Raw genomic sequence first — 72089 nt, forward strand, 5'->3', positions numbered from 1 at the left:
CCACCTAAATCTTAATATTAGAATAACTATCCGCACACCTACAAAAATAAATATTCAATATATTTATTATTCATATTGTTTAATATCCACTTATATTTTCCTATAAAAAAAACACGAAGCGCAATCGAGCTTCCACAATTTTCCCGAGAGCTCCACGTGTAACCAGATATCCAAACGATCCTTCCAGAATGTTTGGTTTACTCTCGTTATATAAAACAATAAACCCGTCCAAAAACTTTCGAACTTTCTGAGAGCGCAGGAAGAACCCACATAAAAATTCCTGTTCGGAGTGATAATTTGTAAAGATGGCGAGTATTGTTGACTCATTCAATCTGTTCAATTTACCAGAGACAGTGGAAAAAATCTTGTTCCCTTCTTCTCATCATAGTCATGACTACACTCGAGAGGGCAGGGTAGTTTCAAACATTCCAGTGGATATTTTGGACAATCCCAAAGAGTATGTGTTCTTCATGGATGTTCCGGGTCTCTCCAAATCTGAAATTCAGGTTCTTATTTCTGCCACTACAGCTAATATATGTCATTGATTTCTTAAGAGGCGTTAATAATGAAATGTTAGTCAGGTTTGGATAAATTAAAAAGTTGATGCGACTGTTTTTGCAATTTTTAAAAATTAAAAGTATTTTTAAAGAGAGTTTTTCAAAAGTTAACTTAAGTTTATAAAAATTAAAAAATTTAAATTTTTTATATAATAATTAATATTTAAATTTAATTTTTATATTCATATTTATTATAACGTTTTAATTTTAAAAAATTATTTTATTAAATGTATTTATTGTTGTTTGTTCTAAATAAAAATTATTTTTAATTTAATTTATTAAATACAGATTTTATAATTTTAAAAAATTAGTTAAAAATTTAACCAAACAGAACTATGCAGGTAACAGTGGAAGATGAGAACGTACTTGTTATTAGGAGCAACGGGAAAAGGAAACGTGAAGACTGTGATGATGAAGGCTGCAAGTACCTGAGGCTGGAGAGGAGAGCACCACACAAATTGCAAAGGAAGTTCCGTCTGCCTGAGAATGCTAACCCCTCCGCCATTACAGCCAAGTGTGAGAACGGGGTTCTTACGGTTACTGTTGAGAAACACCCTCCACCACCGAAATCTAAAACAGTTGAAATTGCCATTGCTTGAACAATAGGTGGTAGATGTAGAAGCTTGGACTTGGAATATTTTGTTTATTGATTCTCCTCTCTAGGGTGCTTCTAGGTTTGTTCTTATGGTTTGCTTAGTTGGCAGTGACGCTATTTATGTGTGATGAAAATGTTAATGAAATTTTCTAAGTCTAAAATCAATTCATTTTAGAGTTAACGATACAAAAAGTTTTGATATGACATGGAAAACTGGTATTGTGGAATGTAAAATCAGAACAATCCAATGAGTCTATTTTAGTATTTTTTTACTCTTTTTGGACTTGTGTATCTTTCGGGCAGGTTTTTCCTGTTCCATTAGATGCTCATACTCTTCGTAACTTGCAAATGGAGATGCCTTTTCACTCTTGCGTTTTCGTTTTTGTTTGAGTTTTCTTTTGTCGTCGTTGTCATCGTAATCAACATCAATGGCATCCTCAGCCTCTCCTCCTGACATATCCGACGGTATATCTTCATCTATATCGGCATCACCAATCAAGTCATCGTCTTCCTCTTCAGCGACACTGACTAAATCATCGTAATCATATCTCTCCGCTTCAGCAGTATCCAAGAGATTCTCGATCTCTTCATTATCGCTCTCATCCCCGCCTTCAACCTCCTCGTCATCGTCTGACTTCTTTTTCTTCTTCTTCGGTTTAGAACTCATTTTGTTTGTATAGAATTTGTGGAAGACGAGATCTTCTGGGGGAACATCTTCTTCGGCGAGTGAAAGAATTTCTTTGCCAATCAAGTGGTTGTTAATGTCCATCTGCAAAACAAAGTTCAGAAGTTTTATTGGAGACAAACTATAGGAGATAGGGAATCAACTTAGGTAGTCACCGTAATATTATCAGCTTGTTTTTTGGGTACGGTGCTAGGTTCATTATCAGTTTCTTCTATAACATCTTCAAAGTGTTCAAGTTCGTCATCAATAGATTCATTCTGCAACACCATGTTCCTAAAAGACAAAATATTTTGAGGAAGACGTAAGAAAAATAGTTTTCAGCTTTTACAACAACATAGAAAAAGCAAGTTATAAAATCACTTTTTAAAGATCACAAACAAACATCACTTTTATACTAGTTGATACTGTCTTCAAATTAGAATGTTGACCGGATAATTCAATTGCTGTAATTATCAGCATCAAACACACAATGGAGGAATTAATGTCTGATCTTGAAGCATTTGATACAAGTCACTGAAAATTTTCTCACTAGCAACTAGGTCCAATTTAAATGTAATAAATAAAAATGGCATACACCAAAAAACAACTAGCCTCTTACCATAGAGGTGGGTCTGGCTTTAAGGAGTTCAGACAGAAGAAAAAGGCATGCACAGGCATATTGCGGTGGCATCCGAAGTGCAACCTAAAGCGAAAAAAATAAATAAATAAATAAAAATAGAAATGGAAATAAAAGAAAAAATCAGAAACTTGATTCATGTTACTCTACATATTAAGAGAAATAGACAAAAAGGCAGTTCAATGATTACCTGCAATAGACGTTTAGAAAATGCAGTCACACGCTTTGAATTTACATCTCTTTTCATTGCTCTTAGAACAAGTCCAACGAACATTTCTGCCTGAAATCAAGCTAGTTAGAACTTAGAAATACAAAGAAGTTAAGAATTACAGAGGTATAATAAATAAAATGTTATGAAATAACTAAATAAATAAATGAGATAATAAATATAAAATAAAAAAATATAAATAGAGAGAAGAGTGTGTCAGTATAAGAGAGAGAATTTTATTGATTGTTCGTGTATATATGGCCTCAGTTCATTCCCTTCATTCCCTATTCATACATGCATGAAGTGTTTATTTTTCAACTTTCATTTAATGTGATTCTCTTAGAAATGGGCATCCACATTATTCATTCTTATCACAACACTTTCATTTAGATGACCATTTAGGATTATGCTTCGTTAAAACCTTACTAAAAAAATCCAATAGAAAAAATTTTAGTGAAGGAAAAAGAGTACAATATCCTTTGTGATGGAGACTGCCTCATTAAAAACTTTGTCAAGAAAAATCCAATGGAAAAAAACCTGACCAAGGAAAAAAGAGTACAATCTCCCCTTTTTGTCGACATCATTTAATGTCTCGAAATCGGCGCATTCCAATCTGATGTACCAATTTTTCAAAAGAGGATTTTGGGAATGACTTTATAAATAAATCTGCTAGATCACTTGAGCGGATCTGTTGGACATCAATTATCTCTTGATTTTGAAGATCATGAGTGAAGAAGAATTCGGGAGAAATATGCTTTATTCTATCGCTTTTGATATATCCGCCCTTAAGTTGAGCTATCAATCAATCCACATGATGATATAATATATTGAATCAAACTCCTGAGCCAAAAACACTCGCAACTAGTTTCATGTATCGCGAGTATTTCAGCATGATTAGAGGAGGTTGCTACTATCTTCTGTTTCGTGGACTTCTATGATATAGCTGTACCACCATATGTGAATAGGTATCCTATTTAAGATCTCCCTTTGTGTAGATCCAACAAGTATCCTGCATCTGCATAGCCAACTAGTTGTGACTTGGATCCATATGGATAAAACAATCCCATATCAACCGTTCCATGAAGATATCGAAAGATTTGTTTGATTCCACTCCAATGTCTTCTGGTTGGAGAGAAACTATACCTTGCTAGTAAGTTCACAGTAAATGATATATCGGGTCGTGTGGTATTAGCAAGATACATTAGCGCTCAAATGGCACTAAGATATGGTACTTCAGGACCAAGCATATCTTCATTTTCTTTCTTAGGACGGAATTGATCATTTTCCTCATCCAAAGATCTTATGATCATTGGGGTACTTAACGGATGTGACTTATCCATATAAAATCTCTTTAAGATTTTTTCTGTGTATGCTGTTTGATGAATGAAGATCCTATTTTTTGTATGCTCGATCTGCAGGTCGAGACAAAATTTAGTCTTTCCAAGATCTTTCATCTCAAACTCTTCTTTTAGAATTTTTATAATGGTTGAAAACTCTTCAGGAGTTTCAATGATATTTAAATTATCAACGTACATGGTAATTATAATGAATCCAGATGCAGATTTCTTTATGAAAATACACGGGTAGATATCATAATTCTTGAATCCGTTTTTGGCCAGATATTCAGTACGGCGATTATACCATATTCGTCCAGATTTCTTTAGACCATATAAAGATCTTTACAATTTGACTGAGTATAACCCTTGCGAATATTCATTGGATGATTTAGATATCTTTAGTCCTTCAGGGACTTTCGTATAGATATCACAATCTAATGAGCCGTATAAGTAGGCTATTACTCCATTAAATGCATATGTAGTTTATGATATGCGGATAAACTGACCAAATAACGCAATGTTATCGCATCCACTACAAGGGAATACGTTTTTTCATAATCTATACCGGACTTTTGTGAGAAACCTTGTACCACAAGTTGGGTTTTGTAGCGCACAACTTCATTTTTCTCATTTCGTTTTCTCACAAATACCCATCGGTATCTAACAGGTTTTACATCTTCTGGTGTATGGACTACAAGTTTAAAGACTTCACGTTTTGTAAGTGAGTCTAATTCAGCCTTCATGGCTTCTTTCCACTTTGGCCAATCATTCCTTTGTCGACATTCTTCGACTAATCTTGACTCAAGATCCTTACTTTCTTGCATGATATTTAATGCCACATTATATGCAAATATTTCATTGACAATTGTCTTATTTCGGTCCCATTTCTCTTCTGTAAAGACATAATTTATCGAAATCTCATCATTTCACAATTTTCAGGTACCTGAACGTCTTCTAACATTAAAACTATATCAGAATTTTGGACAACTGCATGTGTTCCTGCTATGTCTTTTTCAACAGGGATCGTATTTACCTCTTTTCTTTTTCGAGGATTTTTGTCTTTGGAACCGACAGGCCTGCTACGCTTCTGGCGTGTATTTACTTCGGTGGCAATTTGTCTAACTGGGACATCAATTCAAATTGGGGCATTTTTCGCTGGTATATAAGACTTGGTAAATAATAGTGCATTATTTATTATGAATTTTGTTCCTCCAGGAAACAAAATTATAGCTCTTCCAGAGTCTTCTATCACATTGCCCGAGCCAATAATAATATTAACATATTATTCTTTTAGCACAAGATGGAGAAAATATATATTACTTTTGAGAATGGTGTGCGAACTCGCACTATCCGTAAGGCAAATATCTTCACTATATGTCCTTATCATTCTCTTCAAAGACAAATAATAATAAAATGAGTAGAAATATTTGCTCAGTAAAATTATTTTCTTGATAGAAAATATTTTTCTAAAAAGTATAGTATATACTAAAAATTTTATTATTATTAGCACATTCAGTAATTTTGAAATTCAAATGCATAAAACTTAACAAGAAGTTTCTTACATTATTTATTCACATGAATAATTAACAAATACACATATTAAACTATTTCATTATTGATCAAATGACCAATATTTCCTTCAGGATCCTTAAAGAAATTAAATACATCATAATGAGTGGTGGAATTTTCAATATCATTTGAAACGAAATTTGTTTCCTTTTCTTTGTCGTCTTTTTAAAAAATGTTTGATAAAAATCGTCTAGGTACCTTGGTGTACGATAGGTACGCGATCAATGACCCTTTCCACCACAACGGAAATATTTATCCTCAATTGATTTATTTTGCCCATTATTTCTTTCTTTATCCCACTTCTGGTGAGATCCTTTGTGAACATAATTCATTTTCCTTCCAAAATTTTTCTTGTTACTAAAACCTTGCTATTTACCTCTTCTGGGGTAATGATTTGTCGCATTTACTTCAGGAAATGGGGCGGCGCTAGCTGGCGTGCTTCATGATTCCTTAGAAGTAATTCATTGTTGCGTTCAGCAACAAGAAGGAAAGAAATTAACTTAGAATATTTTTTAAATCCTTTTTCTCGATACTGCTGCTGTAGGAGTACATTCGAGGCATGGAAGGTCGAAAAAGTTTTCTCTAACATATTGGGCTTGAGGAAGTATCACTGTCTTTTGATGATTGTACCTTTCTTCAAGGTCTTTCCACAGATCTATAGGATCTTTTAATGTTAGATATTCATTTTTCAATCATACGTCAAGATGACGCCGAAGGAAAATCATGGTTTTTGGCTTTATCCTTCTGTGATACATTATTTTCAGCTTTAATGGTATCTCCAAAATCTATTGAATCAAGATAGATTTTAGCATCAAGTATCCATGATAAATAATTGTTTCTAGATATATCAAGAGCATTAAATTCAAGATGAGAGAGCTTCGACATAATAAAAATTTGTTACGTGGAGTCTTCTAAAATTTGGTTAGAGTCTCGTGCTGATAACGTGTTATAAAATAACTAAATAAATAAATAAGAAAGAGGTAACAAATATAAAATAAAGAAATATAAAGAGAGAGAATAATGTGTCAGTATGAGAGAGAGAGAGAGAGAGAGAGAGAGAGAATTTTATTGATTGTTTGTGTATATATGGTCTTAGATCATGCCCTATTTATACATGCATGAAGTATTTATTTTTCAACCTTCATTTAATGTGATTCTCTTGGAAATGGACATCCACATCCTTTATTCTTATCACAACATAAAACAAGAAAAACATGTTTAATTGCCTTGGATGTATTCATGGCACTTGGAAGCAGAAGTTTAGAGTACAATGCACGGTAAAATTGATCACTGGCTATCTGATTCTTGGATGTTATTTTATCGAGAAGCATCAGTGTGTGAACTCCTACGTTGAAATTTTTTGAATGAACCTGCAGGTTTTCAGCTTTTATCGGGGAGAAATGCTAGGGGGCCAGCAATTTTGGTATTTTGTAACCATCAATTGGTCATCAATAGTGTTTTTAATGGTGTGAGATTACATCTAATGGTGAGAGATCACTCACTTTTGTTTTAATGGTTAAGTGCTGGCCAGAAAACACAAAAGTTGCTGGCCCCCTAGACTTTTTCGTTATCGGGAATGGATCCTCTCATTTTTTTTTAACAATTGAGGGAATAAAGTGTGATTTTCTGCCATTAATTTTATAAGTTGGACCAAAAATAAATATGAGAGAGAAAACAATGAAAAGTTAGAGATCATACTTTACACTCTTAAATTTTTTTTTACAATTGAGAGGATCCATTTCCGCCTTTATCAATGTAGCCGAAGAAAAAATATATGGAGAGCCAACTATGAATCATGTCTTTGATGATCTTTGGAGAGGGTTGGTACCACTTAGAATTGAGATGCTCGTGTGGTTTGTGATAACAGATGGGCTGATTACAAAGGACAAACTAATAAGGAAGGGAATCATAACCCAAGGTAAAGGGACTTGTGTTTTGTGTGAGAAGGCACAGGAGTCGGTAAACCACCTTTTTCTTCATTGCTCTTTTTGCTCAAAATTGGTTTATGGCCTTGAATGCGGGTTGTGTGTGTTGGGTAGAAGTAAATGATGCTAAAACTTGGTTTGAGGGTTGGATCAATTGTGATGTGTGCAATATGTCAAAAAATGGATCATGTTATTCTTTGCTATTTTGTGGACTATTTGGAATTGTAGGAATAGTAAAATCTTTGAGAATAAAGTTGTTTCATGGAAAAGTGAGTGGGAAAAAGTAAAAACAATAGTAAACCAATGGTATGAGGTGAAAAAAGTGATAAGTCGTGTATATAGGAGAGAAGTGCAATTTGAAGAAGATAGAAAATGGATATGGTGGAACTGTACGTGGTATAAATCAGATAGAAATATATTTTGTGTTGGTGGATATTTACAGGAACCAAATGAAGAAATACACTGTTATATGGGCGATTTGGTGAGTCATGAGTCAATGGGAGATGCATTACTGGTTGGACTGCAAATATCCTTGCAATTTGTTCTCGAAGAGCTAGGAGTAAAAGAAGAAGATGTAAAAATGATGGTTGATAATAAATACATTGTAAAGTGGCTACATGAAAATATGGATACAAATTGGGAGTTGAGATTTTTAAGAAACAAAACAAGCAACATAAAACATATTTTCCAGAACACAAATGTGGAGTTCAAAGGAGAAAGTGAATACAAGTCAAGAAAAGAGTGGGAATCAAGGGCAATAATTGAAGACCATAGATGGATAAAGTGGGGAAGGTGAGTACATTGGCTTCTTATGCAGCACAGGTGATGGAAGTACACAACAAAAAATCCAATTCAACGGATTACATTTGAAGAATGTTTTGATTCTGTATGTATTGTTTACTTATTTATTAGTTTATGTTTATTGTCTAATCTGCTTTTTTGTGGTTGATTTTGGTCCTTGATGGCAATGTCGAAGGGGATTAAATTTAATCACTTGACATTAGTACTTTGTACTCCCTAAAAAGGTCGAGTTGTTCATTACTGATCTAAAAAAAATATGACAATATCAAAGAATCAAAATAAGGTCATGATAAATGCTCTTGCAACATCTGTCAGCGAAATATTGTAGGCTTTCGAATATACTTAACAACTGAAAAAGAATTGGGGTTTGAACATCAACAATGTCATCAACTTCAGTGCTTGACACATAAGGAAATGCCCTATTCACTCCCTGCAAGAAAATCAGGCAGAAATTTAAAAGACTTTGAGCAAGTAAGAACAACATAAAAGAAAATAATTTCACAATCATTAATCAATGTCGGTTCTTGAAAATTACAGTAACATGCTTACAGTTAGGAGAGCTAAAAGAAATCGGGAGTCCAATTCAGCATGTGATTCAGGTGTACTTTTTTATTTTTGCTCTTTTGGATTTGCCTTGCTGCTTTTATCAAGCTTTTTGATTGCTGCTTGCACTTGAGATTAATACCTGAAGATTTCTGATGTGAATATCTTTCTTATTCAATTTTATCTTTTTCGTAACAATGTAGGGAAAAACGTATATTGTCAAATTTTTCTTTTTTTGTTTTTTGGTGTGTCGGGGGAAGGTCCCTATGAAAACCAATAACACTTATTTCCTTGGTAAAACTGGTGAGTTATAACCTGCACCGGTCCAATTGAAGAGAAGGATGCACCTCGTCCTTTCTGCCTTGTTGTCCCCTTTACATAGATGACATGTGTAAAAAAATTTTATCACGTGACAAAGTGCAGGTTACTTTATTACCGTTTTTCGGATGTACAAGTTTTATATGAAAATTTTAGTTTTAGCCCAATGGTGTCTATTTTGTAAATAATAAAAAAATTATAATGCAAATTCAAAAATATTAAATACATTTTTTTCGGTATTGTATGAAATACATATTTATTAAAAATATTTCTTTCAACATCGTTTGGGGTTCTTGTTGTTCAAATATTGACTTCTGTTTTTTGAAGCCCAAATCAACCCATTGACCCCAACTCAAAGTATCACAGCTATCCCGATCTGAGAGAAGTCAATAATTCCTCGTCAGGGCCAAGACGGAATCGTAACAAGTGGTGGTGAAGAAAAGATGGCGATGAGTCCTAACGACGACGGCGGTTCGCGTTACGGCAACGCATGAAGTCCGTCGACACAATAATGACGAGGTACGACAGCTGCGTCTTCTTCGAATGGGGGAGGTGATGTCGTGGTGTCAATTTGTTGAAAGCATTGACCATAAAAATGGAGCAGAGCTGCAGCCAACAGATTTGAGGAAGAAGGGAGATCAAATTCGTTCGGGTCGGGGCATGGATTTTGTGTTCTGGTCTGGGCCTTTTTTTTTACATCAAATACTAACCAAAACATTACATCAGCCCAAAAAACATATTGCAGAATTATGACTGTTTAAGCTCGTTTGAATTGTGGCTGAGGCATGTGGTTAAGTGGCAAAAGTATTTGCCTCAATCCAAAGCCACACAAGTTCGAATCCTAGCTGTGGCTAGGTTAGTGTGTATGAGTGGGTGTGTGAGTGTGTAACCTAAAATTGGGGGTTGTCCAATCTATCGACCAAAAAAAAAAAAGCTTCGTTTGAATTTAGTTAATGTGACTTGCAAATTTATCAAATCTTAAATAGCTTAATTTAGTACGTTAAAATAATATTATATTTTGTTAATTAATAAATATAAATAATTTCTGATTTTCTGTTAAAAATTGAAAAATAAAGAAAGAATATGCTAAAGATGATCCATTTCGGTAGTGAAGTAGTTAGCAGTTGACGTTTTCCAATAGTTGGTGCCAAATGATATGGTCAATTATACGGTACAGAGCTAAATTTGATACAGATTTACAGATATTCCACTTTAGACAATAAAAACTAGACACGTATCCAATAGTTGGTTGAGCCGAAGCAATGATGTAGAGGGGTTGCAGGGCTTGTCGGGTCTGTCTGTGACGTTGAGCCTTGTTGGTAAGTATCGTTACGGAGTGAATAAAATAAAGGTGTGGGAGTTACTACACGCATTTTGGATTGGTCCTGTAGGGCATGGACTTTATGTTGGGTTAGTTGTAGGCCTTTTACAATTTTTTGTTAGTAAAAAAAAATTAGTATTTCAGATTTTCAGTGCAATATTAGAATACAAAAAAATGAGTAAACTTTATTTATTTATATATTTTATCTAGAATGAAACATGAATTTTTTTTCCATGTAAAGTAATTTGTTATTGGCCAATAAATTATAACTCAAAACATAATTTTTTTATATTTATCTAAGAGACCGTGAATTCGAATCTCCTTATATTTGGTTAAAAAAAAAGTAATTTGTTATTGCCTATTGGGTAATGAATTAAAAGCATTTTTATTAAGACGAGTGAATTAAAAATGAGATAGACCTTTATTTATTTATTTATTTATTTTTTTATTATTATTATTATTATTATTATTATTATTATTATTATTATTATTATTATTTGTAGTGAGATTTATGTTGTAAAATTGATTGATATTAAACAATTAATCCAATATGAATAAATGCATGGTGATAAGATGAAAATTTATTATTTTTTTTAAATTAACTTTGAGGTAATGGAATGTCATTGCCTTTAAATATTTTTTAAATACCGGTTGTTCTTTTTATTAATGTATACTAATTTGTTAAATTAGTATTCTTTGTGGCTGTAAATATTTTACAAAGTCATGCCTCTTGAGTTTAGAAATTATTTTTCTTATGAAAAGTTTGGCAGTGTTTTGGTGGAATATTGGGAAGTGGAGTGTTTTGTCGATCGGTGGAGAGGGAAAGGGGGATTGCAGGAAACAAAGAAAAAGAAGGATGGAAAAAAATAAGAGAAAAAAAATATTACTTTGTATTTATTTTAAAAAATGATTCATAATTATATTATTCTGGAGGAATATATTATAAATTATTTGGATCATTTAATTTATGTAAGTTGATAAATTATATTTTTATTGTGTATTTAAATTTTTGTTATTTTTTGTTATTTAACATGGTAGAATATAATTTTTTGTTATTTTTAGATTAATTTTATGTTATAAAAATACTATAATAAAATATATATTCTATAATTTTTGTTATGAATATACTAATGAATGAATAAATATTCGAAATTTTTGCAAATAAATATACATATTATATTCAAAATTTTAATATATAGATATTAAAATAATAAATATATAAATATTAAAAAAATATGTTGTTATTATTAATTATTAAAAAATATATATTTTGACGTTCGGGAAAAAAAATCGGCTCGGTCATTTATATTTATTTCAAAATAAGTGTATATAAAATTTGAAGAAAAAATTATTAATATATAATTTTTTTATTATTTTTCTTAGAAAAATATTTTTCAGTGAGTTTAATGAATAAATAATTTGTATATTAATAAATAAATAGATATATTTTTTAAATAATAAATATGCTAATATACGTTAATTATTTTAACAAATAAAATATTAAAATAAATATATGAATATTAATAAATAAATACATACATTTTATAAATAAATGAATATTTATTGTTTATCTAATCTAACAAATATATTTTTGTTGATGCAGTCTAACAGGAATTTGTTGGTGCGTAAACTGGATTTGCCACAGACGTGGAACCCGATGGTCGACAACTACTTACGCGCCACGGAATTCTACCACGTATCTAGGATTGGGGTGATAAGAGGATTTCACCCCTTATTAGCTGCTCTGGTTGAAAGGTGGAGGTCGGAGACTCACACTTTTGTATTGCCGGTGGGTGAGGTTACAGTGACCGTGGAAGATGTCGCTCATACATTTGGCCTACCCATTGATGGAGAGCCTGTGAGTGGATAGACTGATAGTAGTAGCGACTTCCTTCAGAGCCAGATCATCGCAATATTTGGTCGTGAACCAGTAGTCAGTCAATCTTCGAAATCATATATAAAGCTAGGTTGGCTTCGACGTATCAGAGACGCGGAGCCATTGGACACTGAAGAGTCCATAAGAAGATACGTCAGATGTCAGATTTTCTTTATGTTAGGGTCGACCCTATTCGCGGATAAGTCGACCGCATACACCCACGCGAAGTATCTACCGTTGCTTCGCGATTTCGAGCGGATCCATACTTATAGTTGGGGGTCAGCATATCTCGCACATCTTTACAGAGCACTATGCCGTAGATCACGATATGATACAAAGGAGATGGATGGCCCTCCTAATGCATGGATTGAAACTCCAAAATACACGATGAAGTATTTTTACCCCGTGCGCCTCCTCATTCCCGTTGTACAGTGAGCGTGTTTCTATTTGAACAACTGACCCACACATCTTCTGAACCATAACCGAGAGCCACCATGGCAAGGCTTAGTAAGAATCCTCCCAACCACCGAAAACTTTCGCTATGGACTTTTGCTTTGCTAACCAAGCCTTTCGGTAACTGATGGTATAGTTGAACCTTGACTGGACTTCCGCTATTATAGATTTCACCTTGATGGATGGGTCAGTCTCGACCAACGGCGTTATAGCCTCAGCAACGGTATCCGAGTCCAACTTGGAATGATCCTATGAAATCGTTCCGATTGAGCACGTGTGCCTACCATTGTATCTGCGTATCTCCCAACAACTTTTTTTCTGTATCAAGCTGGCTTGGATAAGCCAGTCGCACCCACGCCCATACATCTTGCATTTTGCATAGAACGTCTATGACTCAGACTCATACACATTATAGTCAACTCCTCTAGCGATAGTGTAACTTCTAATTGCTGCTACGACCGACTTTTTAGAACTGTATTCCACTCCAATCCAAAACTCTCCGTCCTCAGGATCAGCAACGCCTACAGAAAGCAGAAATCATCGTTCATTAATCAATCAAAAGTATAAATTAACAAAAACGTATTATTCAGTCATCACGTACCTATGTTTGCATATTCCAGAAATTTTGGTACATGCATGGCTTCGAGATCCAACTCACGCATAAATGGTGGCACGCTCATCGGTTGACTGATCGAAGGATGAACTACTATATTCTCTGCTGCTGTCTCAACTCCCACATCACCATCCTCGTCTTCATCGCCGGATTCATAAGTGGCTTCGAAGTCCTCTTCGCTATCACTATTCATTCCCTCGTACACTCAGCTTTATCATCCTCTATATCTAAATCAGTTTGAATTCCTTCTGCCTCTACGGTTTTAAACTCAACATACTGCTCAATCTGTGGCTGTCGCATCTGAGTATGCCGTTGAATTTGAAACATATTCCGCATACTCCCTTCGTCAGTGATTGGCATGGTATCAAACTGTATTAGATCACCAAAAACTACAACCGAATTCCGGTACAGAATTATGCTCACTCTCATCAACGTACTGTTCTCCATGCTTTGACAGAGACCGTTCTAAAACTCCATTAACGTCATGGTGCATGGAACCACAAATGAAAACGAATTCTGGCACACAAACCTCACTCTCTCATGAGTATTACGTATTATCTCACCATTGTGATACACCACCAAGTTTGCGGTACCTTCCATTATACTACCAACACACTCAAAGAACACTTACACACTCTTACTCAGAATGAAAATGGTACCGATCTCTACCTTATATAGAAGGGAGCATTCACCACACCCCCACGTGCTTACTACCTCAACCAATCACGCTTAGCCACGTGTCAGCACATCCCCACATGTAGCAAGTAACACGTTTCCTGCGTGTTGATCATGCACTTGACACGTCCACCCAGAAATAATACACAATGTTCCCCCATTTTCAGCCAAAACACCACCATCTATTCCATATTCAAATTCTTAAGCCTCTTGAGTTCAACTACTAATATAGTCACGTTGTCTTTTTTTGTTGCAGTACTTTTGTGAATCATCCTTAATTGTATTTATTTATAAAAGGAGCATAAATTCTATTAAATTTTATAACTAATATTTAAATTACACCTCTAATAAAATATAATTTTGTCATTTATAATTAATGATAAAAATATTTTAGTAAACATAATGATATATTTTGTTTTTTTAAAAAATATTAAGGTATTTATTTTTTTGTATACCATAATACTTAGCTTAATTACGACTATACTAAGTTTTTTGTTTTTTGTGAAATATACAATGTATAATTGCTGCACCACTACAAACGTTCTAAGTTTGAACTATAACCACAAATAGATTTTTTTATATTATATATTAGATCCTAATCCTTTTTTGTTTTCTGTAAGTTCTTGACATTGTATAATATTATAATAATCATTCTAAAATAATGATTAGATTTTGACCTTTCATCTCTCATAAAATAAAAGTAAATTGATTTTTAATTATTTTTAAATAAGTGAAAAAAATTTTCTAAAAAATAGTCTTATTAAAAATTCAGCATCATAATTGTTTTTGTTAACACTAATTTATTCAAAAAAAATTATTCGATTTTGATTTCGTAGAATCGACTTGCGCATAGGATGTCCCCCACTCTCGTCCCAGAGCGCTAAGGGGCTAGAGTTTTTGAAACAAGAGTCTGTAGGAATGGCACACTAACTTCATCTTGCAATACTAACCAAATTTTACGATTAGAAGTATAGACGCAACTAATTCGCAACGCGTATCCTCCGAGAATCGGGGAGTATATCCTCTTTCCTTAGAGACGAGAAGATCGCATGTGAGGCAATGAGCTCTATCAAGATCATCAATCCAATTCGCAACACATTGCATATAGGAAATGACAGAGGTGGTGGCGTGAATGAGGGTGTGTTGAAAAAGGAGCCTAGCAAAAATGATCTCTACGGAGTCTTTTCCCCATTTTGTTTTTTGTAGGCACATGATATTAATCTTCCTCCTTATCATGATATCCATTACCTCCATAGATTTTCCTGTTAGAGTGCCTATATTTCATGTCCAAAATTTCAACTTTCAGTCGTTTCGACCTTTACCTTTACCTGTTTCTTTGTGAAATAACTTATTTACCCTCGTTCATTCACGAAAACGCAGTAACCCTTACTCATTTAACATTACACTCGAGCACCGATGCAGCGGCTCTTTCTCATTTGACACTGTACTTGAGCCATACAGTGCATTGCTTCCGGACAATGACTTAGCTTTAGCGCAATAACGTCTTTGATCCATGTCATGAAAATTCGACTAAGTTTTTATGTTGATTATCGAAGGCCTAACACAACCCTCATCCGATCCTTTATCCAGGCTTAGAATTAGCTATGTACTGCAGGTATAACATTGGCAGAGTTAAATTTATAATTTTAAAAATAAAAATATTAATTTTTTTAAGTAATAAAAAATGACCAAACAGATATGATAGAGTCAGTTTAGCCGCTAATTTTAACGTGAAAAAACTTGCTCAAATTTAAAATATCAATATTAAATTATTAAGTGAAGATTTGTAAGCAATATTTTTTTTATGTTAAATAACATTTAGGAACAGCCATTTTGGCACATAACAATTATATAGTGTTGAATTAATTGTTTCTTGCACATAACAATTATATAGTGTTGAATTAATTGTTTCTAATGAAATAACGGTGATTGTTATATTTGTAATATGACAAAATTATTGATAAATGAAATATATCTATTAGATAATTTATTTATTTTCTTTTCCAAAAACACAGAAATATAGACAAAGGTCATACTATATAATATAATGAAATGATGGAAATAAATGTTTGCTAAATAAGTCTTTACTGTTTAACGAAAAAATAATTAGCAACTAATAACTATAAAAACAAAATCAAATTCTCACAAGTCACAAAAGGTTATTTTTCAAACAAAATATTAAACATTAACTATAAAAAATAACTATGTCCTCACAAAAATATTATTTTCCAATTTAATGCCAATGTCCAATCTCTGTGCTCAGTGTAATCTAAAACAATGGCCCAACAACCCATCATCAAGAACGGAACTTGGTTAACTCCGTTCGAAATGTTGGCTCAGCTTCAAAACACCCAAGCCACATTTGGGAGAAGCCTTTCTGCAAAATCTGCTGCTTTCTAACCACGTGTAGTAACGACATTTAAATAGGAGAATATCTGTATATTAAATCTTTACCGTAGAACGACCCAATGATATATATCTAATTATCTATATAAGGTGCATGGTCCATATATGAATGCATACAATATTACAATCTGCACGTGCAATCACCACTAGTATATTACCAGTTGGCCAACTATATTTTCCATTTTTCTTTAGTAAAGCGACTATTCAGTTTTAGTATACTTTTTCTTTAAGATATATTGTTGTATAACATGAAATTAAAATAAGATAATGTTGATCTTAAACTATGGTATAGATAAACTATGTTAGATGTCCCCAAATAAGTTAAATAACATAACGGTAAAGTGATAATTAAATTTTTAAAAATTTTGATTTTGGATATTAATAGTTATAAAATTAATTTAAATTTATTTTTTTAAAAATAATTAAATATTGATTCTAACTTTTAATCACAATATTAGTATTTTCTCTAAATTATACGTAATAAATATTTGAAGAAAAAGAAATAAAAATATAGATTAAAAAGATAAGCAGTAAAAATTTAAAGCTAAATAAAAAAATATACAAATAATAATATTTTTATTTAAATTATATTATGTTATTAATTTTATTTTTTGTAGAACAGAAAGGTAAAGAGAAATAGAGAATGAGATAAAAGAGAGAGAAAGATAAAGAAGAAGAATGAGAGAGGGGGTTTATTAATTTTGGAAGCTAATTTTTTTTATTTTAATTATAATAAAAAATATCTACTAACATTTTGATTTGATAGATTACTAATATAAAATATAAATTATAAATTATATAGAGTGGGACGGATAGAGAAAAATAGAAAAATAGAAAAAAAGAGAGAGGTAGATAAGAGAATGTAAAAAGAAGGTGTACTAATTTTGGAGGAAAATATTTTCTCTAAATTTTAATGAGAGAATGTTGTGTGACACATTTTAGTTATTAAAATAAATATAATATATAATATAATTATATTGTAATTTTAATTTTAATTTAATTTGAATGTAATTAGAGAATATCATGTTGTATACTTTGATTGTCAAATTTGTAATTAGTCATTAATAATGATATATAAGAGAAATAAAGTGAATGAAGGAATAAGAAAGATAGAAAAAATGAGTGAGAGGAGGGAGAACTTTTTAATTTTAGAGGAAAAGATGATTTCAATTACAATAAAAGAGCGACATGTGACATATTTTGATTATAAAATTAGTAATATATCATAAATTTTAATATTATATTAGAATCAAGTGTAGCTTTAACTTATTTTTTCAAAAATTGGTTGAAAAATAAAAATTATATATAATATTATATTTTGTTGGACTATATGAATGTATTAATAGTCACCCAAAAAAATATGAATGTTACTCATTATAAAAAAACGAAGGAACACTCAGATATGACACTTTTTTGGGCTTGATAGCTGGGTATGACCAAACAAAAATGTTTCAGTTTGAGTTTTTGTTCCTCTAAGCAAACAGTCCAACTGTCCAAAATAGGGTATTTATGCAAATATTAGATTTTTAAAATATCACTATATAATATATGACAACTACAAAAGTCTTTGTTTAAATAATAAAAAAACCTGACACCAAAATAGAAACTTGTATCAACTTGTATCAGTGGTTACCGGTGCATCCTTCTTCTCAATTAGATCGGTGCAGGCTATAACTCACTCGTAAAACTGGTACTTTAAACAGTACAAAATAAATATCTTAGACATTTTGCCACTTTTGGTCCATCTCTTTTATTTGTTAGACGGATTTAGCTTAAGAAGTTAACCTGAAAACATAATCAAGAAAAATCAATCAGACTCGGTCAAACAATGACCATTTCTGAATGGATTTGTGGAGTCAGCTTTTTAAATTGAAAAATTGAAGGACTAACTTATGATACCACACAAAAGTGATTTCAAAAGATTAAGTCTGAAATGTTATACTAAAAGTCAGGAATAATTAGCCATATGTTTCAAAACATGATAGGACAGACAAAAAGTAAAACTTGTGCTTCTTTGAGTCTAAGAGAAATATTAAAGGTGAAGTCTCTTGTGTAAAAACTAAAAAGTGTTGTGGCTTCTACATGTATAGAAATGGCGTGGAGCTGGTATTGTGCGACAAGTGTGTGATCTAAAGAGCAGATATGACAAATTGCAGCAATGGTCTCCTTCCGAGTCAGAAATTGCTACTAACTTCACGTGACATGGGAACGTTATTAGGCAAAGGATTCGATGGTTCCAGAACGTTTGAACCATTAAATGGTCTCATAACAAAATATATTTTTTAAGTTTTTTAATAATTGATGAATAGTCCTTATCTAATTTTAATTACAAATTAACCCTATATATTTTATTTAATCATAAAAACTATTTTTTATTTTATAAATTATTATTTTATCATTAATCTATTATGTTTATTAATAATAAAAAAATATTAACAAATTAGATGTTTCATTGATTGTAATAAATTTTTTGGCATAGGTGGAATGATTTTTTTTTTGTCAAATGGTGGAATGATTCTTATAAATTGCAGGAGCTAAATTTTTAGTGGGCTTTGTGGTTGCTAGGATTTGAACAAAAACATTCGGGAGAAAATGAAAGAAATGTATTGAAAAATTCAATTAAAAAAAAAATTCAATTGGGGTGTTTGGAAGGATTTCTACTACTGTGACTAATAGACCCCTAGACAATAAGTGTATATGGGTTGACAGAACTCTTTAAGGTTCATAGTTGGAACTTGAAAGTACACACACCTAAATAATTTTGCTACATAATATGCCTGGTCCATATATATAAAGTATTAAACGAAAATAAAAATATATATAACATTCATTATACAAAATAAAACAATACACACGTTCAACTACCTACGTTAATTACTCATTATACTACTCAATTAATTACTCATTATACTACTCAATTACAATAGCCACACAAATCAAAATATAAACCACATAATTACTTTTCATAAGAGAACAACACGCACAACAAATGATACAACATAATTTTACATCCTAAATCTTAAATTCTAAATATTAAATTAATATAAAAAATAATTCATAAATTTAGAGATTAGGATTTAAAATTTTACGCATAAGGTTTATGTTTTACGATATATGAATTAAGGTTTACAGACTATGATTTATGTGTTACGGTTTACGAATTTACGATATATCGATTTACGGTTTATAATTTAGTGTTTATTATTTAGGTTATTGGATTTATGGTTTGTAAAATAGAATTTACAATTTATCTTTAACAAAATTACAGTTTATAATTATACGTTTTCGATTCACAAATGATAATATATGGTTTATGGTTATTAGTTTTGTTGTCAAGTATCATATTATATAATTTGTATTTATGATTCTTGTGAATTATTTAAACTCTAAATCATAAACCCTAAATCTATATCTTAAATTCTAATTTTGGAAATTCCAAATTACTCACCTTTGGAGATATATTATCAACTATAACTTCATTCATTAAATTCGTTTTAACACATAATTATTTAAATTAGACACTCAAATTTTGTTTATACAAAATAAAACTAATAAACTACTCATAAATTACATGAGTACAAAAAATTTATATATACTTTTTTTTTCTAACTCAAAATCTAAAAATATGGGTCAGATATTCTTTGGCCCACTTAGTGTGTACCTCAAGCCTTTGAATATACACATGTTCACAAACCCAATTATATCATCAACGTCCAAAAAATAACAATTTGTAAAAACCATTTAACTTCGTCCAAAAATTTGGATTCATTTAACTTGCACCAAAAAAAACCCACCTATAAGTCCATTGATTATTGATGCGTGAGCATCTTGTCTATCTTTTCCTAGTGAATTTGTATCTAAATTGTTGAATTTAATTAAGAATTAATTATATTTTAGCCACTATGGATGCTATTTTGAGTTTTGTACAATACTATTTATTTTAGGTAGCATTTGGCGGAATTTTGATGGAGTTTCTGCAGAGAAAGAGAAGAAGCCAAGGAGATGACCAGCGAATACCGACGCGGACGCATGGCTCACGCGACCGCGCGGAATGAAGGATGTAACAGCCCAGACCACCCGCTAGCACGATATTGTCCGCTTTGGCACACAAGGCCTCACGGTTTTGCCTTTGACGATAGGGATGATAGCCGAAGCCCCCCCACACTCACTCGTCAAAACGCGTCATGCTAGGGAGAGGTATCCACACCCTTATAAGGCATGCTTCGTTCCCCTCTCCAACCGATGTGGGCCTTACAATCCACCCCCCTAAGGGAGTCCAGCGCCCTCGCTGGCACATCGATCCGGGTTCTGGCTCTGATACCATCTGTAACAGCCCAGACCACCCGCTAGCACGATATTGTTCGCTTTGGCACACAAGGCCTCACGGTTTTGCCTTTGACGATAGGGATGATAGCCGAAGCCCCCCCCACACTCACTCGTCAAAACGCGTCATGCTAGGGAGAGGTATCCACACCCTTATAAGGCATGCTTCGTTCCCCTCTCCAACCGATGTGGGCCTTACAAAGGAAATCACAATGACGCGATCGCGTGCATGACGCGATCGCGTGCATGACGCGATCGCGTGGACTGGAATCTGCACAAATGACGCGAACGCGTGGACGACGCGGACGCGTCACATGCGCCACGTGCAGAAAATGTAGAAAAACGCTAGGGGCGATTTCTGGGCTGTTTTGACCCAGTTCTTAGCCCAGAAATCACTGATTAGAAGCTGCAGAATGGACAAATCAAGTGGTCCACCCATCAGCTAAAGACTTGTTAATTAATTCGAATTTTAAATTCAAATCTCATTTTAGGAAAAGATATTATTTTAATTGTAATTTTAGATATTTGATTTTTTAATTATTAGGATTAGATATAAAAGGGGTCCCAATAGGGTGGTTCCAGCACAACAGATTCCACAACATTATTCCATACAAATTTACATTTCATATTCCATGAGCAACTAATCCTCCATTGTTAAGGTTAGGAGCTCTGTCTATTGCATGGATTGATAATATTATTTTTCTATTTTAATTCATGTTTTGATTTATATTTCAATAATTGTTTTCGTTCTTTATTTTATGAATTTGGGTGGAACGGAAGTATGACCCATGTTCTATTTGAGTTCTTGTATAACTTGGAAAAGCTCTTTACTTGAACAATAGCTTAAAAACATATTATCCTGAATTTCTAATTGTTTGTATTTAACGGGATACGTGACATATAATCCCCTTATTTTTGGATAATTAGGATTCTTGTGGCATATAAACTAGAATTTGATCATCACCCTCTAATTGGAATTAATTGACCAAGAAATTGGCTGTTGATGAATTTTAGAGGAGACTAGGAAGGTCTAAGGAATTAGGGTCTAGTCACAAATAGTTTGCCATGAATTAAATCTTGCATAATTAAAATAGTTAATAAGAAAAGTCAATCCAGAAAATAGATAACTCTGAAACCTTAACTATCTTCTCCATATTTTTTCCAAAGTATTTACTTGCCTTTCTTCAATATTTTTGATATTGTTTAATGTCTTTTATATTGCATCTCAACACCATTTTTTGTTTGTCTAACTAAGCCTATCAAACACTATTATTGCTTAGTCCATCAATCCTTGTGGGATCGACCCTTACTCACGTAAGGTATTACTTAGTACGACCCGGTGCACTTGCCGGTAAGTTAGTGGATTATAAATACCGCATCAATTATCCCACATTAATTACTCAAAACTTTCTAACATTAACAAACTATTAACTTAACCCATCACATGAAAAACTCCAGAAAATTCCACTCTACACTGCCAGAATCTGTCTCCTTTTTGGACACTTGTCATACACCAACTATTTCCAGCACATTTCTATAAGTGTGGAATTGTCTCTCATTCTACACCAAGAATTCGCCAATATTAAATTATATGCACAAAACACTAAGATTGGGTAATAGAGTTTTCCGATTTCGAGTATTTCGGCTCCTAGGCGACGAGCATGTGCAACTCATGTTTGACATCCGTGGGAGAATCATGACGGAACAAGTGATGGAGCTCTCCGTCGAGGTTGGTGATGTTGGTGGTGGTGGTTCTGTACACTCGAGTTCATGTTACGAAATGTCATAACAAGTTACAAATACAAAACATAAGCAAGACATAAACAATTGTTACCTTGCAGCCATAGAATACATGAAAATCCCTCGGTCAGGTGGACACCACTGAAGAAATTTCTGGTATATCCAGGACATTAACAGCGAACTACAGCCGGCGATGTTTGTGGTGCCTCGGTGTGCTGCAGAGCACAGTGAATGACTGAATGGTATGTCCAGGCAAGCATCGTCGAGTCCCAAGACAACGCACGGTACCGGTCAAAGTCCTGAAGCAATGGCAGCCAACGCGGATGGACCAAGTTATGCGACTTGTCCGTCATCAGGTAGCCTCCAATCAATAACAAGATGTAACACCTCGCATACTATCGGAGTGTTTCCGGGTCGTCCATCGGTGGCATATGGCAGACACGGTCCTGCAGCCATATAAGCTTCAGTGAGAACGACTCCATCCTCTGAGTCCCCTGCTGTGGAACCACCGGAGGCCTAGCACCGAGCAGCCACTCCACCAACTCCTACGTCTCCATGCCGTACCACCTGAAGAAGTCATGGAAGCACCCCCAACTCGGTCCTCATGTGCGCGTAGCCCAAGGTGGTACGCTACGTCCTGTAGGGTGATAGTGGTCTTACCCCACGACAGATGGAACGTATGGGTCTATGAACGCCATCACTCCACGAATGCCGTAATTAGGAAGTTGTCGAAAGTAAAATTTCTGAGAGGCATCGTGTCGCCGAATCCAGCCTCCCTCAAATACAGGACAATGGCGTCGAGTGGAGGAAGCATGTGTGACACTTGCCGGGGCAGGAGTAGGCGAGGCCTATGACAAAGAAAAATATTTCACAATTATTAAAAATTAAAAATTTGTATGAGTCCATCAACATATCAAACTGTCTTATCTAATATGTACTTTCTCAACTAATACACACAGCCTCATTGCGTTACGTGAAATTAAAACATTCAATAAAGTAATTAATAATCTAACTATCAAACTTTGACTTTACTTAATAATCTAGTTTTCAAATTTCGGTAGTTATTAACTAAATTAATAAATTAAGAAACGTGTGATCAATAAACTAGACTCAATTATTGAAAAGTATCTACCCCAATATTTAAACTCTAAATTAATAATTATATAGTTAACAACTTAATTAACAAAAAATGATAACCACATTCCTAGAATTATTCATTTCTATCAGTTACCTATTCCTAATGATACAAATTGTATTATAGTTCGTGGCAAATGCTCTAACCATGGCTATACACATGTGGGATTACATAAAACTCAAGATAATAGAACTAATCGCAAAGACGGTTTCCCCAGCGCAGTGCCATGTTACATTCAGCCTGTTGATATCCTGATCACGTGCATCTGCGTGCGCCATCTTCATAATACTTGATAATATGGTCAGAAAACGTAAAAGAGAGGAGAAAGTGGTCGAAACTCGAAAGGTTCGAACTAGGGCCCAGAACCTCGCTGTAAACGACATCTATATATAGGCGTCCCCCAACTTTATCTTTTTTACAGTATAATTACAGTGTAAACGAGATAAGTTTACACATATTTCGTTTACACCATAAACGAAATATATACGTGTCATGCGCACATGCCTTATCTCGTTTACAGTATAAACGAAATATGTGCAAACTTATCTTGTTTATAATATAAATGAGATAAGGTTGGGAGACAAATTTTGATAATAATTTTTATAATTATTTATTTTTGTAATTAAAATATTTATTTAATTTATTTAAATAAAAACCCCAGTAAAAATAGGGTTAAAAGAACGAATTTCAGTAATATTAGGAAGAAAGAAAATCTGAATTGGACTATTTTTTTCCTACTACTTGATGTTTTCAATGTCTGCAGTTGCAATGTTTATATAACACAAATGCATGATTTGCATTAATTACATTTTTATTTCAACCAAAAAATCAACATTTTTATTGCATTTGATCACACATTAATTATATTATATATAGAAGACAGAAGATTTGATGATTTTCTTTTTATTTGTCTCACATTAATTTCATATTAATCTGAGATATCGGTAAATAAATTTAAATGATTTTAATTGATTTTTTTGTTTTTTAAATATTATTATTGAGATATTATTACTTTATTATATTTAGTTTATTTGACTCATATAATCAGAAAATAGGGGTTTTTCCGTTTTTATTTGGTTCAAAAAAATATAATATTTTTTATTGTATTAATAGGGTAATATGAATAATACATTTATCGAATTATTTATGTTTTTATTTGGACCACAAAAAGTTAATATTTTTTATTGTATTTTATCATACATTATGACATTAATTATATTTAACTGACATAATAAGAATAAAAATAAATAGCACTAAGATAACTAGAGACAAATTTTTGCGCAAATTAATTTTCTTATGGAGGCTACATTAGTGTAAGACGCGAATATGGAGAGCAGGGAAGCTTTACCGGGTTGTGGTGTTAGGAAGACACTAATCAGACTGTGCAAGTTGCTTAGGAGAACTCGGACCCTCCGATTTCCTCGTCCAAAAGCGGACCATCCGATTTGTCCTTCCCAGGCCACGTGTCGTTGGCGTGGTACTCCCCACAGACGGTGCTCTTTTAAGAGTCATTGTATGCGTACCTAGGAAATTCACTTTCTCTTCCTTTCCCACCCAGCATACAAAACTTTATCTTCTTCCTCCCTCAACGTTTTCATCTTCATCTGTTTGAGAAAAAAAAAAGATAAAATGTCAAAGAAATCAAAACCTAGAAATGTTGATCGTCCGGAACTTCACATTGTAAAATATTTCAGCTATTCTGATTATGTAAGTTTTTTGTTAAATCCCTTTTATATTTTCAGAATTATATTTTTTATTTTTAGAAATTTAATTATATTTATGGTTGTTAGGAGTTGAACTGAAGAACATATATATGAGTTAGTGTATAATTTTATTGATAGAAATTTAAAAATAAATATTTAAATAAGGTATAAATGTAGTTGGTTCTTGTTTAGAGTTGTTTGTAATATAATAGATTATTAAAAAAAAATAGTTTTTAGAATTTTTTGGAATAATATTAGAAGTTATAGTTAATTGTAGAAGTTTAGGAATATATGTTTAAATTATAGTTAGAAATATATATGTTTAAATGTAGTTAATTGTTGTTTAGATTCTTTTTTAATATAACAGATTAAAAGTAAAAAAAAAATTGTTGTTTAGAATTTTTTATAATAATATTAGAAACTATAGCAAAGTGGTTAACTGTTCTAATTAAATTTAAAAATTTAGAAATATGTATTTAAATTATAGTTAGATAAGTGGGTTTAAATATAATTAATTCTTGTGTAGAATTTTTTTTCGAATATGAATAGTTTAGTATTAAAAATGAGTTGTTTACAAATTTTTGTAATAATATTTGAAATTAGAGTTAAGTAGTTAACTGTTATGTTTAATTTTAAGAATTTATGGTTATATGTTTAAATAATAGTTAGAAATATGTGTGTTTAAAAATAAGTAATTCTTGTTTAGACTTTTTTCCAATATAATAGATTAGTATTAAAACTGACTTGTTTTAAATTTTTTATGATAATTTTAGAAATAATAATTAATTAGTTAACTGTTATAATTAATTAAAAAATTATAATTTTAGGATACTTTTGTTGTATATTTTTTTGGAATAATGTTGATAATTTCAAATAGTAAATTAAGATCTGTGTAGTATAATGTATTTGCGTTTTTTGTAGTAATTACTTGTTTCCTGTTAGCTTTTTAATGGACAGAAGTATGTTATTTTAGTTGAGGTTTTATTATTATTACATTGGAACATTATTAGTTAGATAGAAAGTGAAAGTATGTATTTGTGATTATTATCTGCAGTAAGTTGGATATAAGCTCTATGTACATTAATTAAAATTAGAGATGAAAATGTTATTACTTAGTAAATCGGATTCAATATAATTATATGTTTTAATTAGATTTTTTAAAATTATGTATGATAGTTGTGTAATTTGAATCGTGCTTTTGCTATGCTTTTGTAGTGTTTACGGATGTTGACATGTGATCATCCTGTCCCTCCGGATCGGTACAATGAGAGAGTGGAGGAGCATTTACGATCAACTGAGTTTTACCATGTTGCCCAGATTAGAGTAGTTCAATGTCAGAAAGCACTGGTAATGCTTTAGTGGAAAGGTGGCACTCGGAAACACATACCTTTCACCTTTCGGTTGGTGAATGTGCCGTGACACTGGAAGACGTGGCTATGATCTTTGGTCTTCCGACCGACAGCCTTCTAGTGACAGGGATGACTTTGAGAAGTTTTGAAGCCTTAGAGGCGGAGTGTCTGCACCAATTTGGGGTTGCATCGAGAAAGTCGAATTGTCGAGGAAGCGGCATAAAACTAACGTGACTACGGGATTTAAAAGAACGGTTGCAGTTGACTGATGAGAACAGTATACAGGTGTAGGTTAAGTGCCACATCATGTTGTTGATCGGTACGATCTTGTTTGGAGACAAGTCTGGGGCATCTGTCCACTGGAAGTTTCTGCCTCTGCTGAGTGATTTTGCTAGTATTGGACAGTATAGTTGGGGATCAGCATGCCTAGCACACCTGTACAGGAGTTTATGCAGGGCATCACGTTTTGACTGTAAGGAAATCGATGGTCCGCTAACACTTCTATTGTGTTGGGCATGGATGCGCCTACCATATCTAGCGCCGGTTCCTAGAGAACCTCGCAGTTTTCCACTTGCAAATAGGTTACATCATCTTACATTTACCTGGTATCTTCATGTTTAGAATCCAATTGTGTTAATGAGATGCGTTATATTAGGTGGCGTAATTGGGAGCGTGGAGACCGAGTCTGTAGATATCTTAAGCTTGCTCATTTTAGGAAGGCCTTAGATGATCTTCAGGAAGGCCAGGTGTGTTTGCATTAACGTTGTATTTGGGTCAGGTCTACTGATTTAGTTATTTGGATTTTAATTATTTGTTTGCTTTATTGTTACCAGTTTTTGTGGGTTGCATATTCTGTTGATCGTGTTGATCCGGACATAATTCCTGTAGACATCTACCTGCACTCGGTGATTTGGAGTGCAACGGTTCTGTTGGTATCTTTTGAGTGTATTGAATGGCATGCTACCGACAGGTTTAGACGACAATTCGGTTTCGTTCAGGGAGTTCCTCATCTGGAACGGAATCTAGACCGGACACACGGAGAAGTCTTAATTGGTCCTAAGAATCTGAACTGGGCCACAGCCACGAATCATTCATTTTGGGTGATGCAGTGGACAAACAGGTATAATCACGTTCTTACTGAGGAACCCATGGCTCCACAGCAGCCATTAGATACTTATATGTACTGGTACCGTTCAAAGTATGGCTATCACTTGAACTTGTCGGATCTTGTGGTCCAAGAGGATGTTGAGGGTGACCAGGTTATGGATGATGAAAATGAAGAGCAGGAGCCACAGTCACCGCCGCCTCCACCGCAATCTCCACCTCCACCGCCATCTCCACCTCCACCTCCACCGCCAGAAGAACAACGTCATTCCACAAGCCAATATGTACCTCAGACACAGTTTACTACGTCGTTCCCGATACATCAGCAACATTGGGTTATGTCACAGTTTGACTCAGGGGACGGAGGTTCTTTTAGCTAGTTGCTTGGGTTCATGGCCTCAGATGCCGGCCAAGCACAACATGGCCATCAGGCCGACTTCATGGTGGGTAGGCATTCGTTTGACGCGAGGTATCCATTTCTCACCTACTCAAGTGCTTCTAGAGGGTTTGTATCTGGTGATTCTAGTAGGAGTGACGGTGGTCGAGGAGTTCTGAATAGTCAAAACTCAAACCGTGTTTCGATGACTTTGATTGAAGAAAATGCTAAGACATTTGAGCATGAGACTGATGAGTACTTAGTGGATGAGCCAGATGACGAGGAAGACGAGGGGGATGAGGACGAGGACACGGAGGAGGAAAAAGATGAGGACATGGACCAGGATGAAGAATCTCGTAATGATGCAGGTTCAATATTGCTTTACTTCTTCAGTCAATTGATGTTATCATAGTATTGTATGGTCTGTTGGGTAGGAATGATTAAATTATATGCTTGTTTTGTCAATTGATGATATTATATTCATGTACTGGTATGTTGGTTAAGGTTGATTATACTATATACTTGCTTGGTCTGATTGCATTATATACAGGTGACAAAAGTACTCCAGATAAGACAGGCAAATGCTACAATCTCAGGATTGATCCACCGCGTCATAGCGCGAGTCGATACACGCTGTCTGTGTTCAAAAAAGCCGCGAAGAAATGCAAGAACCTTGTGAACTTTGGAAAGTGGACAGCGAGGAAGTAGTTGTGGTGTAGTTAGTTTTCTCTGTGTATCAGTTATCTTTCATCAAGTATACTTTAACTATTTATGTATGACTAAAATTTCCTAAGTACTAACTAAGTATTGTATGTTTCAGTTGAATTTCCTAAATTTCATTAAACAATTATACGTATGATGAGTTTGCATGTGAATCTTTACTTGGACATAGGTTACAATGATTCAATTATCATAAAGTACATTGGCACAAGTTACAATGATTCAATTATCATAAGGTACATGTACATAAGGTTACAATGATTCAATTATCATAAAGTACACGTACATAAGTTACATTTTTTTCAAATATCATATGAATCTATTGCGCATTATGGTCAGTACCTGGACCACCTCCCTGAGGGCATCTACTACGACTGTGTCCCTCAGCCCCACATTGCCTACATCGCCTTGGACGACGTAACATCTGTGTGACCATCTCATTCAAGAAGCGCGTCATCCTGGGGCGACCTTTGGAAACGTGTCTCAGATACGGATTCGGTACGAATCGAGGACCATTATAAGAAGGCCACATAGTTGGATTCCCGAGTGGCCTAAACCTAGCCCGATAAACGCGTCTAACTTGGTCCATCTTAAAAACATCATGCACATACACCTGCCAATCTAGTCATTGATTTGCACAACATGCAAACACATGCCGACAAGGAATCCGATCCACCTGGAACTCATCACAGTCACATCGTTGACGACGGAGGTCAACAGTATACTCCACTCCACTTGGCATCTCGCGCACTTCAAAGACCTCATTCTGCCTGTCGAAGCAATTAACCTAAATGTATCCTGATGCAAGTTGATTTGCATGAATTTTGGAGGTCACATGCTCAGAAAAAACATGGCCAGCATTGATCCTAGCCTCTGCCTCGGCTCTTTTTCGTGTGAACAACTCATTAAGTCTGTAGAATGTTGCTTTCACAAGTGCAGTGATGGGGAGATTGCGTGCACTTTTCAAGACTGAGTTGATGCATTCCACTAGATTAGTCGTCATGTGACCCCATCGGTAACCACTGTCGAATGCCAACACATACTGTTCACGGGGTATACGGTCTAACCAGTTAGTGTACGCCTCACCCCGCTCTCTCAAACGCTGGTACCACACTTCATACTCGCGAACCGTCCTCGAATATCTTGCACAATATCAGATACCAGACAAAAGATAAGGTTCACGAAGTTTATATTTATCGCAACTATGTTAATAACGAACTTTGAAGAACTTAATGTTATCTATATTGACGACAAGCTTTTGAAGATACGGTGCCTTAAATTTTCTCAGAAAGTTTGACTCTATATGCCTGATGCAAAACATGTGAAAAGCTTTAGGAGGTGACCAAGCTCCGTTACTGCGTTCCACAATGGAATCATGTCGGTCTGATATAAGTCTGACACCATCCCGAGTCACAACATGTTGACGCAGGTTACTAAGAAAAAAGTGCCACGCATCAGAAGTCTCTTCCTCGACAATAGCAAATGCAATCGGGACGATATTGTTGTTACCATCCTGGGAAACGGCCACTAACAAGAACCCTTATACTTTCCATATAATGAGTCCCGTCCACCTGGACAACTGGCTTACAATGTCTGAATGCTCTAATGCAGGGATAATAGCTCCAGAAGACTCGATGCAATACCCGGATATCAGTTACCAAGTCATCCCCTTGATATGCAGGCATAGTCTCAAAATGTACAACAGCTGACGACTCCTTATGACACATGGTCTCGAACCATATGGGCAACGCTTCGTACGGTGCTTCCCAACCTCCAAATATTTTCTCAACTGACTTTTGCTTAGCCAACCAAGTTTTCCGATAACTGACGGTGTAGTTGAACTTCGACTGCACTTCAGCAATAACTGATTTTACCTTTAACGAGGGGTCAGCCTCAACCAACGGCTTTATGGCTTCTACAATTGTATTTGAATCCAGCTTCGAATGATCCTGAGAAATGGTTGCTCTGGTACAAGTGTGACTGCTGTTGTACCTCCTAATAACCCAACAGTACTTTCTGCTGATCATGCTAACTCTGATAAGCCAATCACACCCTGACCCGTACTGTGTACACTTCGCATAAAATGTCAACGACTCCGATTCGTACACCTGGTAGTCTACACTTCTTCGGAGGGTATACTCCTTCATCGCCTTAATAACAGCTTTCCTAGAACTGAATTCTATCCCCACAGCGAATTCACCATCTGCGACAAAAGAAACTTCTGCCAGGACGGCAGCCATACTATAAGTATTTAATAAACGATTGTGTAATGACCAAAATTAAAAGTAAATCAATACTAAAAATAAATATTATAACAAATACTCATTAATAAATCCTAATTAACTAAATAACTAAATATATACAAATTAAGTAAATCACTAAAAATAAATAGTAATCGCCTAAATAACTAAAAATAAATACTATCACAAATACTAATGAATAAATCCTAATTAACTAAATAACTAAATTAATACAAATTAACTAAATAACTGAAAATAAATACCAATACCCTAAATAACTTCATAAATACCATAATAAATACTTATTAGTAAATCCTAATTAACTAAATAACTAAATAAATACAAACTAACTAAATAACTAAAAACAAATACCAATCGCCTAAATAATTTCATAAATACTATAATAAATACAATAATAAATGCTTATTAGTAAATCCTAATTAACTAAATAACTAAATAAATACAATTTAACTAAGAGTAAAGCTAGGGAACAAAAAGCCAATCAGCCAAAATCCAGCCAAATGTGCCTGGGCTGGGACCCAAAAGCCCAAACCACATCCAGCACCATCCAAAAAATGACCCAGGGTAAACCATATTCACCGTCACTAAAAACCCTACTTCCTTTTCACCGTTTTACCACAGAATTTAAAAAGCATCTACATCCCACGCCACGCCTCTGAAACCATCACGCAACCCTCCTCCACTGAAGCTACCTGCGCGCAACCTTCTTCCCTCACTTCTCCAGCCGCTTCAACGCCGCGCCGAGCCTCTCCGACCATTGCGCCTCCAAACTCGCAACAAGAGCGACGCCGCTTTGCCGTTGCATGTGGGTTTTCCTGGCGCCGCCAAAACTTCCTGGTGCACCTGCGTCGTCCGGTGATTTTAACCTCGACTCCTCCAGCCTGGAATTCCTCGGTTTGGCTCACTAATTGGTAAGTATGGTAGATGTTTCCTTTGACTTCATATGCATGTCTTGAAAAGGGAATTAGAGAGTGTTTTGTTGTAGTGGTTCGTGTGAGTTCTAATTTGATGGATGTTCTTTTCCAGGTTGAACGGATCAGGTAACACAATTTTGGGTTATCACTGGTTCTTGGCAAAATATTGCAGCTGCATGTGTTTCCTGTTTTTGGAGTTTTGCAAAATCAATAAACAAGTAAGTATGTTTATTGATTGCTAATTGAATTTGGGTGGATTCTAATTAGATATGGGATGTTGTTGATGTTTTGTTCGAATGTTGCTTATTGGTAGAGTTTGGATGATGCTTTTATCTGGGTTGGATGTTGTAATTATAGTTGTTAGAGGCTAGATGTTTTTGTTCTGCTATATGATTTAGATACTATGAATGGTGTTCATATGAGATATTCTTTGATATTGCTAAATTAGGGGACGTTTCTATTAAAAAATTGAAACTTGAAGGTACTAAAAAGTGTAAAGGCTCTCAGGTGCTGTTCTTGTTCAATCAAAACCTTCTTTTCCACTTTTTTTCTGAAAAGAACAGTTTGCTTCTCAGAGGCTGAAGGAACTTAATTGGTGGGAGTTGAGCTATTTATTGTGAGGAGCAAATTACTGAAAGAACAGATCGGATATCATTTTGATGCTTTGCCATATCTCAATATAACGTTATAAAGAGGGAGGGAATGAGTTTAATTCTATGCTATAATAGTTTTAAGAGTTTTATATTATCAACTTATCAGATTATTGTGTGTTAGATTTTTAAATTAATAAGTGGTTTTAATTTTATCAAATACCTTGTTTGATGTCTTAGGTGTCTAGAAAGCACATAATAGGGAACGTGTCCTATAGGAGACTCAGGATAGCTCAAGCTTATAATTGATGTTTGAGTTTGTAGTTCCTCGTAACACATGCCTCCACAATTACAGTCGTCCAAATTAATTAAAGTCACGCTACATAATTTATGGGGCCAAATTTAATTTGAAATTAAATGTGGGGTTGATTGTTGAAACAGAATAAAATGAACTTAAATTTGAGTTTACATTAGAGATAATTAATGAAATGAGATCAATTTTATTATAAATAGGGTGTTTTTTCTTTGTTTCAGATTTTTGACAAGCTCTTGAAAGTATGGTTTTTTATTATGATTTCTTCTGATTTGTCATAAGATGGTGATGTTTTGTTGCATCATGTTTCAATTATGAAGGGGATGAAAAAAGAGTTTCTTTCTCTCCATCTCTGTATGTTTATGGAAATAATTTATTATATGTAATGACTGTAAATTGGCTGCTAAAATTGTTGTTGTTTTCCTATATGCAGTTTTGAGGGGCTGTTTCTTGTGGACCTCAGCAGGATTAACTCGAAGTAAAACCCAAGCAAAATGGGGAAAAAGGTAAAATGATTTCTAGCATTCACTTTTTTACCATTCAGGCATTATCTTATGTGTGACTTACAACTAGTGTAACAATTAGCAGAAATTGTTAGAGTCCCATTGCTCGCCCAGCTACATACATGACATGATGAGCACGCTGTCAAAAAATAATTCCGTTGAGAAGCTTGCCGAGATTGATCTTATTGGCTTCGGATTCTTGAGGCTTGTTCCAAATTGGTCGGTAAAGCAAGCCATCATGGTTCACCTAGCTGAGTCATACCAAGTTAAGCCGAGAAATTTTATACTCGACATTGGCAACATCCGCCTGAATGCCGAGTTAATCGGGAAGGTTTTTGGCATTCCGTCGGGAGGTAACTTATGCTACCTTGTTTACCTAGTCCTACGTAGGCGTGCTGGTGTAAATATGTTTGATTATGCATACATATTAACATGGAATAACACATGAACATATTGCAGGGGATCCATTTCCAGCACTGGATGAGAGTAATCTGTCCCATGTCGCCATCAAAAATCGGTTCCATAGACGGAGCATAACCAAGCTCCGGGATTTAGTCTACAGTTGTCGAATGGCGACAGAGTCAGATAGGATGGAGTTTAGGAGATATTTCATACTGGTAGTGATGAAGATGTTCCTGTGCCCCACCACTCAATAGGTACTTTCTCCATGGCACATCTATCCCGTGTTAGATGTTTCTGATCCACGGAGATTCAATTGCCCGTTGGAGATTCTGAAGTGGTTCAACACAGCAGTCGAGAAGTATAAGATGAAAGGGAACAAAACGTGTGAAGGCTGCATGTTCGTCATGCTGGTAGGACACAATGACCATTAATAAATTATGTTTGCCTTTTTTTTATGAATATCATAAATTGTATAAAATTAATTTCCTATACATTAGTTTGGAGAGCTCAGGACCTAGTATTGTTATTTGTATGTGATATACTGATATGTTGCTGAATTACTTGAATCATTGTTCACTAATTTTAGATGGTTTCGTGTATGATTTCATCTGAATGTTTCTTGTGACAAGTTCTATGTCCCGTTGCAATATACCGAATCATTGCGAGCCTTATACAATCTTGAACCATATCTTATGCTAACTGTTCAACTTAAGAGTATATTCAGCGTGGTTTTTCGTCATGTATAACTTAAATTGGGTCCATCCTCTGTGTAGATACTCTATTTTCAGCGTCTGCAATACGGTGTGCTTGACAACTCTCTTGAGCATGAGCCATGGCTCGATGTGTGGACCTCGGAGAGACTTGAAAAGCAGGCGCAATATATTCTATCCGAGGTACTCGTTTCTATCTCATAATCGGTTAATTTATGCCGTTATGTAAGTCGGAGCTCAATAGACAAACTAAAATGAATTACGTTTTTCAATTTCACAACTAAATCATTAGTTTTTATGTTTTCTTCTTTCTTGTCAGTTGTGCTAGGCAGATGTCGTTGATCCCGTGTGTTTGAGATTTTTTTATTTTTTATTTTTTTATTTTTCGGTTTTCGATTTTTGGTATGGTGGTGCTTTGGGGGTTGATTAAAACCATTGCTTCTCTTCGTTTCTTAATTCAGGGGCGCCTTTTGACTAGACATGGGGGAGGTGACGACATAAAGGGCCGGTCACCACAAGCTGCCAGGAGGAAACCAGGGAAAAAGGAACCACAGAAGCGTCGGCAAAAGGAATCGGTGCTTCCAAGGGTAATCACACTTTACTGCTTTAGCATGCTAACTAGCTTACTTCGCCATTGTTAATTTGGTTCATGCTCTTGCTTCAAACAGGGGAGGTCAGTCGGTGGAGAGAGTAAGCAGGTTTCAAAGGAAAGACGACCAAGGGGACGTACATCATCTCCACCTCCAACAACGAGAAGTTCATGGCACACCGAACAATCAGAAACTAGCCCGAGGGTGAGTATACGATTACTGTTGTCTACGGTTTAAATAATCGACTAGCTTTGATTACGTGTACTAGGTTCATTTGAATGTACTTGGATGTTTCTTTACACAACTTAATTGTTGTACGTAAAACAGCCTAACAGGGGAGCTGCACAAAAAAAGGGGGGCTGAAAAGGACCAACCACGTAGGTGCACCCCAAAAAAATCTAAGGAAAAGGATCTCCCAAGTAGCACAGATGATGATGAGGAGAATGAGCCTCTTGCCAAGCGGATGTGCCGACTCTATAATTAGGGAGTTGAAAAAAAAACCAAAGGAGGAACCAACAGAAGGCAACCTCAATCAGGACAAGGGAAGCCATGAAACACCAGTCTCTGTAGTTTCCGATGCAGGAACACTCTCCGTTGCGCTAGTGAAATATGAAGAATGGGAGTTCGACGGGCAAGTCTCCTAACCAAAACTATCTCATTTTGTGGTCTATTTTGCTTGTTAGTGAATTAGGGATTGTATCCATATACAGCTGCCATTTCTCTAACATCGGTTGAGTTACTTGCAGTAATCCCAATTTCCTATTGAACAGAGACCCCGAGAGTGAACGAATATGGAAATACTTTGAGCAACTGCAGAACACGAGGCCATTACAGGCCGTGATGCCAACCAATCCATCTTGCATGACTCCTAGCCCACCAAGCAAGCAAATCTCACTGGGCAATGCTGGGACGGAACAGAAGTATACCCAATGTACTCATATAAAGGTGCATCCACTTCTGAAAGGGCGAAAGATCGACGAGGATGATGAGGAGCGAGTGCGACGATGGGTGGCCAATGGATCGTTGGAGCAAAGGCAGGTTTTGGCGTCTTATGAGGGAAGGCAGCATCTATCTTTGGTCCGAGAGGACATCTGCTCACTGCTGCCCTGGCACTGGGTCACCAGCAACGTAAGTATAACATACTAACACATTGATATAATGAATATGTTTCTTAATATGTATAGTGGATAAAATAGATGACGCTAACGCAATTTAACCTTTTTTTATGCAGATCGTTCAGTAGATTTGTTCAACCTTTAATGATTCAGAATCGATGCGGTTTAAGAATGACTTTTACTGTATTCCTCCCGAAATTTTTTTTGGTATGCACGAATTTGCGGATTCTAATCGATAATGATTTGAGATCTGGACCTAAATAGTGCCTTTTTAACAGGAAACTGTGTTGCAGAAGAGGAACTTGGATTACTTCAGGGAGGGTCCCACCATTAGTTATGTGGGGCTGGGTCCTCACTTTGGTGATGATTCGAGATTTTTTGACAAGATAGCAGCTTCCATGCAAAAATGGGTAAGTTAATTCGCTACATGAAAAAAACTGTATGGTTCTTGTATTAGCTAACGCTTGAAGGTTGATGTTTTGGTTTAAGTACTTACAACCTGTTGTTTATTACTTGGATGTTCCTTGTGATAGGCAATAAGATGTTCCCCTTGATTGTCAATTGGATGGTTCTGAATATGGTTTTTGGTTTTCGTGTCTCAGTCACTTGAATTTGCGTGTGCTTAATTGAGATGTCGTTGGCTTTCATTTCAATGGATGTATCGCAACACGTTCAATGTGTTAGAAATTCTGCAACTATATCTATTTGGTGACTAACTTGATCATGTAAATTTATATTGCTGTTTCCATCGTAGTGGTTTGCCTCAGTCTGTATCGATCGACATTGGTGGTTGTATTCCTTTGAGATTGCTCAAAAAAGGCTATGGGTACTGGATAGTATGAATACAGGAGTGCCTAACAATGAAAGATTAAAAGTACATGCTTATGCGGTAGATATACGACAACCAATTAGTTCGATGTTAGACTTGGTAATTGAAACTGTATGATTCCTAACGTGTTGCTGATCTCCAAGGGAGACTCATTGAAGACATGACGAAAGTCTCTATGCCCGCATATGAGCACACGGAGAACGGCCTACCTCGTTTCTATGCTAGCGTCCCACAACAGGATAACGGGTCAGTTAAATATACACCTAACAATATTCTTAATAGCACTTCACTTGATAATGATATCATGGTTGGAAGTAATATTCTGTGTTTGTACATGTAGCTGTGATTGTGGTGTATTCGTCATCAAATTCATGCAATTTTGGGGTTTGGATAAGCCATTGCAGCATTGGGACCAGGTGAATTTAAATATGTCATAACAATTAGGTTGAAACCATTTGTAGTCAATTTCTTTCTCGTTTTTGAAATTACCCTCCAACACGTAATTGCCATGCAGGACGTTGTACAGGAGTTTAGGAAGGAGATCATGCTAGACATAGTGATGGGTCCTCATAATTCAGAAATTAGCAAGGCACTGAAGGCATTGAAAAGCAATCATGTGCACCGAAACCAGCCTAGGAAAAAGTCTAAGGCTGTGAGATCACCTTTCACAACACCGAGCACGAAGAGCATGCTGCAGCGTGTGGGGTTACCCACAAGAAAGCCGAGAAAGGGAGGAAGACAACGAAAGTAGAATTTTTTACTAGGTAGGAAAACTTAAATATAGACACCTGCGTTACTACATCTATGTTTTGCTTGTGGTAGAGTTATGTAGCTTAATATGGCATTTTCCGTCTTAAACTAGTTTCTTGTGAGCCTGATAATTCCTGTTTCGCTGCAGGTTTATCATTTCATGTTGGTGATTTTCTCAAGTTGATGGTGACAATGAATCATAAACCGCTGAGTGGATGGTGTCTTTAGTAGGGACTCGGATGTTTCTTCTCATTGTCAATTGGATGGTTCTGGATTTGTTTTATGTTTTGTCATGTTTAAAGCATTTGAACTTGTTAGTATTTCGTTGATGAGTGAGTGGCTTATGTTTTGTTAGATACTCGTTAGCAGGTTTCATATATCAATTATTTCAGGATTCACAAGCAATGTTTTTCCAAGTTAGTGATGTCACTAATTCATTAAGCAAGTCATTGCACATTGATAATATTGAGTGAACTCTGATCGGTGTATATAACCCTTTTGGTCATGTCTATGCCTAAGTGGCAATGCTGTCCATTAACTCTCGTGGTGTTAACTAAATGGAGGTGTTCTTTATTTTTTTTGTCATTTTTTTTAATGCTCAAATTCTGAAGTTGCTGGAAATTAACGCATTGCACGGACTTCGGTCGTGATCAGGCCACAGTAGGTGTGATCTTAAGTGGATGGTGTCTTTGTTAGGGACTCGGATATTTCTTCTCATTGTAAATTGGATGGTTCTGGATTTGTTTTATGTTTTGTCATGTTTAAAGCATTTGAACTTGTTAGTATTTCGTTGATGAGTGAGTGGCTCATGTTTTGTTAGATACTCGTCAGCAGGTTTCATATATCAATTATTTCAAGATTCTCAAGCAATGTTTTTCCAAGTTAGTGATTTCACTAGTTCATTAAGCAAGTCATTGCACATTAATAATATTGAGTGAACTCTGATCGGTGTATATAACCCATTTGGTCATGTCTATGCTTAAGTGGCACTTCTGTTCATTAACTCGCGTGGTGTTAACTAATTGGAGGTGTTCTTTATTTTTTTTATCATTGTTTTCTATTGGTGGAATTGTGAAGTTGCTGGTAATTAACGCATTGCACGGACTTCGATCGTGATCAGGCTACAGTAGGTAGGATTTTAGGTGGATGGTGTCTTTGGTAGGGACTCGGATGTTTCTTCTCATTGTAAATTAGATGGTTTTGTATATAATTTCTTTGTTTCGTGCGTTACGCATTAGCGACTGCGTGCACTGCACTGAGATATCAATGCGTTTTGTTAATTTTTTTTTTGGTTTTAAATTCTCTTGGTCCGTTTTCACGGCAAATTTAAACCATTTATCAATCGTGATTTTTATTGTCTTATCTTTTGTTTCATTGAAAAGATTACAATAAAACATGATAACCATTGGTGACAAAACAGAAAAGGGAATAGTTTATTAAGTTGTATGTAAAGAATGACACCAAACTCAAACCAAGAAACCTATCTATATATGCCTAAAGGAATTCAACAGGTGCATGAATCCGCCACCTTCCGATGAGTTCCACATAGTAGAATCCTCAAATCTTTTATTAAGGGACCCATGATGATCATTATCTGACGGAAGGTCAACCTCATCCTACAAGATGCACAACACAAACAGAACAACATACATTAATCAAGAACACCATTGATATATAAAAATTTAAAATATAAGCCGCAGATAACACATACCGGGTGTGATTTCCTATTCCTTTTTTGCATTGATTTCTTAATTGACTTGTCCAACTCTTCTCCAAGTCTCTTACCCTTAGGCCGTCCTTTGGTTTTGACTCTTGAGGGTCCCTGTATGTCATGTACAATCGCACCGCTTGTGCTCTGTGTGGGCACGGTATTCTGAGACACAGCAACAGTAGTGGAACACATGCTGGCACGGTAATCAATCAGCTTGGACTTTGCATCCCAAAGGGCAGCTCACAAGATGGTTGCTTCCTCATCACAAGCAACAAACTCCTGCGCAACCTTATAGAAATCTGAACACATATGCCTGAACAAGTTGTTGCTTTCATCACTCCGAGCCACGTCATGGCTACTCTTGATGTAAGTGTGCTTGCAGATGACATTCTTACTCCATCGAGGAAGAACATAGCAGCTCGGTACTATGTCAACTCTGTAGTATGACCAGACCACAAGGGTGTGGCAACATAATATACCAGCGGATTCAAACTTGTTGCACTCGTACTGACCCTTTCGACTCAAAGGGTCAAAGTCGACCCTGAAAGTATGGTAGACCGGCTTCCCCCATAATACCTTCTGCTCGTCCACTGTAATAGAAATTGTATCTCCCTTTTGTTCAATTGATCGAACCACGCAATCAGTTTTTTTTCTTACCTCCAGTTGAAGAATCCTGAACATACTACTGGTGTATTCCTGCTGAAACTGTCTCTCAATGCCGGTGCTCCCTATACATGGGATGACCCCTTTCGAGTCCGCAGCATCATCTTCCAGCTCCTTTTGTTCCTTGGTTCCAAGGACATTGTCGTATTCATGGACGAACTGAACCAACCCACTCTTGCAATGCAGGTATCCACCATAAAATGCGTGCATACTTTCACTACGTTGTGTACTCCTCATGCCTGCCCAAAATTCACTCTTGAAAAATATTGGAACCCACTTTCGTCGATTCGCGTAAAGGTCTGACAAAAAAACAAATGCATAAGAACATCCAGACACACTACAAGAAAAAACATCTGTTTATATACTGAAAGGTACATCCACTGTCGTTAGAGGTGGAAAACTCAGCTACATTTCTTATAAAAACAATAGGAACGGAATCAAGGTGGCACAAATAACATGAGGTGAATAAATAGACAACTAGAAACTAACAGACGGGATTTATTTTAACATCACCTACCTGCTAACCATCTGTTTTGGCCTAACTTAAACTGTTTGATGAAACCAGCCCAATCAGACTCGAATGATTCAGTCGAAGGAGAATTCCACACAATTCATCATTGCATTCAGTTCTCCGTACCTAGCATATCCACCAAGCTTGAATTGTGATTTCTTCATTATGTGCCAGATGCACCATCGATGAACAGTGTCAGGTAGGACATTCCTAATAGCACCAGTCATCACCTTACACTGGTCAGTGATAATCTCCCTTGGTGCAGTCCCGACGCATCTCACCCACTACGTGAACACCCGCTCAAAACTAGGGATCTCCTCACTTCCAAGTAAAGCACAGCCAAGAAGAGTAGACTTTCCATGGTGGTTTACACCTACAAAGGATGCAAATGGCAGACCATGCCTGTGAAAAGAGCAAAAACAACTGTGAGGCAACAAGAGAAATTTAAGAAATAACTGCTCTTGCTATTCACAAATACATATACAGACCTGTTTCTTCTGTATGTGGTGTCAAACGACACCACATCTCCGTAATATTCATACGAAATCCTGCACCTTGCATCTACCCAAAGTGCACTCCTAAATTTATTGGCATCGTCAACATCTATTGCATAAAAGAAGTTAGGATTGATCTCCTTCATTCAAACGAAATAATTCATCATTCCCTGGAAGTTCTCATTGTCATCGGAGCATCGAAGATTCGTGTGATGTAATTTCTAACATTCTTTTCTGAAAAATCCAGGTTTGCAGACCCACCAACCTCGTTTGCCAGTGCTAGATACGTCTTGTTGGGTCTTATTCCAGTCTCGTCGTTATCCGTAATGACACACTTAGCATGCATGGTCAGCTCCCGGTACTCATGATAGTGGACAGCTTTCTCAGCCGAACAGGGGTGAGAATGCCTCAGTTCTAATCTAGACACAACCCAACATTCATTCTCATTGTCCAGCACGACATACATCCTTGCTCTGCATCTCGTGGCTATAATTCTGTTTGCTCGAGTTGCTGCGTTCACCCTAGACTCTTGATAACCTTCTCGCGTGCAGTAAATAGATTGATTAACCGGTATCTTTGACTCCTTTCGCGTCTTGTCGAAATTCGTGTTCCTGATTTTAGTAACGAACACAACTTTCTTTGCATAGTTTGCATAAAATTTCTGTGCGAGAGGCAACGAACCGAAACTCATTCCTACAACTGGAATTTCCTCTTCGCCTACGCCACTATGATCCGGCAACTGTAACGTCTATACACAGAATTAAATACGAATTAAACTAGCCCTAACACAATAAGTATTTAATAGAATTTCTTAGCATACTATAATAATATCTCAAATAAATGAGCTTTTTGAATTTTAAAGAAACATCTACATAGAGTTTATAGGTTTACAAATCACAAAACACCTTTATATAGTAACCTGGGAATAATTTCAGTAAAATACTATCATGATAAATCTAGAAATGATATTTGAACTTTAAGAAAGTGTACAATCATCAATCTACTTTTTTCCTTCTATGTCATTATATGGTCTAATACCATTTGAGGATTCATAAAGCACTCACTAATAGAGTTATACTATATTGAAAATATGTGCCGAATTGATGTATCCTACCCTATGGAAGTAAGTGAAGTGTGAAATCAAAGCATATTCTCATCTCATAATAAAAACCTTGCCAAGGCATAAATACTACCAAAAAGAGCACATGTTCTTTCTTAATCAATAATACAAAATTAACACAGTGAAAAGTCTAATGTCGCTTAAGAAACATCTAATTAGCATGAACTAGAAACATCGAGATAGCACATTCAAACCTGGTGTCTGTCATCCAACTCATCCTTTCTAGTCACAACAACATCGGTAATTTCGTCGAACTTCAATTAAAGAAACCGGAAAAAAGCATTGTCAAGTTAAGAACATTCCTTAGTATATAATGAATGAGTCATATAAAAATAATCAAAGAAAATTTCATCACAAATATGGGAGTCAAGCATACTTTAATGATGGCAATTCTAATGATTTACACATGATGGGTAAGTGTTTAATTAGTAGCAATTTTTTCATCAGCTCAATATATAACCGTGCCAGAATTTTCGATAACGATATACTTTTTAAAGTAAAAAAAAAATTCTAATTAGCATGAATAACAATGCTACAAATACCACGTTGTTACAAAATTTATAACAACCAAGGAGAAGCTTATGAAACATACCTTCCGTGCTATTTGCTCTTGAATGTCTAATTCACCCACACTGAATTGTTCATCACCTCGTGTTGGATTGGTCAATGTACTAATCGATACTCCTTCAGTGGGTGAAAACGCCATGGAAGATGCTCTCTTCCGGAAGTGATCCAACGTAGCCTTGTCTTTGATTGTTTGACTAGATGAGGTTGGCGCTGCTGATGTAACCAATGCCAAACCATGCACCGTAACCGTCACGATAGGAAGTTCTAATCGGCACCGTCAATGATATCTAGAGTAACGATGAATTGCGCCACCAAAGGGAAGAGAAAGTTTGATTCGGGTTTGACCAAAGGGAAGCTGAATTTTGAATCGGGCTTAACGAGGGGTTCCGTGATCCCAGGAGTGGTTATTGGGTTTTTGAAACATATTAGTCAAGGGGTGATTTCATTTAGCACGGCAATTAATAACAAACATTAAAAATTAAATAAAATTAAATTAATTAAGATTAATGTTGTTTTATTTATTTTTTGGCTGATCCCATTTTGGTTCCACATACTTTTCCTTTAACTAAATAACTAAAAATAAATACCAATACCCTAAATAACTTCATAAATACCATAATAAATATTTATTAATAAATCCTAATTAACTAAATAACTAAATAAATACAAACTAACTAAATAACTAAAAATAAATACCAATCGCCTAAATAATTTCATAAATACTATAATAAATACTATAATAAATACTTATTAATAAATCTTAATTAACTAAATAAATACAATTTAACTAAATAACTAAAAATAAATACCAATCCCCTAAATAACTTCATAAATACTATAATAAATACTTATTAATAAATCCTAATTAACTAAATAACTAAATAAATACTGGTTAATAAATACTAATTATTTCAAAATATTTTTATCTTAAACTTGACTAAATAAACTCTTTTACAAATAATAGATTGAGTACCTGCCAAGGTTGCGAGAACCGGACCGGTCATCGAACCGGTCAAGTTACTGGTTCAATGGTTCAATGGTTCAACCGGGGTTGAACCGTGGTTGAACCGGTTTAATTAAATATAGAGTAAAATCATAAAAAATTCAATACATAATTTTAAAAATTTAAATTCAATCATTTCTAAACTAATAAAATTCAAAATTTAACAATTTCACAAAATAAATTATTCATAATTTATCATTAAAAGTCCATCACTTCACAAAATTAAAGCATTTTGTCTATGAAATTACCTAAATTGCAAGAAGTTTGAGCATTTCACTCATTTAGGTGTTTTCATAACAAAAATAACATCAACCACAAGCATGAAGAGCTACCATGAGCAATGGATAAACATGAGTTTCATAACTTAAACAAGCATCAAGAGACAACCCAAAGTGCATTATTCTTGAACAATTTGCCTAAACAAAGAGTGGTTCAAACTATATGGTAACTACAACATATAATTCAAACTCAAAGCATCACAGAGGCATTTAATCGAACATCTAGCACGCAATGTACAAATTTAGCATAAACAAACAAACTTCAGCTACAATGCTTATCCATTCAACAACTTCCACACTTAATACAGCCAAACACAATAACAAATAGAAGTAACCAAGCTTATATAAGCAAGCAAAGCATCAGCCAACCGAGAAATTTCCAATTCTCAAAACTTGCAACAAACCTAGAATCTACAAACTGAACTACCTTATTCCAACAACCTAGAATCCACTAACGAAAATAAAAAATCCAACTAAACTAATGTAGAACAAACTATAGACTGGCAGAGCGTTAATGGATTCTATTGAGGCTCCTCTGTTTGGTGAAAAATCCTCAGGAATGCCGAAGACAGAAATTATGCAAGGTAGGCAGCAGCAAATTGTTGCACACAGTATAAAGGGCATGGCATATCCGATAAAGCTGAAGGTAAGGAAGACTATACATAACCTGCACAGATAGAAACCTATATTGTTAGAAGACCTGAGAAAGTGAAAAATAAAGTGAAAATAAACTGTTTGAGCTATGACATTACCTAAGCATCAGATCCAAATCAAACACCAAAGGCAAGAAGCAATAAGAACAAAATGGCAAAAAAATAGAAAGCAAACAATGGATGAATCATAAATTACCCCTATACTCGTCACTGAAGCAAACAGAAGCAACAAAACTGGATTGAAAAATAGATTCATGAAGCACAGAAGCAGCAAAAACAGATTGAAGATTCATGAAGCAGCAAACAGAAGCAGCAAAAACAGATTGAAGATTCATGAAGCAGCAAACAGAAGCAGCAAAAACAGAGGAACTAGGAAGCATGTTCAAACAGAACAGGCGAGCTCAGAAAATCAGTCTTACCGGCGAATGAGAGGCGGGCTCGGCGAGCTGGGCGAGGAGGAGGCGGCCTCAACGCGGTGGTGGTCGCGGCTGTTGTGCAGTGGTTTCGGTGGCTAATGACGAGCGCTGCTGGGTGGCGAGTGGCGACTGAGGAGCGCTGCTGGGTGGCGACGGAGGAGCGCTCTGGAATCTGGTCTCTGGAGCTTGGTCGGCGGTGGCGCTGCTGGCCTTGGTGAATGGTGGGTGAGGGGGGAAGAAAGGGGAGGCTGGGTGCTGGGAGCTTGGGATTGCTGAGTGAGTGAGTGTCGAGTGATTAGGGTTAAGTTAGGTCTTCCGCTAGTTTCTCTTTTTTTTAAAAAAAAAAAATAGCCAAAACGACGTCGTTTTGCTTTTGAATTTCCAAACCACTGAACCGCCAAAAAACCGGACGGTTCTTCCGGTTTGCCGGTTAACCGTCGGTTCGACCGGTTTTTTAACCGGTTCTTTGCCATCCGGTTTTTTAGGTTACTCGGACCGGCTAGGTAACCGGTTCCCGGTTTTTCTGGTTGAACCGGCCAGTCCAGTCCAGTTTTCAGAACCATGGTACCTGCACTCATATAGCCCGGAAACTCTGGAGCATGCATGGCTTCCAAATCCAAAACTCGCATGAAAGATGGCTCCTCAAATGGCACCTAGTTCGCGAGTGCATTTGCCACGTCTGTCACATTCGGAGCCACAGTGTCGTCACCTTGCTCTTCATCTCCGTCTGGACCAACAACTTCATAATTGCTTTCGAACTCTTCCTCACTGTCACTATTGTAGTCTTCCCGTAAAATATTTCGATCGGCCTCAGATTGTTCGAATTCAATGTACAACTCGATGAACGATATTTGAGCATGACTTTCAATATACATTGAAAACATCTCTTGCATGCTCGCTTCATCCGTTATATATTTGGTCTGAAATTGAACGAATCCACCAAATACCCAACATGATATCTGTATAAAATACATGATATTTTTCTTGACATTTTCGAATCTATCTTCTCACAAATCACGCCTTTAAGCTCTTCAAACGAAATTGTGAAGGGAATAACATCTAACGGATCTTTACAAACAAATTTTACTCCTTCAGGCTTCTGTAACAAAATCTGACCAAAATAATACACTTTTAAAAGGACTCTATCATCCATTCCTCTCACTCACTTAAACAAAAACAGAAACTTCACCATCAACTTTTTTTCCAACCCAAGTAAATAGACACCAGACCCAGAGAAAGAAGAAGAGAAGTCGAACAAGATGAAGAAACTTGGATCTGGTCGGCTGTCTACGGTTCGCACACCTTCACAAGTATATATATATACACACACAACTCGGACCAACCGAGTTGTTTAACCTAATTCAAATATACTATATAATAATGAAAACGGACCATGCAATTTCATTTATTGTAAATTAAAAAAAATAGTCCTCATGCACAACTCGAACCCAGTGACTAGTAGAACCAAATTCGAAAAACAAATCAACGGAGAAAACGGACCATCCGATTTGATCACGGAGATATCGCACGGTCCGATTTTGTTTAAGTGAATTTCGTATCCTCCAAGCAAAACGGACCCTCCGATTTGCTTACAAAATTTTAAAAACAAAAAACTCGGAGGGTCTGATTTCTTCACATCAAATCTGAGCAAAAGGCTGTCCCACAAATTGGTGTAGCACCCCCATCTTCTATAACCCGGCACAACACCTTCACCTCTTCCATAACAAAAAAAATCAGCCAAATTTTTGCTCCACTCAATTCCGCGCTTTTTTTAAACTTAAATGCTACATGTTCCATTATTATTAGCGAATAATAAAATATTGTACTCTAATTCGGTTTCTGTAAATATTCATCAAACCCCTACTAACCATTAAATAACACTTTAAAATTTATATATTCATATATAAATAAAAATATAAAATATATAGATAAATTAATACTCCAATCAGGGATGCATCCCAAAAATATTATCATAGGAGGTTAATAACATATATAATATTAAAAAATTATGCAAAAAATTATATAATGTAAGATGTATTACAAAAATATCTAATAGAGAATATATTTTAAAATTTAAAAAATATATGTGTACTTTTTACTAACGAAGTGGTCAATTCTTTGTATCATAAAATTCATCAATAATAGAATCTGTCAAAATTTTCAGCAATTTTTTTTAATATAATTAAAAGACAATTAACAAAAAATTTATCTTTTATTTTGTTTCTGAGTTATTTTTTACAATAGTCATAACTGAAAAAAATTTCTTAGTTGTAGCAGTTAAAAGAAAAAGAATTAATACCAAATAAATAAAAAAAGACGGTCACAAAAAGAAAAAATATCTACTTTATAAGATTTAAAAAATTTTATTTAATTAAAAATATTAATAATAATATCTTTTTCAAATTTTTTTAATATTATTACTTACGTTTTAGATATTATAAATCATTAATATTTAAATTGAACTTAATTTTTATTTATATTAAACTAAATATTAAATAAATTTTTAAAAAAATTAAATCATATATAATAACTTATTATTATTAATTTTTTTTGGACCCAGGGCTCCACTCGGCCCTTAGTCTCCAATGTACTTTATATAAGCAAAAAATGTTCGATTGAAACCACTTCAGTGCATGTCACAATTCGAAACTAATTTAAGACTCCAATGTATATCGTCATAATAGTTAAATATATGCAACGCAATGCACCTCTTATAAAAGTGAAAATCTCATTGATTAATTAGTTAATTCCTTGCATCTTGATTCTCGAGGAGCATCGGTTTTGGGATAGCTTGGAGTTAGCTTAGTCAGTGCCAATTCTTCCATTACATTTATTTTAAATTTATCGAGTTTGTTACCCCTTTTTCTTTCTATTCTCCTAATTATGTTACCCCTTGTTTATGACTACACCCTTCATTAAACTTATAGAAAATGAAATAGCATAATTCTTTGATAAACATAAGTTGTAGTTACAGAGCAAATGATAGTAGAACTTCTAGAAAATGAAATAGCATAATACTTATATTCACGGCACATTCAACGTACAACTTCTAATTTATGATGAGAATAAGGTTCAGTCGCACAAACAAACACTATCAAAAACATCCACTTATTATTCCGTGAAAAAGAAAAGAGGGGAGAGTAATAAAAAGCACAATAATTTGAAAGCAAATTAAGCAAGACTGAAATTGAATTACAAATTCACACAATTTGAGGGGAACATAGTACAGAATAAAAAAAGATACAGCAATTATTGCCGCTTTTATATTTTAATGTAGAGGCTGCTGTTTGAGGAACTGTAACTGTATTTTCACATTTTGCTCGAATTCGCTTATAAATTCATAGTTGCTGTTCTGGCTTTTTTGGACGTAATGATATTATTAAAATATTATTTTATTCAGAATTTCAGATAATTAACCCCATAAGCAACTATTTCTTAATTGTGATCAATTTTCAGTGAATAGATTTGCTTTTGTTAGCAAGTATACAAAATTTGCATGATTGCTAATGTCATTTTCATTCTAATACTCCTTCAACCTTCTTATGACCAAAATAAACCTTGATGTAATTCTTGTACCTTGTCATTAATTGGGAGTACTTGTAATATTTATTTTTGGTACATTAGTAGCAAACAAATTTAAATTTAAGAAGAATTTTTGCTTATTCAAACTATTCTCTACATTAAGAAATGGGCAGCATAGTGCCGGTATCCAGTATCCACACCCTATAAGTAAGTAAAATATGTTATGAAATTTAAGACACAAATTCTGAATAGAGATGATTATGATGATCTAATGTGCTTATATAAAATTAGAGAAATAGATAATGTCATCCTTATTCTAATAATATCTTTATTTTTTTGCAAATTTATGCAAATATAGATAAAAAAAAAAAGTTACGAACTTGTTTGCGTGAAGTTTTAAGAAAAAAATTTTTTCAAATTATATTTTTTTAAAAGATCTTTTAGAAAAGTAAAAGTAATTTTATATTTAGATATCTCATACAAATTTTTTGTCTATTAATTATATTTGGGTATAACAATATAAAAATATTTATTTATTTATTTATTATGTAAAAAATATTTTTTTTAAATCTTTTTAAAAAAAATATAAATTATAACTTTTCAAAAAAATATTTTTATTTTTTTAATATTTTTATTTTTACTATTAAAAATTTGTCAAATACATTAAAAAATATATAAAAAAATTATTAAAAAAAGTTTTTTGAATCAAATTAATAGCACCTAAATAAGCACGGTGTATAATATAACATTATTAAAAATAGGAGTGCCAATGTCAATATCATTACATTAAAGTTACTCTTGTTCTCAAATGACTATTATGATTTGTTCTTTACACATTAAACAATTTACATTCCTGTACTTGTTTTAACTTCTATTTTTCATCCTAATCTATGAAGCACAGAGGATTTGTTGTGTCTGCATATTAGACATATTTCAGATACAACACTCATCTGATACAAGTATCTTTTGTATCTAATCGTGTCTTAATAAAAAATAAAAAAATATTTTCTAAACACGTTTAGATACACCTAAATACCATCACATAACCTTATTTTTAATATGTATTCTTAAAACAAATTTAAAAATAATATATATTTATTAATTATTAAAACAAAAAATATTTTAAATACTTTATATAATTAAAAAAGATATTAAAAATAATTAAAAAATAATTTATATTTTAATATTAGTAAAACATCAAAATATCATTACAATTTATCTAAAAAATACATTATATTTTATATATACGCCATATTTTATAAAATTTTTAAATTCATGTGTCCGCATGTCCCGTATGATGTCGTACCATATCCGTGCATCATAGATCCTAATCAACCATGTTTCAACACAATTATATGGGAATTCAATATAGAAGACACTATAAACTAATTTTTTTAGAGAAAAAGAATTCTAAAAATAAGGAGTAAGGGGGATAAAAAGGAAAACAAACCTTTGGAGAACATCATAAGTTCATAGCACTCACTATACACCCACTCTCAACATCAAAACTGACTCATTAAGATACATGAATAGAGCAAAATTCTTGACTGTAAAATGAAACATTCCAATTGACAAGTGGTCACTTAAAGTTCTCATTTTGATTGCTTCTCTATGATCCTTCCTCTTGGCTATCACAGGCTCATTGTACATGTAACAAACTAGTGTTGAAATGCCTGCAGTTCTTCAACAATCTACAGAAATGCAGTGTAAGGCTGTAAGCTTTTGTGACTTGCTAAAGTTCAGACTTGGCTCCTTTTGTTCCCTTCTTTGAACTTGTTTTCTTTGCCCTCCACCACTGTCTTAAGCGATTGGAAACTCGGTCTGCATGTTTCTTCAGCGTCACAGTCGTATCTGTGATTCCTTTTCTGATCGTTTGTTTCCAGTCACTTTTCCCCTTTTCCTTTTCTCTCAGAACTTTTCCCTACAATATGCAGATTTCTCGATTGGTCAGCCATTGTATGACATTTTAATCAAGTGTATGTTGCCATGAATAAAATAAAGGTACATGCCATTTTTCAAGCAATATGGAAAAAGAGAAAGTACCAATTTTCCAGGAAAAGCAGCATCGCCATCATCCTCATCTTCATCTTCATCTTCGGCATCTTCATCACCAAGGTTTTTCATGTTCATTAAATCATCCCTTGAGTACATTTTCATGCCAGGTGCTCCTGGCATGCCCTGATGCAGAATTAGATACAGTGAGGACATAAGGCTATACCGGTAAAGAACTAACAGAATGCATCGAGCTAAATAAAGGACAAAGATAACCCTCCTCCTAAGATATAGCGATATACAATAAATCGTCAAAAGATATATAACATGAACAAGGGAAATACCTCCATAGATTTTAGTAGCTTTTCCATTTCAGCCTCCTTATCAGACTTAGCAACAAAAGCTTCACCAGGGATTCTGTCCTACAGAACAGAAAGGATACTCTGATTAGAGATGAAGTAGCTTTACAAAACATCAAACAATAATGGCAAGAGCATATTACACATCACACAATATGACAATATCATTGCATGAAAGAGAATCATAGTTCCCAAACTATTTACTTCAAAGAATGGATATTTCATTTGGTTGGGATTACGGAATTTGGAACCTAAGGTGTAAGGTGTGGGTAAAGTGTTGTTGATAAAAAAGTGAACTGAGAATTGCATGAAAAAAAAACCAAGGACATGAAAAAAAAATCTTGATTTTCTCATCAAGGGTTACACTTTACACTTTAATCTAGGGCAGACTATCAGCTATAAGAAATACTCCAGCTGTTCCAATGTTCTATAACCAGTAATCCCATAAGCTAGATTGAACTAGCAACATAGTTGGCATCGCTCTATAAGCACATATATACATTAATCGAAACAAAAGCGCATAGTTGGTTTTCGAAAGCGATAAGTAAACAATAAATATAAAACTCAAAGCCTCAATTTCAGATTGCCACTACCTTAGGGACAGGGGGTGGTTTGGTGCTGCATGCTTTAGTTAGGTCTCTACAAAGATATTTGTACAATGAATCAGCATCAGGCTTGGAACTATATAGATATTCAGCAACATCTGTATCCGAATACCCTATAACCTGAAAATTTGAAAATAATTCATCATAAACTTTGCCATTTCAGAACCAAAAGAAAATAAGGTGTGCAATTCATTGGCAACAAACAAATGCACCGAGCGAAAATCACACAAAGTTCCATACCTCCTGACATGCTCGCTCGATTGTCTTGCACTCAGAATTGCACTGTCCTTCAGAGTCATGCTCAACTAACTGTTAAACAATAAAAGGAAGTTGCAGACTCAATGTGCAGGTATTAAAACAAAAGCAATGTAACCACCAAAACTCTTGCTTTATTGTTATTCAATCCAAAACCCAAAAAAGATTGCATGAACCACACACAATCATCAAATAAATGCAAAAATTGAACCTCCATTCTTACCTCAAGCCTATCTTCTTTCTCCACAATATCAATGCGCAATATCCAATCCGCTTCTACCTTCTTAAGATTACAAACGTTCTCTGTTATCTCAATGATCTCATACTCCGAGATCTAGCATCAAACACACACAAAATTATAATAAGTCCAAACAAGAACAGAACAATCTTATCAATAAAACCACTGACAGAAACACAATGAATCAATTGAAAGACATAGAAAAACAAAAAAGAAAACCTTTTTGGGAGCGATCTCAGCTTGCTTGTTCTTCACCTGCTGGTGCAACTGCTTAGCGAGAATCTCACAAACTTGGCACTTTATGTACGGAATGTCCTCTTTCCTAGCAAGCCCTGCGGGTTTTTTGAAACACTCTGAGAGTGGCAACCATGCTGAAGCCACCACTGAAACAAACACAACCCAAAACAATGTCTTCATCTTCCTCAACACGCGCTGTTCTAGAACCACCACCTGTACAGGAAATTCAAATCTTAAAAAGGTGGGAGTTTTCCACCGAACTTGACAGAATAACTGAACTAACCGAAAAAACCCAAAACCTTGCTTCTTTTCCTAAGCATAAAAATATAGGAAAACGAAAATTCTTGGCTGTGTTACACAACGCAAAATAAAATTTTTTAGCGCATGTGATTGGTCCAGAGAAGCATAGCAACTGTGGGTCCCATTTTTCCACCAATAAGGTGCAAGGAAACACGTAGTTCTACATCATTAATCCAATATTTAAAATCTAAAATTTCCCCACAAAAGATTTAAAAAATGCCCACCTTCTTTTACACGTTGGGGTGATGGAGTCAATGCAAAACTAAACCGTCACCAAAACGAAGATGATTCTCCTCGACGACGGTTCTACCACTGACGCGACGATTCTCCCCGGGCTGGGTCGGGCACGTGACGACCACGTTCTTCTCGGCTGGGTCAGGAGCTCGACGACGATGCTGCGGTGACCTTGAGAGTGAGAGGGGGAGCGCGGCGGTAAGGGGGGAGGAGGGTGGCGGACGGCGGTGAAAGGAGAGGTGGAGAGAATCTGTGAAAGGGTTTAGGTTTTGCTGAGAAGTAGGATTGCAGACAGCAGTACTCATACCCGATCCGCCCTATCCGGTTGGGGCGGGTAATCACTCAACCTGGTGTATCCGTCCTTACTTCTTACCCGTTGGCAGCGGCAAACCCTTAAATGGAGCTCAATACCGCCTGCCGAGTTTGGGGATACCGTGGAAACAAAAAAAAAAACTAATAAATTTAAAAAAGATATAAACATCTTTTGTGGAATTAGAGCTTCTTGCCTCGTCTATAAATTAGAGTTTAATTTTAATTTTATCTTATCTTTAGTAAGCTCAAAGTTGTGAACTTTTCTAATATACATAAAAAATAATTTATAAATATATCTCACGTTGAGATTTAATAATAATTATTTTTTTATATTTATCACAAATATTTTTTAAATTTATCTAATAAAATTTTAATTTCTCATCGCACTTTTTAATCTATCCACAAAGTTACCGCGGTCTACTCCATTCTTCTCTAGTCTGTACCATCACCGTCGCCGTCCAATCCGGCACTCGCTGCTAGTCTCAGCCCATCTTCCGGCATCGCTATTAGGCTCTTTCTCCCCGTCGTTTATTCTCAGTATCTCTGTTCTATCTTCTTTCTTCTCTCTTCGAGTCGTCGTCAGCGACGTGGTGCTCCGTCTCCCCCTTCATCCTTCACTTCCAGAATTCCAATGGAGCCTCAGCCTTAGGTATGAATTTTCTTCATTGATTTTACCTTTTTCGTTCCTTTTATATACTTGTTGTATGAATCTGCTTCATTGAACTCATTAGAAGTTACTTTCATATGTTACTTTCATCATTCACGCATAAAGCTATTAGAAGTTACAAATTTTAGATCTAATGAAAAGGGTACTGATAATTCACATGCAATTTGGGTGGTAAATCCAAAAAATATAAATTAACTTTCTTTGATAATATTACTTTTCTGTAAAATTACACTGATGTTTTTATGCTATTTAATTTTTTTTTTGAAAGACTTATTCAGCATCTATAGCCATCACTATAAGCACTGAAGTTTGAAAGAATAATTTTATCAAGGCTACAAATACTAATGGGCACTCCCAGTTGTATGAGTACTGGATGTATTCTTTATAGTTGTCTTGGATGTTTTCGCAACAGCATCCGGCATTTTAGAAGATGCATCTTTACAATTGTTTCAGATATATTAGTTGATTTGATCTTATTAAGGGCCTTATGAGGAACTGAAATTTCAATTCTCTTGGTTTTATCTTCCCAAGCAATTCCCAACTTCTAGGTTTAATCTGTTCTAGCAGTTTCATCTGCTCTTTTTTGAATTTCTTTGTTGCATACCAGTTCCCACCTTGTAAATTCCGTTAAATTTGTAGATAATTAGTCAATAAGTTAGTTTTAAATAAAATAATTAGAAATATAAATATTATATTAAATTATGATAGAGCGCATCGAAACTAGAATTTTGACACTAATTTCAAAAAAAATGGTCTGAGATTAGACCGAATGGGTCGAACCGATTGAACTGGACACATACCGGGCCAACCTTTAAATGGACCCACGTTCCTTTTTCTTCCCCATCTTAGCTGCAGCAACGTGAAGCATACAGGGGAGGAAATGAAAGAAAGCATTTCCATAACCCTTACGGTGACTTCCGACTCATGTAACTCCTTCGTCCGAGCTCCGATCGCCGCACCGTTTGCGGCCACACGACCACCGCGTCGAGCTCTACGTTTCTATCGGAACAATTTCATTGGTAAGCCATTAATCACTCCCAGCCACTCTTTTCCCCCAATTTTTTGAAAATTAGAAGAGATGTTGAATTTCTTTGATTTTTGATGTTTTAGGATCCAATTAGCTTGAGAAAAATGTTCACTCTTGCTTATATGAAGCTTGGGTAAGGTGAGGATATAATAATTCTATCTAAATATTCTAAATTTGTGTTTTGGGAATTAAATTGGGTATATATGTGTTCTGAATGTGTATTAGGTTGTGAATAAATAATTGGAGCTTGAAATTGTGAATACCAAAACTTGGAGGAAGTTGTTTAGTTGAGGTTTTGGGGCTGTGATTGGTTTTAATTAAATTGCTTTGTTCGCTACGTGGAAATTGGCCAACGTATGGTTTAGGTTTCTTGCATTTAATATATAATGTTCTATGAAAACTTAGGCTAGATGACCTAGGATAAGTTGGAATGCAGGTGTATAATTAATGTTTAGTAATTTGATTGATAAACATATCTGGTTTGGTTTGGTGATTTGATTATATGGTGGAGATTGTGTTGGAGATTTGAATGATTGATCATATAGTTATATGTGTATTGAAGGAAGAATCATTGAACATAGGAAGAATCATTGAACATATGGTTATATGTGTACTGAAGAAAGCATGATGAACATGAAATTATGAACATTTTTGAATGGTGGATGATGAGATGATGTAGAGTTTATTTGAATATTGTTGTTGGTATATGATGATGGTATTGGTAAGTTTGGTAGTGTATGAGAGGAGAATCTTGAATGAAAACGAGCTTTGAAGCATTTTTCCAAAGTTGGTTTTCGGCCGAACTTCGGCAGGCTATAACTTAGTTTCCGAACCCTCAATTTGTTTTCAACTTGTTTTAAAATTAAATTTGGATTCGTGATGTTTATACCATTCGAAAAACGGGTGAAAATATTTTAAATCAAAAGAGTTATGGATGTTGGAAGATTATGCCTGAAAACTGAATTTTGGTGATGATTCTGCAGCTAGCTACTGAATCTGTTTTTTTTTAAAGAACGTGCATCCACACGTACGCGTGGTCCACGCGCACGCGTGACATGATGTTTTCACCTACGCGTACGCATGACAAGGGACGAGCGCGCGAGCTGCACCTTCACTCCCCGACGCATACGCGTGGACCCTATTCCAGCAAACATGATTTTTGAGTTTTAAAACCTTATTTCAAACTTCTAAACCTCTATTTTCATTCTTTTAGCCATAAACAGTAGTATTAAACCTGATAATCAGACAAAGCTTGGAAGGGGGAATAACTTGGAGATGAAGTAAAGCTGAAAAGTGATGAATTAATTATGAAATGTTACGAATGATCATATATGATACTTGGCTGGATTACTCAAATGAATGATTATGTATGAAACTTGGCTTGAATGATTAAATGATCTGATATACGAGATTCCCTGGATAAAGTACCATGACTTGCCATCACGTGTACCCGGTTGAAAACTCGATACTCTGTTAACCCTACGACGTAAGGGTGACCGGACACTTATAAATTCCGGGGAATGTTAACCCCCATCGAGCAATATTGATTATTTGAGAAAAAGTTATGCATAAACTCTTGGGGATGCACGTCGAGGGACAGTCTAATATTTTCAGACTTGTCGGCGTTCTAGGATTGCCTTTGGCATTCCCAGGACCTTATATATTATGTGTGTGGCACCTTATCATACTGAGAACCTCTGGTTCTCACCCCATACTATGTTGTTGTTTTTCAGATGCAAGTCGATAGGCATCTCGTTAGGCTTCTGGACTCCTGAAGCGAAGTGGTTACTGGGTTATTTTGTTATACAGTGATGTATATATGTGTACTTAGCTTTCTCTCCGCATAACTTGTTCTTTTGATACTCTTAGAGGTTTATGGAGAGACAGAATTTCGTTTATATACATTTGGATTTTAGAATATGTAAATGTGTGTGTGTGTGTGTGTGTGTGTGTGTGTGTTTAAATATTCTCCGGCCAGCCTTGGCTTCACGGGCTAAGTTAGGAGCTTGTTATTTTGTATCTTTGGCCCTTTATTCCTACTTTTAATATCTTATGTTTGATAGTTATAGTTTTCTTCACACGCAAGTTATTCCGTTTCCGAAGCGGTGCGCTATTCATTTCGCGATTTTATTTTACCCATTTTTTCAAGGCTCCTAGTCTATTATATTCTTTCTGCTATTATATGTACACATTTTATTTTAGAGGTCGTAATACCTCGCCACCTCTGTTTTACATCCTAGGTGTAAAGCTCTGGGTGGTAGGGTGTTACATTATGGTATCAGAGCAGTTCGTTCCTGTAGAGCCTGAGAGACGGACTGACTATGCTTCTGTACATACTTTGTGTGTGACTATGTGCTACCTAGGATATTCGACTAGTATGTGTAGCATACATGTTCATGAGCATGCATTTGGGATTTTAAAGCATTAAACTTGAGATATTGAGATTGATCACCTTAATATCAATTGTTTGGTGTGAATAGGAACCAAATGGCGTCTCGCGGATCCGAGCGAGGTCCCCAGAGGGAAAATCTTAGGCCCGAACCGATGCAAAAACCTCAAGATGGAAGTTCGGGTGCTGGTACAAGCAATGTAGGTCAATACTACAGATCTATGACCCTTACTGATTTCCTCCAGAGTGGTCCACCTCAGTTTAATGGAAATGTCAATGCGTTGGAGGCTGATCGGTGGTTTCGAGATGTGGAGAGGTTTTTGTACACTCAGCACGTTCCTGAAGTACAGTTAGTGGAAATAGTGACCCACATGTTGGAGGGAGATGCTCAGAAATGGTGGCAAGAGTTATGTCATACCTTGTAAATAGAGTTAACAGATGTCCCTTGGAATTTTACGGAAAATATTTCTTGCATGCACTTCGCACTGCAAAGGAGTTGGAGTTAATGCAGCTGAAGCAAAAGAATATGGCTGTTGCTGACTATACCCGTGAATTCGACAACCTGTGCCGTCTCTCAAGAGTTTTTCAAGGAAATCCAGCCGATTATGAGGAGTGGAAGTGTGCTCAGTATGAGAAAGGACTTAGGAGAGACATCTTTAACTACGTGTATCCGCAAAGGTTAACGAATTTCACTAAATTGGTTAAGAAGAGTCTATTCGCAGAAAATTACTCCACGAAGTGGGCGATGCTACAGGAAGGCTATGGAGAGACTGCTTCAGACGAGCCACATAGGGCCGGGCTAGGTGAATGCTACAAGTGCGGGAAGTCGGGGCATGTGGCTCGAGACTGTTCACACAGGAAACGCCGGGGTGCAGTCGAATTTGATTCTCAGACCCGAGGTAGTCATAAATTAGCAGTTGAATTTCGAACTTCCTTGCATATTATTAATATGTGATATTCGTTCGTAATATAAGACGCGCGTTGATAATTGTAAAGCCCAAGTCGATGACTGGTCGAAGGCTATTTGTTGTTAAGACGGAGTAATGTTTAGTTAACTTAGAAGGGTGGATCGGTTTGGAGTGATGTTAGGTTTAAAATAGATAAGGGTTAGAGATGAAGATATTCCGAAAACTGCTTTCAAGACACGTTATGGTCATTATGAGTATACGGTGATGTCTTTTGGGTTAACCAATGCTCCGGCAGTATTCATTGATTATATGAACAGGATTTTCCAGCCATACCTGGACGAGTTTGTCATTATCTTCATTGATGATATTCTTGTTTACTCTAAGACTGAGGAGGAGCATGCTGATCACTTGCGAACTGTGCAGCAAATTCTGAGAGACAGGAAGTTGTACGCTAAGTTATCTAAATGTGAGTTTTGGAAGAGTGAGGTGAAGTTCCTCGGTCACGTAGTGAGCAAGCAGGGAATAGCCATAGATCCTATTAAGGTAGAAGTAGTGACGAAATGGGAGCGACCAACTTCAGCGACAAAGATCAGGAGTTTCCTAGGTTTGGTGGGGTATTATCGGAGATTCATTAAAGGATTTTCATAGCTCGTCTTACCTTTAACTAAGTTGATTAGGGAGGATATGCCTTTTGTCTGGACTTCGGAGTGCGAAAAGAGTTTTTAAGCATTGAAGCAAAGGTTGACTACTGCACCCGTGTTAGTATTCCCTGAGCCAAGTAAACTGTTTGAAGTGTACTATGATGCATCATTAAAGGATTTAGGGTGTATTCTGATGCAGCACCAAAATGTTGCAGTATATGCCTCACGGCAATTAAGGTCGTATGAGATGAACTATCCGACTCACAATTTAGAACTTGTTGCTGGTTATGTTTGCTCTGAAAACCTGGAGGCATTATTGAAGGTTGTGGTAGGCTTAGAGAAGGGGGGTTGAATCTATGCCTTCCTTTTAAGTTGCTGTTATTATCCTTTTAAAACAAACTTTCAATTCTGATTCTGTTTGTACTCAGCAGCAGAAATTTATGAGACAATTTATTTTTGTCTCATGAATATCAGAAAACAGAACACAACAGAGAAGAGAAAAGCTAACACCAGCATGTATCCTGGTTCAGTTGCCTTGTGCTATGCAACCTACGTCCAGTCTCCTCCACAACTATGGAAGAATTTCACTATAGTTAACAGTATTACATACACCAATTTTACAGAATTGACCCAATCCTTTCACACTCAAGTTCTAACCTAACTTGACATTGGCTATGCTAATACCTAACTATTCACTCTTAGTGCTAACCCAACTAAGAAAGGGATGCCCAACAGGTACAAGATACAAGACACTTAATCAACCTATAGAAATCTGAAATAAACTCTAGGCTTCTCTCTCAAGTGTTTCTCTCAGCCTTTTTCCACTCATGGCTTTTTCAGAATCTTTCTCACAATGCCTTTTCTCACAAAAAATTACAGAAAGATAAACTTAGAAAAGCACATTACAATCAGTAAAACATGAAGGAGATTGACTTCATCAGCAGCCTCTTTGCTATGTGCAAAACCAGATTCGCAAACCTCAGATACAGTTCTTCAGTATTGGCCGAATGCTTCTTTGAAAGAAAGCATTATCCAAGTAGAGAAACTTCTAAACAGAACACTGTTCTCACACTCTGGTTTTCTCTCCTTGGTTTCTGAATGAACAGCAAACCTTTTTTTTTATCTCCTTGCATGTTGCTGGGTTCTTCTTCCAAGGTCAACACCTTGAGCCTTGAGCTTCACCAACCCACAGAATCACTTTTTCACCTTAATCCTTAGAGAAGAAACTTTCCCTCTGACTTCCTCATCTTGACCGAAAGTCATGAAACAGCAACCATAGAAATCTTTCAAAGGTCAACTTGATCTGAGCCCTTGAAAACCAACTTGGTCCCCAAGTCTTGTTTAAGACCGTAGATACACAGCAGGGAAGAACATAAATCCTCTTTCCCTTGTATCCCATTTCGGATAGAGCAGAGAGTTGGGAAGAAGAGATGAAACCGAGTTGCATGTATGAGGAAAAAATTTACCTATAACCTAAGCTTGATTTGGTTTGGATTTGTTGAGATGACTTCTGCCTTTCAAGCTTAGTTTCTCTTTCTTGCTTCTTTGGTGACTATCTTGGTGAAGAAGCTCTCTCTCTCTCTCTTTCTCTTTCTTACTTTTCTGAACCTGATTTGACTTGGTCAGAGAGAGATGAACGTTACTTTTGGTTAAGCAAAAGAGAGGGATTTGCTTTTCTGAAACCAGATCGGGCTTGGATCGGGTATTGGTATGCTTGGCCCGATTTGATTTCTTTGGCTTCTTTCTTTGCTTTTCCTTGGGCTCTTAATTTTGCTTTCAGCCCAATATCCTTGCTGATTGTTTTTTATTCCATTTGGGCTATTGAAATTTGGCCTGCAACAATAAACAATTAGTTAATAAGTAGATATAAATAATCAACACTAATTATTTATTTTGTCCAAAAATAATGTTTGTCATCACTAATTAATTTAGTTAATTTCTTAACTCAACAATTATCCCTATGGCGTGAAGTTTCATGTCTTCTCAGACCATAAGAGTTTAAAATATCTCTTTAGGCAGAAAGAGTTGAATATGCGTCACAGGAGGTAGATGGAGCTTCTAAAGGATTATGATTTTGAATTGAATTACCATCCAGGAAAAGCGAACATTGTGGCAGATGCCCTGAGTCAGAAGTCTTTGTATGCAACTTGGATGATGCTACGGGAAGAAGAGTTATTAAAAGCATTTCAAGGTTTGAACCTGGAAGTTAGGGAAGAATCTGGAATTCTGTGTTTGAATCAGTTGCAAATTTCAAGTGATTTTAACTCAGAACTTCTGAAGGCTCATCAAGATGGTGAAGCATTACGTAAAGTATTGCCGGCAAATGAACAAGGAAAGCCATGGAGAGTGTCAGAAGGTAAGGATGGTTTAAGGAGGTTTAAGAACCGGATTGCTGTGCCAAATGTCGGAGACCGGCGACAAAGTATTTTGAAGGAAGCTCATAAGAGTGGGTTTTCAGTCCATCCAGGAAGCACTAAAATGTATCAAGATCTGAAAGTGATGTTCTGGTGGCTATGAATGAAGAATGATGTGGCATTGTATGTATCTAAATATTCAACATGTCAAAAGGTTAAGATTGAGCATCAGAGACCATCAGGAACCCTTCAGCCTTTAGAGATTCCATAATGGAAATGGGAGAGTATCGCAATGGATTTTGTGATAGGTTTGCCTAGAACCCGGTCTGGTTGTAACGCTATTTGGGTAGTTATGGATCGACTGACAAAATCAGCTCACTTTCTCCCCATTCGAATAAGTTGCACAATGAAAGAATTGGCTCGAATGTATATCAAAGAGATTGTCAGATTGCATGGCGTGCCTTCTACCATTACATCTGACAGAGATCCTCATTTCACATCAAGATTCTTGGAAGCTTTTTAGCGTGTATTTGGAACTCAGTTAAGTTTAAGTACTGCGTATCACCCTTAGACAGATGGTCGATCAGAGAGAATTATCTAGACCTTGAAGGATATGCTAAGGGCTTGTGTTTTGGACCATCCGGCGAGCTAAAATCTGTATATGACATTAGTGGAGTTTGCTTATAACAAGAGCTGCCATGAGAGTATTGGAATGTCTCCGTATGAGGCTCTGTATGGCAAAAAATGTCAATCCCCACTATGTTGGTATGAAACTGGAGAAAGGAGCATATTAGGACCCGAGATAATAGCTGAAACTATTGAACAGATAAAGAAGATTCGTAGCCGAATGCTTATAGCCCAGAGCCGTCAGAAAAGTTATGTTGATCAAAGACGAAAGCCTTTGGAGTTTGAAGAAGGAGAGCATATCTTTCTGAAGATTACACTAACCACCGGAGTAGGAAGAGCTATTAAGACCAAGAAACTGAATCCTCGTTATATTGGACCGTTTGAGATCCTGAAAAGAATTGGGCCGGTGGCTTATAAAATTGTTTTACCACCGTATCTTTCGAACTTGCACGACATGTTTCATGTGTCACAGTTTCGGAAGTATACTCCTAACACAAGTCATGTACTGGAACTGGAACCGATTCAAGTGAGAGAAGATCTAACACTTCTAATAATTCCGGTGAGAATTGATGACGCTAACGTTAAACGATTACGTGGGAAGGAAGTACAACTGGTAAAGGTAACCTAGAGACGAGCTGGCATTGAGGAACATACTTGGGAACTCGAATCAGGTATGTGAAAGGACTACCCATATCTCTTTTCAGGTAACTACATTTGAATTTGGGGGACAAAATTCTTTGTTAGGTGGGTAGGATGTAAACTCCATTAAATTCATAGATAATTAGTCAATAAATTAGTTTTTGAAAATTAGAAATATGAATATTATATTAAATTAGGATAGAGCGCATTGAAACGAAAATTTTGACACTAATTTCGAAAAAAAGGTCCAAGATTGGACTAAACGTGCTGAACTGGTTGAACCAGACTCAAACCGGACCCGTGGACCCAACCGGGCCAGCCTTTAAATGGACCCACATTCCTTTTTCTTCCCCATCTTAGCTGCAGCAACGTGAAGCATACAGGGGAGGAAAGGAAAGAAAACATTTCCATAACCCTTACGATGATTTTCGACTCATGTAACTCTTCCGTCCGAGCTCTGATCGCTGCACCGTTTGCGGCCATGCGACCATCGCGTTGAGCTCTACGTTTCTACTGGAATAATTTCATTGGTAAGTCATTAATCACTCCCAGCCACTCTTTTCCACCAATTTTTCGAAAACTGGAAGAGATGTTGAATTTCTTTTATTTTTGATATTTTAGGATCCAATTAGCTTGAGAAAAATGTTCACTCTTATTTATATGAAGCTTGGGTAAGGTGAGGATATAATAATTCTATCTAAATATTATGAATTTGTGTTTTGGGAATTAAATTGGGTATATATGTGTTCTGAATGTGTATTAGGTTGTGAATAAATAATTGGAGCTTGAAATTGTGAATACCAAAACTTAGAAGAAGCTGTTTAGTTGAGGTTTTGGGGCTGTGATTGGTTTTAATTAAATTACTTTGGTTGCTACGTGAAAATTGACCAAGGTATGATTTAGGTTTCTTGCATTTAATATATAATGTTCTATGAAAACTTAGGCTAGATGACCATAGGATAAGTTGAATGCAGGTGTATAATTAATGTTTAGTAATTTGATTGATAAACATGTTTGGTTTGGTTTGGTGATTTGATTATGTGGTGGAGATTGTGTTGGAGATTTGAATGATTGATCATATGGTTATATGTGTATTAAAGGAAGAATCATTGAACATAGGAAGAATCATTGAACATATGGTTATATGTGTATTGAAGAAAGCATGATGAACATGAAATTATGTAACATTTTTGAATGGTGGATGATGAGATGATGAAGAGTTTATTTGAGTATTGTTGTTGGTATATGATGATGGTATTGGTAAGTTTGGTAGTGTATGAGAGTGGAATCTTGAATGAAAATGAGGTTTGAAGTATTTTTCCAAAGTTGGTTTTCGGCCGAACTTCGGCAGGCTATAACTTGGTTTCCGAACCCTTAATTTGTTTCCAACTTATTTTAAAATTAAAATTGGGTTCGTGATGTTTATGTCATTCAAAGAACGGTGAAAAATATTTTAAATCAAAAGAGGTATGGATGTTGGAAGATTATGCCTGAAAACTGAATTTTGGTGATGATTTTGCAGCTAGCCACTGAATCTGTTTTTTTTTTTAAAGAACGTGCATCCACACGTATGCGTGGTCCACGTGCACGCATGACATGAAGTTTTCACCTATGCGTATGCATGACAAGGGACGCGGGCGCGAGCTGCACCTTCACTCTCCCACTCCAGCAAACATAATTTTTGAGTTTAAAAACCTTATTTCAAACTTCTAAACCTCTATTTTCATTCATTTGGCCAAAAACAGTAGTATTAAACCTGATAATCAGACGAAGCTAGGAAGGGGGGATAACTTGGAGATGAAGTAAAGCTGAAAAGTGATTAATTGATTATAAAATATTACGGATGATCATATATGATGCTTAGCTGGATTACTCAAATGAATGATTATGTATGAAACTTGGCTTGAATGATTAAATGATCTGAGATACGAGGTTCCCTGGATAAAGTACCGTGACTTGCCATCACGTGTACTCGGTTGAAAACTCGATACTCTGTTGACACTACGACGTAAGGGTGACCGGGCGCTTATAAATTCCCAGGAATGTTAACCCCCATTCAGCAATATTGATTATTTGAGAAAAAGCTATGCATAGACTCTTGGGGATGCACGTCGAGGGACAGTCTAAGGTTTTCGGACTTGTCGGGTTGGCTGGATAACCAACAGATGAGCCTCATCAGCCATAGGACAGGCATGCATCATATGCATACTACTTGAATTACTTGTTTGTGCATTAACTGGGTGTGCTTAAGTGTACTTGCCATGTTAAATGTATATTTGTTACCTGCAGTACTTGTAACCTTCTTGTGCTTGTGTTTATCTGTTTATTTGTCTGTGAAATGCTGACGGAGATGGAGGTTTGGAGGAATGGCAGTATGGGACTTAGATTTAGAATTAAGTCAAGTTAGGTTCAGATACTCTTAGTAAACCACCTTTTATGACTACTGTTTAGTACTTTAAGCTCTATAATCTGAGTGTTGGCATTCTAGGATTGCCTCTGGCATTCCCAGGACCTTATATATTATGTGTGTGGCACCTTTACCATACTGAGAACCTCTGGTTCTCACCCCATACTATGTTGTTATTTTTCAGATGCAGGTCGAGAGGCATCTTGTTAGGCTTTTGGACCCCTGAAGCGAAGTGGTTACTGGGTTATTTTGTTGTACAGTGATGTATGTATGTGTACTTAGCTTTCTCTCTGCATAACTTGTTTTTTATCCTCTTAGAGGTTTATGGAGAGACAGGATTTCGTTTATGTACATTTGGGTTTTGGAATATGTAAATATATATGTGTGTGTGTGTGTGTGTGTGTGTGTGTGTGTGTGTGTGTGTGTGTGTGTGTAAATATTCTCCGGCCAGCCTTGGATGGCTAAGTTAGGAGCTTGTTATTTTGTATCTTTGGCCCTCTATTCCTACTTTTAGTATCTTATGTTTGATAGTTATAGTTTTTTTCACACGCAAGTTATTCTGTTTCCGGAGCGGTATGCTTTTCATTTCACGATTTTGTTTTACCCATTTTTTCAAGGCTCCTAGTCTATTATATTCTTTCTGCTATTATATGTACACATTTTATTTTAGAGGTCATAATACCTTGCCACCTCTGTTTTACATCCTAGGTATAAAGCTCTGAGTGGTAGGGTGTTACACACATTGCCATCCCAAACTATACATGTATATCAGTACATTGTAAACTCGAAAAAATGAACATATGACCCGCTAAATTATAAAATATAATAACAACGATCAAGTCTTTTCCAACTATATGGATCAAAAGATGTAATCCAGGACTATCAATATATCATAAACTGTGCATAGAATACAGAGAAGTGACTAAATTTAAAACAAATGCTACTCCAATTAGGGTATTCTACATCTAATCTACTTTTTTTTCATTAGGGTTTATAACAATCTTCATCCATGATTAAACCACCTAAAAGGAGATTCTATGGTCTTTTTTAAAACAAATGCTACCCCAATTATCTTTCTGATTCATTCATAACTAAAAATATCATATCTAATGTATCCTTACTCATCTCACAATATCTTTATGCAAAATTGGCCATTCTATTGTTGGCTTTTAACCGCACAATATTCAGTATCTCAAATTTCTGTTGGATGATGCTCTAATACACTTAAATTGCATGTGTGATGAAATGATATCTAATTTATGAAGCACCAAGTATCAATACATCAACTGAGAAGCCTTGTTCATATCAAACTTGTACACAAAAACTCCATAAGCTCACAAAAAAAGTTTTCATTAAAAAAAAACAAGTTAAAGAAGAAACTCACAATAGAACCCAAAGCTATTCAGATATTTGATTTGAAGATAAATGATAATGAAGAGATAAGGTTATTTGAGCAAAATCAATCACATTTACAAACGAACAAAGCAAAAAAATTCTATATCTGCAATATGCTCAATGCTACTTTTATTTTCATCCCAAACCTAAAACACCAACCTTTAGCAGACCCCGTTCGCACTTTATGCAATGTATAAGAACCCCCAAAGTTACAATCCAAAGAGACAAAAAAAAAAAACGAAAAAAAATGTGAAGAAAAACAAACAAATTCTCACTCCATTTTCTACTCCACCATTCCTCAAGAACAACAAATCTAAACCAGCAAACACAAATATCAGCATTGCAAAAATGGAGATATTATCACAATTGTGGACACTGTTAGGGTTACTCACCGTTCTGAAAAATGTGCGTCTATCTCAGATTCCCTTTCTGCTTCACTTTCTATACGAATCAGCTCAAGATCTGCTATCTCCTTACGCATACATTGAGATACTCAAGTTCAACAACTACTGCGGCGTCGACCTCAATGAGTCGAACCTGGTGTAGATGAAACGAATTCACGAGATTTCGGTGGAATGAGAAAAAAAACGACGAAAATCGCAAGAATTTTGATGAAATCGCGAAATTAAATAGAGACATGGAGGGTACCTGGTGTGGAAGATGGGAGAGGAAGAAGTTGCAGGGTGATTGGTGGTCTTCCATGAAGGTGTTGATAGGTTTTCTTTTTAGAAAGTTCTTCTGGGAGATGAGCTGAAATTGAATAGAGATAAGAACAATCTGAGTTGATGCGAGAGTTTTATTATTGGGATAAATTTAAAATATTGAAAGATTTGTTATTTTTTAGTATAAATTTTAATAAATTATTTATATATTAAATATAAATCATTAGATCTGTTATCAATTTAATCCAATGCTTCAAATTGTATGGCGCATCAGATAAGCTTAAAAGACTTGAGCTGATTTTAGACGGACCCTTTATTTTTATCTTTATTTTTATCTTTATCTTTATTTTTATAGTATCTTTATCTTTATCTTTATAGTAATACAAATGTGGAGCTCATATGCTGACATAGCGCTCATACGTTGAGTTTGGAAGTTTATTTGCTTAGGTGTCATCACTAGAAATTTTTATACTTTATAAATTATAAATTATTATTTGCTTAGGTTGTTATTTTTTAGTTTTAAGTTATTTGTTTAGGTGGTTATTTTTTAAATTTTAAGTTATTTGTTTAGGTTGTTACTTTTTAAATTTTAAATTATTTGTATATTACTCTTTTAAATTATAAATTATTATTATTTGCTTAAGTTGTTAGTTTTTAATTTTAAGTTATTTACTCATAAATTAAAATTTTTGAAAAAATTAATTTAAATTTATTTTAATACAAATTTATTCATAAGCTAATAAGTTGCTAAGATCAACTTAATTATTGTATGAGTTAATTTGAATTAATTCAAATTTATTCCTAAGTTAATAACGATAATAATTAATAATTATTCAATTAGAAGGGTCGAGTATGCAACCATTGTTAATGGTGAAAAACTATTTCAGCAGCTCTTGGTTGATTTCTTTTCCATGATTGAAGCACAAAGGCTGACCTACTATCGAAACAACCAAGATAAAGTGAGGAGTGATATATATATATATAAGGGAATTCAATATGCAGTTGTTAGGGGTGAGACTTGTGCTTTCAAAGCAGGTAAACGTGTCATCCTACCTACATCCTTCACTGGTGGCATGAGATACATGTTTAATAATTATTAAGATACTATGACAATTTGTAAGAAATATAGATATCCAGACCTCTTCATCACAATGACATGTAACTTGAATTGGCAAAGTTAACAATCCAAGAAACTCAAAGGATGAAGACCGACTATAAATAACGTGTAGAGTGTTCAAAATTAAGCTTGACATGATAATCTCGAATCTTAAGCAAAGAATTTCATTTGGAGTGTTAGATGTAGGTATTGCTTATAATCCAACTTTTTTTTAGAGAAAGTTTTCTTTAAATTATTATAAAATAAATGACAAAATATTTTTTATTTTTAACATATTATTGATTTTTTATTATCACCCTTAATTTAGCAAAGCACATATATAAAATAGATAGTTTATTTATAATATATTATTTTTTTGTCTTTTTGTTATAAGGGATGTATACGATGAAATTTTAAAAAAGAGGTCTACCACATGCTCAGATTCTTTTACGGTTGAGTGGAGACCACAAGATAACAACGACAACTCAAATTGACCAGTTAATATCGTCAGAGTTGCCCGATACTGTTCGGTACCCAATATTGTTTAGAGCTGTGTCTACATATATGATTTATGGACCATATGGTAGAGCTTTCTCAAAATTTTCCTGCATAAAATATGGGTACTGTACCAAATATTATCCCAAAGCATTCAGTAGTACCACAGCTATCGATAATAGTGGATATCCATCATATAGAAGACGAGACACCGCAGATGTTACTAAGAAGATGGGAATCCATATGGATAATATAGGAATGTGGTTCCATACAATGCATATCTGCTTATGTCTTATCAAGCACATGTTAATGTAGAGTACTACAACAAGTCAAATGCTATAAAATATTTGTTCAAGTATGTGAATAAAGGTCCAAGTTAGGCTAGCAATTAGAGTTTTAAAGGATGCTTCCAGTGGAGAAGATGCTCAGGTTATTGATGAGATCAAACAATTTTATGATTGTAGGTATTTGTCTGCATATAAGACTGTGTAGAGAACTTTGGCTTATGATATTTATTAGAGGTGGCTTTCAGTGACAAGATTAACCTTTCATTTGCCTGAAGAGCAAAATATCATCTTTAAAGATGATGACGATTTTGAGGAGATCGTAGAAGAAAAAAAAAGGGAAATATACGATATTCTTAGCATGGATGAAGGCCAACAAAGAATTTGAAACAGGTCAAACTTTGACGTATGATGAGTTTTCAAATCAATCTGTTTATGATAAAGAAGCAAGGGAATGGCATCCACGCAAAACAGGATATTCTATCGGGAGGTTAAATTATGTTCCACCAGGTACAGGTGATACGTGAGCATCTTTCCTATCTTTTCCTAGTGAATTTGCATCTAAATTGTTGAGTTTAATAAAGAATTAATTATCTTTTAGCCACTATGGATGCTACTTTGAGTTTTTTTACAATTGTGTTTATTTTAGGTAGCATTCGGCTGGATTTGATGGAGTTTTTGCAGCACAAGAATTAAAGGAGATACCAGCAAGGAGCGACGCGTACGCATGACTGACGCGTACGCGTGATTTGGAGCTTTTCAGGGCGACACGTACGCGTGACTGATGCGTACGCGTGATTTGAAGATTTGCACGGCGACGCGTGCGCGTACATGACGCGTACGCGTGACACACGAAAAAGACCACAGACGCGTACGCGTGACTGACGCGTAGCGTGACAAGCGCCACGTGCAGAAAACGCAGAAAAACGCTGGGGGAAATTTTGACTGCTGATTTGACCCAGTTTTAAGCCCAGAAAACACAGATTAGAAGCTGCAGAATGGACAAAACAAGTGGTCCACATCCATCAACTGAAGACTTGCTGATTATTCTGATTTAAATTCAAATATTATTTTCAGAAAAAGATATTATTTTAGTTGGAGATAATAGATTTAAAATTTATTAGGATTTGATATAAAAGGGAAAAGAAACTTCTCTTTTAGGGATCCCAACCCATTCCATCCCAGACTACCAAAATACATTTTATCAAAATCCTAGTTTTTCACTCTGAACCATGAGCAACTAATCCTCCATTGTTAAGGTTAGGAGCTCTGTCTATTTGTATGGATTGATTTTATTACTTTTTCTATTTTAATTCATGTATGGATTTATAATTTAAGAATTATTTTCGCTCTTTATCTTATGAATTTGGGTGGAACGGAAGTATGACCCTCTTTCTAATTGAGTTCTTGTATAACTTGAAAAAGCTCTTTACTTGAACAACAGTTTGAAAACATATTCTCCTAAATTTTAATTATCTGAATTTAACGGGATACGTGACATATAATCCTTTTATTTTTGGGTAATTAAAATTTTTGTGGCATATAAACTGGAATTTGATCATCACCCTCTAATTGGAATTAATTGATTAAGGAATTGGCAGTTGATGAATTTTAGAGGAGACTAGAAAGGTCTAAGGAATTAGGGTCTAGTCACACATAGTTTGCCATGAATTAAATCTTGCATAATTAAAATAGTTAGTAAAAAAAGTTAATCCAAAGAAATAGATAACTCTGAAACCTTAACTGTCTTCTCCATATTTTATTTCCAACTTATTTACTTTACTATTTTAATTTCTGAACGATTGTTTAATGCGCTTTGAATATTCAAACACTCTTTTCTGTTTGTCTAACTAAGCCAATCAATCAATCATTGTTGCTTGATCCATCAATCCTCGTGGGATCGACCCTCACTCACCTGAGGTATTACTTGGTACGACCCGGTGCACTTGCCGGTTAGTTTGTGGGTTAGAAATACCGCACCAACAGCTGATATCTATTATATGAAAATTTTGTTAACTATTCAGAGAGATTGCACAACATATGAGTCTATTAGGATAGTTAATGGGATCACATATTCTAACTTCCAAGATGCTTGCTATTCCATGGGACTACTGTGTGACAATAGAGAATTCATTGCAACTATTGATGAGGTAGTTGAACTTGTATCTGGCCATCAATTGAGAAAACTATTTACGATCCTACTGATATCTAATAGCGTTAGTAAACTAGATCGTGTTTGGAATGCAACTTGGACATTATTAGCTGACGGGATACTATATGAGAGAAAAAAAAAGCATTGAAAAATCAAGGTATTTCACTATGTCTTTTTTTTTATATATCAAGATTGTATTCTTTTATTATTTTTATTTTTATTAATAATATTAATAATTTTTATTTCGAAATTACTTATTAAATATTCATAAAATCATCATGTGCTTTTGTTAGGACTAAACATGACTAATGACGAATTAAAAAACTTCTGCCTTATTGAGATTGAGAAGATACTCAACAGCAATGCGAGATCTTTAAGAGACTATCAATTAATGTCATATCCTGAGATGTCTGATGTTTGTCTTTTTTAGAATAAACTAATAGAGGAGGAATTAGCATATGACACAAACGAGTTGACTCATACAAACTTATATATGGAATAAAAGATGACTCATGAGCAAAGGTTAGTATTTGATGAGATACTCAATGCTGCTATTATGAATTCTGGTAGTTTTTACTTCGTTTATGGGCATGGTGGGTGTGGTAAGACATTTATTTGGAATAGAGTTTCTTCTGCTATTCGGTGTAAAGGAAAGATAGTTTTAAATATCGCATCCATTGGAATTGCGTCTTTACTCCTACTTGGTGGCAAAACGACTCATTCTAGGTTTTCAATACCCATGATAATTATTGATGAATCTACTTGCAACATTAAGCATGACAGTTTGAAGGTTGAGCTGCTCATTCAAAGTAACTTATAATTTGGGATGAAACTCCAATACTTAATAAATGTGCTTTGAAGCACTTGATCTGATGTTCAGGGATCTTATATCAGTTACCGATTAACATAAGACACATCAATCATTTGGTGGTAAGGTTGTGGTTCTAAGAG

At 35.2% G+C, this 72089-nt stretch overlaps 5 protein-coding genes and 1 pseudogene across 7 annotated transcripts; 2 read left to right on the forward strand and 4 right to left on the reverse strand.

The window, feature by feature from the left end:
• Window positions 1–221: 221 nt before the first annotated feature.
• On the forward strand, window positions 222–1302 carry LOC107637587 (17.4 kDa class III heat shock protein-like). Its single transcript, XM_016340987.3, has 2 exons — window positions 222–506; window positions 899–1302. The coding sequence occupies exons 1-2, from the start codon at window positions 306–308 to the stop codon at window positions 1154–1156; spliced, it is 459 nt and encodes a 152-aa protein (XP_016196473.1). The 5' UTR covers window positions 222–305; the 3' UTR covers window positions 1157–1302.
• A 27965-nt stretch (window positions 1303–29267) lies between these two features.
• Window positions 29268–31967, reverse strand: LOC110271430 (uncharacterized). Its single transcript, XM_021122351.1, has 5 exons — window positions 31849–31967; window positions 30592–31189; window positions 30256–30461; window positions 29799–30090; window positions 29268–29561 (listed from the first exon to the last, which is right to left on the reverse strand). The coding sequence occupies exons 1-5, from the start codon at window positions 31965–31967 to the stop codon at window positions 29268–29270; spliced, it is 1509 nt and encodes a 502-aa protein (XP_020978010.1).
• Window positions 31968–39876: 7909 nt separating this feature from the next.
• On the reverse strand, window positions 39877–43130 carry LOC148566720 (protein FAR1-RELATED SEQUENCE 5-like). The gene is made up of 6 exons (XM_088484400.1): window positions 43017–43130; window positions 42619–42678; window positions 41531–42052; window positions 41299–41444; window positions 41133–41212; window positions 39877–40598 (listed from the first exon to the last, which is right to left on the reverse strand). The coding sequence occupies exons 1-6, from the start codon at window positions 43128–43130 to the stop codon at window positions 39877–39879; spliced, it is 1644 nt and encodes a 547-aa protein (XP_088340526.1).
• A 2864-nt stretch (window positions 43131–45994) lies between these two features.
• Window positions 45995–46494, reverse strand: LOC148566721 (uncharacterized; annotated as a pseudogene).
• Window positions 46495–50234: 3740 nt separating this feature from the next.
• LOC107636055 (uncharacterized) lies at window positions 50235–53571 on the reverse strand. 3 transcript variants are annotated; one of them, XM_088485268.1, is made up of 8 exons: window positions 53074–53571; window positions 52532–52762; window positions 52298–52408; window positions 52060–52128; window positions 51808–51939; window positions 51200–51277; window positions 50907–51041; window positions 50235–50784 (listed from the first exon to the last, which is right to left on the reverse strand). In XM_088485268.1, the coding sequence occupies exons 2-8, from the start codon at window positions 52727–52729 to the stop codon at window positions 50596–50598; spliced, it is 912 nt and encodes a 303-aa protein (XP_088341394.1). In that variant the 5' UTR covers window positions 52730–52762; window positions 53074–53571; the 3' UTR covers window positions 50235–50595. The 3 variants fall into 3 exon arrangements, with proteins under 3 accessions (XP_088341394.1, XP_088341396.1, XP_088341395.1); XM_088485270.1 differs by lacking the exon at window positions 53074–53571 and adding an exon at window positions 52833–52884; XM_088485269.1 differs by lacking the exon at window positions 53074–53571 and adding an exon at window positions 52833–52869 and having other exon boundaries at window positions 52532–52781.
• A 4005-nt stretch (window positions 53572–57576) lies between these two features.
• On the forward strand, window positions 57577–58433 carry LOC107636054 (uncharacterized). The gene is made up of 2 exons (XM_016339590.1): window positions 57577–57827; window positions 57917–58433. Exons 1-2 carry the CDS (start codon window positions 57577–57579, stop codon window positions 58431–58433), a joined length of 768 nt encoding a protein of 255 aa, XP_016195076.1.
• The last annotated feature ends 13656 nt before the right edge of the window (window positions 58434–72089 follow it).

Source organism: Arachis ipaensis, chromosome B4 (genome assembly GCF_059453495.1).
Source record: "Arachis ipaensis isolate K30076 ecotype BB chromosome B4, ASM5945349v1, whole genome shotgun sequence".
Lineage (NCBI taxonomy): Eukaryota > Viridiplantae > Streptophyta > Magnoliopsida > Fabales > Fabaceae > Arachis > Arachis ipaensis.

Bases quoted from the DNA above. Each gene is read 5' to 3' on its own strand.
- LOC107637587 (XM_016340987.3), top strand. From the start codon at position 306: ATGGCGAGTATTGTTGACTCATTCAATCTGTTCAATTTACCAGAGACA. The intron at 507-898 runs GTTCTTATTTCT...AGAACTATGCAG, and splicing joins TCTCCAAATCTGAAATTCAG to GTAACAGTGGAAGATGAGAA.
- LOC110271430 (XM_021122351.1), bottom strand. From the start codon at position 31,967: ATGGTCGGAGAGGCTCGGCGCGGCGTTGAAGCGGCTGGAGAAGTGAGG. The intron at 30,462-30,591 runs GTATTGCATCGA...GCCGTTTCCCAG, and splicing joins ACTTGGTAACTGATATCCGG to GATGGTAACAACAATATCGT. The intron at 29,562-29,798 runs GTTTTTTCTGAG...CTAGATTGGCAG, and splicing joins CTAGGATCAATGCTGGCCAT to GTGTATGTGCATGATGTTTT.
- LOC148566720 (XM_088484400.1), bottom strand. From the start codon at position 43,130: ATGGCGTTTTCACCCACTGAAGGAGTATCGATTAGTACATTGACCAAT. The intron at 41,213-41,298 runs GTCTGTATATGT...CTCTTTTCACAG, and splicing joins ACCACATACAGAAGAAACAG to GCATGGTCTGCCATTTGCAT. The intron at 40,599-41,132 runs GTGAGGAGATCC...TTTTTTTGTCAG, and splicing joins TGGCTGTGCTTTACTTGGAA to ACCTTTACGCGAATCGACGA.
- LOC107636055 (XM_088485268.1), bottom strand. From the start codon at position 52,729: ATGAAGACATTGTTTTGGGTTGTGTTTGTTTCAGTGGTGGCTTCAGCA. The intron at 52,409-52,531 runs GTTTTCTTTTTT...GTTTGATGCTAG, and splicing joins CTGAGATCGCTCCCAAAAAG to ATCTCGGAGTATGAGATCAT. The intron at 51,042-51,199 runs GTATTTCCCTTG...ATTCTGCATCAG, and splicing joins AGCTACTAAAATCTATGGAG to GGCATGCCAGGAGCACCTGG.
- LOC107636054 (XM_016339590.1), top strand. From the start codon at position 57,577: ATGGCGTCTCGCGGATCCGAGCGAGGTCCCCAGAGGGAAAATCTTAGG. The intron at 57,828-57,916 runs GTTAGTGGAAAT...TAGAGTTAACAG, and splicing joins CAGCACGTTCCTGAAGTACA to ATGTCCCTTGGAATTTTACG.